We start from the raw sequence: 72,089 nt of genomic DNA, 5'->3' as shown, positions 1-72,089 counted from the left end.
ATTAATAAATATGCTGTGGCTAAAGACGGCCCGCTGTACCTTGATTTCATGGACCTGGCATACAGGTTTGATTGCGTTGTCAGGTCCAAACTTTGGAAGGTTCTTCTTTCCTTGGGGCTAGACCCCGGCCTGGTGGACGTCCTACATGCCCTTTGTTATGACCTGCGCGCATGTGTTAGATTTGGGCAAGAAGGCGAATGCACTGATAGTTTTGGGCCGGCATGAGGGATTAGGCATGGATGTGTCCTTGCCCCAATCTTGTTCCTGTTATACATTAATGGCCTGGAAGCAGTGCTGCCTTCCAGGGGCAGAAACCCATCGACCATAAAGGAGGGGAGAGGATGTAGTCTTACGGCTAGAGCGGTCGACCTTGAAGCTGGGGAACCGGGTTCAAGTCTCGGCAACGACACTCAACATCCTGTGATTCTGGGCAAATCACTTAATCTCCCTGTGCCTAACAAAAATGAATGTGTCCATCTGTAACGAAACTGGTGCTCATGTAAAGTGCTCTGATACCCGATGTCTCGGGTCAAGTTCACGCTATATAAAACAAAAAAAGGATAGGTGCGTCCCTGTTCTCCTGTGTGCAGACGATGCCATTTTAATGTCTCGAACATCGAACGGCCTCCAGGCTTTATTGAACGTCTTTTTTGATTTGATGTGCAGTTTGGGGCTGTGCACGAACTTCGCCAAAATGTTTGTGATGACTGCAGGGCGGGAAAACGTTAAGTTGCACTGTTTTGCACTTCAGGGTAACCGCTTGGCCCGAACTCAAGAATTCCCTTATTTGGGAGTTATCTTTGACTCATGTGGGTCTTGTTCCCAGAAGTTCAGTAACTCTGCGGGGTTCTTCTTTAGCTTGGTATCTGAGATAGGAAATAAGTCTGTGGTGGTTCTGGTTGATATTTATTATAAGAAATGTGTCCCAATCCTCACTTATGGCACTGGTTTGTGAAGGTACAAAGCACTAAAGGGCAAACAGGGCAAGGAATATATGATTTGCAGGTTCATACTCTGCGTACCGCCAGGGTCACCTTGCTATGCCATCCATGAGCATCTGGGCCTGCCGTTTGTTGCAGATACTATTCAGCTGGACCTCCTGATACTATGGTGTTCCATCTGGTGCAATCAGGAGGCCTCGCTGGGTAGGGACATTATCCTAGACTGTCTAGGTTGCAACATGGGTCTTCCAATTCCGTGGCTCAGGTATGTCAAATACATGTGTAATAAGGTGGGAGACAGGACCTCTTTGTCTCACCTGGCCACATTAGTTGCAGGACAAAAATTTGCCAAAATCGCTTTTAAGGATCTCCTGAATAAGGACCTGGTGGAGTGCGAACTACGGAAACCTGCCAGCAGACACTACCTGTTTGTACAAACCACACTATACATAGAACCTTACCTGGCTACGGTGCCGAGCGGAAGGGAATGGGTTCTCCTTACCAGGTCTAGACTGGGACTGATTAGGTGTCAGCTTTCATTCCTAGTGGGTCAGTTTAATCCAAAGGAAATCCTGGTCTGCCCTTGTGATGAGCACTCCATGCAAACTTTAGCTCATTCCTCCTTTTTATGCAGGTTTAAAAATAGCTACGCCCGGATGATCCTTTTCCCACTGTTGAGGGGCAGTCCTCACTACTGTCATATCCCGGCCCTCTTGCATTTACAATCCCTCATGAACCCCAAGGTCTGTTTTGGCGTGGTCACCTTTCTTAAATACGCTTTACAGTTTAGGCAATACCTATTGGTTAAATAGACTGTATTATGTTTTATTGTATGTGTTCTTGTCTTTTGGCCTGCTTTTAGCCTTTTATTGACACTGTGTTTTCAACTTTCTTCTGCATTTTAGATTTATGGCTGTTCTTTTTTATGAGTGTTGTTGAATTACTAGGCCACACTGTATATGTATTGTGCCGTATGTTGCTTTTTTATTGATGTATTTCTTCTGTATTTGAGGGTGTTACCATGCTTTTATGGTTTATTCCAAGAACAGAAATAAAGCTGATGAATAGAATTGAACTCTGTTCCATCCATAACACTATAGAGCAAGTACAGAGTGTCAATATCACCTCAAGCTCTTTCAACTCATTAAATATATGTGACAGTTCCTTCCACTGACAGCAAGGTGAGACTGGGAGGTCAGGCATATTCCATTGCTTATCCTACGTGCCAGTCTCCATCAAGAATATTTCCTTTCCTGAAAATTGGTCGTTGAAACACCTTGCGTAGAAAGGATGCACATAGCCAATGGCAAGAGGCAGCCAACAAGTCGAAATGCTGTGGCAGGCCCCACTGCTGAGTCCACAGCATGTTTAAAAGAAGCCACACTGCTGATGGACGGAGTGGATGCTCTGGCAGTTGTCAGAATCTTGCTAATTTGTTGTCAGTGCTCGATAGGAACCTGTGAGTGCTTTCTGGGAGTGGAGTGCATAGAGAATGGATATCTAGGCACTTCCTTCCAACCTCAGTAAAGGGAACACTGGGGAGATGGATCCGAGGAACGCCTATTGATTAGATCCCAAGCGGCAATTCAGGTTATTGGGGCTTCTAACTGAAAGGCCAGAGATGAATGTATGAGGGTTTATGCCTTCTACTATGTAGGAGACGGTGTATCTAGAACACCACTGAACCTACAAACATGGTACCGCATCACACCACTCCTTCAAGGCCTTCAAAGGCTTGTGTGCCTGTCCCTAGTGGTGCCCTGCAATGCACTTTGAGAAAACTCTGTTGTTCGCCCAATTTTCATTTAATTCAAACTTCAAAACTGTACGGGAAGGAGGAGTCTGAGACAAATTTGGGACCTCTACGTCTCGCTTCCAGGTACTGAAAGACTTGGTTGGCGGTGCAATCCTTTCAGCGCAGACGGTCCAGCCACACATAAACCCCGGCTTGCAACAAATCCGAAAACGGATGCTCAGCACCTCAGGGTCACAGCAGTGGGACGAATTTACTGTAGAAATCCAAATACATCTAAAAACTTCCTGATAAACTCCATAACTACAACATACCCTAGCCGTGCTACTGACTTACGATGTAAATTCCTGCATGTATATGGACACCCAATTCTGGGGCCCTTTTTCGTTTCTGGGGCGCCCAATTTTGACAAGAAAAATGAGGCACAGAAAAATCCGCCCTTTGCTCTTTCACCGAGCTTCCCTTCTCTCTTACCTGTCAAAACCGGGAGCCCTGGTGCTCCAAGAGAGTGGCAAATCCTCGCTGTGAAAAGGTCTCTAAAAGTAGGCGTTTGCAGAGCAGATAAGTGCTGCACAGCAACGCGAAAATACATTTTAAAGTAGAAAAAAATGGATTGTGGAGCCTGGAAGCCGATGGCGCCTGATGCGGCTGCGGTTTTGGGATCTGCATGTCTTCCTCTAACACGTTCTAATATTGTCAGCGCCGTGAAGTCCTGGCCGTCTCGCGGGAGGCGGGTGTTTGCGAAGAAGCGGCGCTAATTAAAAAGGAAATAGGCAGGTGCTGAAAAGGGTGCCACGCGGCCTAGCGCCAGCCGCCCACCTTTCGCGACAGCAGCATAAAGTGTCGGGGATAACAGTTGGCCGTCCCGCGGGGAGCAAGGGAGGGGTCTTTGGATCGGGAGGGGCTACCTACCATCGATGCATTTAAACATCTGGCATCAGATGAAGGAGGCTCGTTAACCTGCGAATTAATTAAACTGCGAGAAAAAAAGAACTTTCATTAACATTCGGCACAGCGGCAGCCCATATATATTTATCATCTTCTGACGTGACACTCGGGTACAGGTCTAGTAAACAAAGCAAGAGATGGGCCTCTTTGAAGTTTTGATGTCAACAGAATGTAATTTCAGCTTCAGAAGTAAAGTACCGGTCTGGTACAAAGCACCGGAGGTAAACAGGCAATATGACTATAATTAGGACCCCGATGCGTCCTCCAAGTCCTCCCCTTCGGAAATAACAAGGACGAAGATGGTTTAATCCACAATTCGTGCTTTGCAAAGGAACAGGCAGGTCTCTGGAGCAAAGTTTTTCGACAGATCACGTGGCTGTGCCTCAATTACCCTTGATTCACGCTGAATGAATTGTAGCTCTAAAGAAATTATTACAAACACTGACAAAGCCAAGCGGTCTGTCCTTGGTGAGCTGATTGACTGCTCGTATGCTGTGGTGGGTAGAAGGAGTGAAATGAGAATGACAGTGGAAGAAGGTGGCTGAGCAGAGCCTCTGTATGCATGGACATATGTATTTTTATAGTGAATCCTTTTGGAAAACAAAAGCTGGGGAGACAGTTTAGGCCGTCTCTAGGCCACACCGAGAAAGCGGTTCCTGGAACCAGTTGAAGAGATTTGGAAATTTCTGACGCACCTGCATTGAGGCAATATTATTGATTGAAGGAGAAAGTGGAAAGATAATTGTAAAAAATGTTCACAAGAAGAAAACAAAAAAAAGAGAGCCTCTATTTTAAAAGCAGCACTGGCAAAGCCAGTAGGCCTGGCTTTCATCGTGTAAAGCTTGTAGACAAAGGCATGCACAAATGCTGTAGTGGTGATAATGGTGGTAGTCGTAGTGCTGGAATGGTGGCAACAGTGAAAGCGGTAACTGTGGTGATGGTGGTAATGGGGCGGTTGACAACAATGGCGGTCATAGATAAGGGTGGTTGTAACAATGTTGGTAATGGCCCACACCAGAGTAAAAAAGCTTACTGCAGTAAATATATGAGAAAGAGGCATCACTTTTTGTATCTAATGCATGGTGATTGACTGTAGTTTTTAGATGTAAAATAGTCTCTCATGCATCACAATGCATGCATTCCATAATAGGCAAAATGACAAATCAAACAGCACATGGCATGATCTGAGACAGTAATTGTTGGGACGTAAATGCCCTCTGCATGGTTAAAGCACCCGTGGTCTGTGCTGGTAACAGCGATGGGGCTGTGGGGCCGGCTAAGGGGGAGGGAACATTAAATAAATAATTAATTTTCCCTTGGCATCGTCCTTCGGAATCCCCCCTAACCCGGCTCCACCGCCCCATCGCTGTTACCTGCACGGACCGCAGCTGGATTAAAGACTTGTATCTCTGCCCTGAGTGCCCAACTTTATTGTTGTCTGGATCCCTAATGCTGATTTTTTTTTGCTGTACGAAACCACAGATCATGCATGTGTGCCATGACATAGGCCTGCCTCATGGATTGCAGTCTTGGAGAGGGAGGGGCGCCCAAAGTGATACCCTCATATTCGTGGACGGCTACCGCCTTCACCAAGCTTTAAACACCACAAGCACGTTGGTGACAGCACACTTGGTAGTGATCAGTAGCAGTAAACAAGACCTTTTAAACCTGTGTCACTAGGAGTGAGGCCTACATGATCACTCAACTTTTTCATCATCATTTGATCTTTATTTCGACATTTTTTCAGCCATAAAAGAGTACAGTTAAAACGGTTAAAACATGTATAAGACCACAGGAGATAAAATAAACATTACATAAAATCAGATTATCAAGCAGGGTATGCAGTTATAGTATGCAATCACCCCCGGGTGCCGCTTATGATGAGAGAACATCTCTTGGACCACATAGCTAACAGGAACTTTGAGAGTGCGAAAACTATGTGCGGTGAACTGTCAGTTTTAAAGACTCTCATTGCAACAAAACATTTATCAAAGCCCATGTTCTTGCACAAGGGTACCAACCAGTACTTTCTGGCTTTTCTGTAAGCAGGGCAAAAAAAGAGGATGTGCAGTTCATCCTCCTTATTCGCACCGCATCCAGGGCAAGAGTTGCTTGTTGGTGTAGACCACTTGCTTGTGAATGCCCTTAATGGTAGTGTTGCGAATCTCCATTGGATGTATAACTTCCTAGCTCCAACTGGGTAAATGAAATTCTAAAACTCCTCAAAGGCATATGAGTGTTTAAATGTTAAGAAGGTTGTTGTCAGAGGGCCAGCTTTGGAGTCATGCAACCATATGTTTTGTTTGTAGTCCATAAAGGACTTCGCAAGCGATTTGCACGAAACCCCCCTGCATGCCTGTTCTGGCTCATACCAGAGGTCCGATAGTCCCATTTTCCCCAATTCCTTTTTCACAAATGCAAGCCAGGGTATTTTCGCTGCACTACCATGGTTCAACACTTCCTTTAATTCAAGCCTATAATTGGACAGTTCTGGAGTTATCCATAGCCTGTGCCAAAACCTAAGCGGTTTCAGAACTAGCTCATCCTGAATAAAACTCAGTCCTAAGTCCAGTCTCAGCGGAAGGAGGGGTGTGCTTTGGGGGAGTACAAGTAGCTGCCTCATAAACTTGTTCTCCATGTTAAGAATTTCGGGCCTACAGGTGTACCCCCAGAGTTCCCCACCATAGAGAGCCGATGCCCTCGCATTCACTTTGTAAATCTCCAGTGCGGGGCTCACTGGCTTGATTGTAGATGTATTAGACATTTTGAGGATGCCGCCCACTAATTGGGAGAGTTTAAGTTGTGATTTCGCGGTTGGGGGCCCCAGGAAAGGTTTTCATTGCTCGTTACCCCTAGATATTGGAAAGTCTGTACCCTCTCCAGTCTAACCGAACCCAGGATCGGTGTTGGGCGGGTCGATGCTGGGGGGCTGAAAATCATAAATTTAGTTTTATCAGCATTGATTTCCAGTCCGCGGCATCGGCAAAAGTCTGTGAAGCCATCCAACACTCGTTGGATCCCCATAGGGGACTTGGAAAGCAGGAGGGTGTCATCGGCAAACATTATCGCCGGCACCCTCCTGCCTGCCAATCTGGGTGCATCGTTATTGGGAACCGCGTCCAGATGCGATATAACTCCATTCACATAGAGGCAGAACTGGGTTGGTGCCAGAACGCACCCCTGCCTGACCCCCCTCCAAACTGGAAACCGGGACGACAGCACCCCCTCCTTCCCACATCTGACCTGTGTGTAGTTTTGTGCATGCAGCCTAATCAGCACTGTCAGTATTGCGTTGGGAACTCCCATTTCCAAGAGCACCGCCCACAGTTTGGCCCTGTGGAGAGGTGTGGCTCACTGGTTAGAGGCGGCAGACCCGTAAGCAGAGAATCGGCCAGGGACCAGGGTTCAATTCCCGACGCGGCAGGGTCGTGGACCAGGGTCAAAACGGACTCGATAATTCTCGCCTCGGTACCTACTCTAACCAGGAACACACGCGGCAACTCTGGGCATTAAGCTTGCCTCATCTCTACAACGGCCCCCCACAGACGCCGGGGATGCCTGGTTTCACCTTGGAGATACCCAGAAAGGGACCATCTCACAGGGATAGCCAGGACGGGTTCCCCAGCGGACTACAGCGCCGGGACGCCCCGTTGCTGGGGCAGCTGTGCGCTTTACAAGTCTACAACATTTACATTTACTAAGTCGAACGCGGACCGGAGGTCCACAAAGACCATGTAGAGGCTGCCACCCTCTAGTGTTACCGTCTTCCAGAATAACATTGTAAGACAGAAAATCTGGTCCAAGGTCGATGTGTTCCTCCTAAATCCGGCCTGATAAGGACTGAGGATATCAAACTCCTCGATCCACTCCTGTAAGCGGTCCAGGATTAGACTGGAGAAGAGTTTTTGGGGAACGTCAATGGGGCTAATGGGCCTGTAGTTGGTTGGAAGCAGAGGAGAGCCCTTCTTGAAGATTGAGACAATCTCTGCTCCCAACCAAGTACCCGGTACCTCCATACCTCGCAGGATTGCGTTGAAAAGGGCACATAGGTAAGGGGCCCAGATCGCCGGTTGATCCCTAAATAAATCACCGGGGAGTCTATCTAAACCGGGAGCCTTACCCATGGCCAACTTCCCTATGGCAATGTAGACCTCCTCCACTGTACACTCATGGTCATCTTGTGCCCCCAGTCTAGGTGTGTGTGCCAGTGGACTTTCTAGACCTGTAACTGCCGCATATAAGGTCTTGAAATGAAGCTCCCAAACCCCCGCCTCAATATTGGGTTCTATTGCAGATCTAGGCTCTCCTGACCCCGTGCTAACTATTGCCCAAAATCTGCGTGCATCTCTCAAATCCAATGAGGAGGAGAGGTTGGACCATTTCTCCATATCCCACTCTTCCCTAGCGAGGTTCATTATTTCTTTGTATTGTGATCTTAGGGTGCAAATTTTTGGTTTGTCTCTCCCATCTTTAAGGGCCACAATAAGCTCTGATTTTGCCTTCCTGCATGAGGCATTATACCATGTGGATGCAGGCACCCTGCGCCTCCTATTAGACCCAAGGGGGTTAAAAAATTCCGCTAAACAGGTTACTAGGTCCCGATGCACACACTGCATGTTATCATTAAAGTCTAATGCCAGAGGCTGGGAGATTAAAGAGCCCACCTTCATAAAATAGGGTAAAATTACGCTATATAATTTAGGCAGTGCGTCACGTGATACCACCAGTTTCTCCCACTTGACTCTGCGTCTATTATTCGTTATAGTCAGCCCTTCGACCACCTCCGGGCCAGATTCCTTTTCATTTGCTCTAGGCCGTGGGCACTCTATCCTCAGGCTTAGTGCATTATGGTCGCTGTCCACCCTAGGCATTACCTCGAAGTCAACAACCTTCGACCATAAGCATGTCTCCACCATAATATAGTCTAGTCTTGATTCGTGTCCCCTCTTATTGAAGGTACACTTTGACGGGGTATCAGATGGCGTCCGACCATTACAGGCCCTGATAGAGTTATTCAAAGTTAGGGTCATGATCTGGATGGACAGTGGGGACCAGGACTTTGGATGTGGGGAGTGGCATGGCGGGATTCCCCAGTGTTCCTCCTCACCCGTCAGGACTCCCTCATTTAGGCCACGAAGTGGCTCATAGTGACAGTTTAGGTCCCCTGCGACCAAATAATGTATATCCCTACTAAGGGAGCCGAGGAAGGATGACAACTCTTCAATTGTTTTGGACTCATTTGACACACTTGTCGGCCGTGAGTAGACATTCACGATGGCAAGTTTGTAGGGGGTTGGCCAGGACAAGAGAACGCACTGAATGTCATCAGAGTAAGTCGGGATGATCTCGCCCGAGCAGCCCAGATGTAGCCCAACCCAGATTGTAAGGCCCCCTGATGGGCGTCCCTTTCCTCCCCACCGTGCGGCGATATTAAATGCCGCAATACCCACTCTATGTTGGTCCTCCCTGGCCCAGGTTTCTTGGAATACACATATATCGCTATTGTCCACAAAAGTACCCCACTCCGGACAAGCTAATTTGTTTGGTAAGCCTTGCATATTCCATGACAATATGGACATGCATTTTGTGTTTCCCACACTAGGACATGTACTGTCGGGCAAAATATCGTCTCTCCCTAGGGGATTATCGTGACTGGTGGTGGCTGAGGATGATACTGGTAGGTGATCATCAACTACCCCGCCCAAGGGAGGCGTAACACCACTCCTAATACTACCTATTAGGGGGTTCTGAGGCCCTGGTGGCTCACAAACCTGGTCTCTCTCCACCACAACCGGGCCATCCCCGGCAGCCTCATCATGAGTCAGGACCTTATCCTACGTATCCTGCCCAGCCAAAGTCAGTCAGTCGACCTGATCCAGGACGCTGAACCTATCGTAACACGGGATCTGATTCTGGGCAGGTGGGTGGTGGCCATGCCAGTTCACCCCTCCCCACCCCACTCGACGATGTGATTCGAGCGACCAGCCTTCGTCTGGGTCTCTCAGTTGATTGCTAGGATAGAAATAGGAAAGAGATCTAACTTCAATTTTTGTACCTATGCTAACTGAGCTCCATTTACATATATGGTCTACGATATTTTGGTCCCTAAAATTGACCAGTTCACAATCACCAGTTAAAGTTTTGGGTGTGCGCCCTACCCATCCCACCCTTCGGACCATAGATATTTCAGTAGTCATGTGTGGGGGAAGGGGTCTATGCACGTTAAGCCAATGTATGGCTTTATTTTTCAGAGAAATGTAAGATTCAACATTCGGCATACTAATTTCTGGGACCCCTGTTAAAGCAATTAGGTAAGGACTCACATCTGGTGGCAATTCCACTGTGGGCTCAATTCGAGGTCTCTTACTTGTACCTGTATCTATACCTATATGTACAGTGGCCCGCCCTTCGTGTGAGGTAGTGCTGAACTGTGACCTTCCTGCACTGCAGGACACTGTATGCTGGGCAGCCCTGGGTCCCATTCCCAGTTTATAAGACGATTCTTTTGTTCCCCCCATGGATGCAATGTGATTAGCAACAGCTTGTTGTGTCACAGAGGTAGCAGGATTGTCGTGCGTCGCAGCCCCCCTTAGCTGGAATCGACAAGTTCGATTTGCCCTGAGCCAATGCATTATTAGCCACTATTACTTGTTCAAAATTTGAAAGTTGGCTTTCAATATTGGCAAGTCTCTCTTCTAATGGAAAAAGTGTGGCACTCAGAAGTGCGGTGATTTTCATGCATAAGGAGTCCTCCCATGTCGGTAGTTCTTCCCTGGATAGACCTGCGCCTGACAGAATATCATCTCCAGAGCTTCCCAAATGCAGAGGCGATTCCGGTGCAGCAACTGACATTTGTGCCTCAGCATCCTCTGGGCTTGAGCTTGGTTTTGGGCTTGGGCTTGGTGGAATTACGTTTTTGCTGTGGCCTTTGGCTGAGTTGGCTGTTTTAGCTGCCCTAACTCCCGCCTTATTTGCAGTTGGCTGTTTCTTCTTAGGAACAGCACCCGTGCAATTACCCTGATGCTGGCGGGTATTGGGTCTTAGTGGGGTTTTAATCGAAGTGGGGGCATCCAACTGCACTGATAAGTCCTGCTGGATCGAATGAATAAGGGGGGAAGTTTCAGCCGGACCCTGAGTAGGTGATTGGGTTTGGACAGTCAATAGGGCGTTGTCAATATTCACATCCCTTGCAACCTCGGGTGTGCTAGCGTTCGCAAAATGCCCCAGTGAGGATCTTTTGGCCATGGCAAGATCCTGCGACACCCTACGTTCCATTAGCACAATACCCTGATCAATCACTGAATTGGCTCTCAAAATAAAATTGTCCAAAGTTCCTGTGAGTTTGTTGTTGTGGGCTTTACTTCTAGACTCCCGTGTGGCCATATTACAAAAGTATTTTAAAATATAAAAACTGTTTTCCCCCACTACGGGTACTTACTGATAGCTACAGCTGGTTCCAGGGATGGCGAAAAAGGGGTGGCCCGATCCGGTCTCACCGGGTTACAACTTTGCCCAACGCGCAGGACAACCCCAGTAGTGTAGAATAGTGGGGGGTGGGCGGGAAGAGGACACAACGTTACTGCGCGGGCTGCTGGTCCTCGCAGTCCCACCGGTGTCTCAGTACCAGTTACTTGTCCCACAAAACCCTCCTGCCTCCTTAGCTCGCAAAGTCTCCTGCCACCTTGCCTCCGAGCGGTTCTGCACTTCCCTCCTCGGGCCCTGCTCTCTGCCCAGGGTCCCTCCACTCCAGGACTCAACGAGTGGTGAAGCTGTGCAGCCCCCCTCGGCCTCCTCCCGGGCTCGGCTGCTATCAGAGACGCCGCTGCCCTTGTGCAGCTCCACGGGGCTCGCCTCTCTCCTCCGGAAATTGACAAACAGAATGGTGCAATCACAGAGGGACCTCCACAACAAGAAACCGTCTATTTTTGCAGTTTTCACAGGGTTACCTGGGTCTTTTCTCCAGATCCCACGGTCCCCCCACCAGCTGCCTCCTCCTGCCGCCGATGTCCGCCACGCGCACCCTTGGGAGGCACTGTCTGGCGAAGGCCTATCTCCCTTGAGCCCCTCAGACCTCCGTATCGGCACCAGCCCGCAGCCAAGTACCGGTATCCAATCAGCGAGACCGCCGAGCGGCTGCGGGAGAAACCGCCACACCTCACCTCGGCCACCGCCGACACGATCAGCATCCCCCGCCGTCAGTCACAGGTGAGCACCCAGCAAGCTCCTACACAGCTCTCACGCCGTTCTCACTCAGCGTCTTCCGCGTCCTTGTGCTCCCGCTTTACTCCGATAATCTTCCCAGCGCAATTAGCCAATATCTTCACGGTCGCCAGCTAATGGAAACTCCCAGAGGACATCTTTTTAATGTTCCGCTGCTGTGTGCTTAACTCACCCTTGGCCTAAATTAGGTGGATGTGAAGCGCTGCGCAGCGCAGGAGTAGTGACTCTGCGCTGGATTTATGTGTTCCTGTGAAGGGTACAGTACAGGAATAGAGCAGTACTGTGTTGTATATGAATGGTTAGTGCATGCACTGAGTGTATGAATGCCTGCAAGGAATACATTACATGAGAGCTGTAGTGCTGTGCAGTGCATGCACAATAAAGGTATGGGCTGAGTGTATGTGTGCTTGCGAAAAGTACAATACACAAAGGGTGAAGTGTTGTGCAGCGTGCACATGGTGAGTGGGTGTGTTTGTCAAGGAAGTTTGTGCGTGTTTGCGAATAGCACACCCTGGTACGATACAGAACAGCGACTGTAGTCAACATTGCACACAGATTGATCGAGTATGCTGATTGTATGTGTGTCTGTAGTGGAACAATGCAAGGGAGTAGCAGTACTGGAGAGTATGGGTGCTGCGAAACAGACTGAGTGTCGGTGTGTCTGCAATGGTACATTACATGCAGGACCCTGGGTTCCATTTTGGAAAGCTCTGGCCTGCCGGGTGTAGACATGAGGAGTAGAGGAAACTCCTCCACCAGCACCAACCCCCACCCCGCCTCCTCCAGACAGATTTGTGTATTGCTGCATTCCTGCAAGCTGGATAGGACACACAATGGACAAAGGTCAGGACTGGGGGCGAAGGCCTGCTACTCTCCCAGCTGGGTGAGAGACAATACCCAGGGAAACCAAGATCACCTGCCCTTGAGCCTGGAGCACCAGTTCCTGCCTGCTTCCTTTTGAAGAAGCAGAACACATATAATGTATGAAGGATGGTTTAGTAAGATATCAGGAACAGACCCCTGAAACATCAGCCGCTCTCCAGTTCAACTGCTCTCCCTCTGCTCTCTACATTCTACAAAAGCATCATAGCAGGCAGGTTGCTAAGGAGCAGTAAGTGTTCCACATCATCATATAAATTATACATGAATTAATGTTACACCGTGGGAAGAACATAACACATCTCCCCTCTCAAGAATAAAAAAAAAAAATTTGACATTATGAACATATCTAATCCTCATATTTTTTAGGCATAATACGTAAGCGTCCAGAACTAGTTGTGACTGCAGGAGTAAGATACCTCACTTGGACGAGGAACAACTTTGCATGCGTCAGCATCTTTTTGAGAATTTGAAGACACAGCAACCTCGATGTCAGAACATGGTGACACTTTTCTGGTGTTCCACCAATTACCATCTGATAGCTTCACACTGTTCCCCTTTACAAGAACGACCTTCTTGGGAGAAGACCATTTTGAGCAACCTTTTCTAGCTTTGTCCCCCACAAACACTCTTACAAACATTCCCTGCGTAAACAAACGTTTGGATTTCACGATTTTCTTATTGTGTCTGTAACAGTAAGCTTTTTGGTAATTGTCCACTCTGTATCGTACTCTACTTAAATTCACATCATGTTTTCCGGCTCTGTTCATCCAAGCTGGTACAGCTACTGAACACGGTACTCTGCCCTTGAGTAAGGAAAAAAGTTTCTCTTTTGTCACCGAATGAGGAGTGGTGCGATATGACCATAACATGTCCTTGATTTGTTGCCTCCAAGACTCTCCACTCATACACGCCAGTTGGACACACTCCACCAAAACTCTGTTGAAGCGTTCTACGAGGCCATTTCCCCTTGGATGGTAAACAGGTGTTCTAGTGTGTTTGATACCCCACTTGACAAGAAATGTTTCAAATTCCTCTGAAATAAATTGAGGTCCATTATCAGTGACGATCTTAGCAGGACAACCCTCCCTTCTGAAAACATCCTCACAAAATGAAATAACACTAGTGGACTTGACTTCTCTAATAAAAGCTACCTCCGGCCACTTAGAGAAGTAATCCACCATAAGTATGGCAAATCTCTCACACACGTTCAAGGCATCAAAAGGTCCACAAATATCGATGGCCAGTGTATCCCAAGGACCCTTAGGCATAGGTGATGACAAAATGGTGGTCTCCTGAGAAGAATGGGGTTTGTCACTACATGCACATGCTATGCAATCACAAACATAACGCTCAATTTGTATGTCCATACCTGGCCACCAAAAATCCTCTCTAATCCTTCTTTTCATAGCAGACATTCCACCATGTCCCTCGTGCATGATTTTCAACAATCTTTCTCTCAGCATCTCAGGTACAACCAACCTACACCCTCTTCTAATTAAACCATCTATAACGTTCAATTCAGACCAAATTAACTTAAATGATTACAATTCTTTGTGTAATCTCCATCCTTGTTCGTAACTTAAAACATTTTTGATCTTGCTCAACACGTCATCCTCTACAAGGGCTTTTCTCTAATCCTCCTCACTGATGGCACTACACATGTCTTTTACTTCTGCTACCATCCATTCATCATCTTCATCATTCTGTATCCTATCTAAAGGTAATCTTGATATGCAATCAGCATTCACATTCCGAGCACCAGGAATATACTTTATCTCAAAGATATACTCGTGAAGACGATATAACCACTTGGCGATTCTGAGAGTGGCTTTACCCGCACCTCTCGTGGAGAAAAGATCCACCAAGGGTTTGTGGTCAGTGTGTAGTTGGAATTTAGTTCCCCACACAAATGTTCGAAAATATTGCACACCCCACCAGCAAGCCAGAGCTTCTTTTTCACTGGTGGATTATGTGTGTTCTGCACCCATTAATGTGCGAGAAGCAAAAGCCACTACTCTTTCGTTTCCTCTGTGCACTTGAATATGTACAGCACCAAGACCATAATTACTTGCATCTGTGGAGATAATGGTCTGATCTTCAGGATCAAATGGTTTTAAGGTAACAGCGCTGGCAATGTCTTTTTAAAAAGCTTCAAAATTTAGTTGACACATTTCTGACCACTCAAATTTGGCACCCTTTTTCATCAATTTCCTCAACTCATGGACTTTATCTGAAAAATGTCATACAAATTTGGAATAATATTCTGCAAGGCCAAGAAACAACCTGAGTTGGTCCTTGTCACTCGGAGCAGGTGCTTTTTCTATGGCTTCAACTCAACTACGTTTGGGTTTTACACCATTGCACGTTAAAGTGTGGCCTAAATACTCAACTTCGCTCACGCCAAATTTACATTTATCTAAGGCTATTGTGAGTCCAGCATCTGACAGTTTCCTCAGTACCTCTTCCAATATTTTATCGTGATTGGTTTTATCACACCCCCCACACTAAAACGTCATCTTGGAACACTAAATCATTTTTCAAACATGCTAAAACAGATTGCATCACTCTTTGAAATACGGCCGAAGCCGACGCCAAACCAAAGGGCATGCGTACAAATTGAAAAGCACCCTCTGGAGTGATGAAGGATGTGATGTGTCTCGAATCTTCGTGCAATAATACCTGGTGATAAGCGTTGGACAAGTCCCATGTGGTGAAGTGTGTACCCCCTTTAACAGTTGCTAACATTTCGCTAATGCGGGGAAAAGGATGTCAGTCTATCTAAATGTTGTCCTTGACATCTCTCAAATCAATACACATACTAATATTTCCATTGAGTTTTCTGGCCAAAACTATTGGACTCAACCATTTGGATGCCTCAATGGGCTCAATTACTCCCTCAATACATAGCCTATGTAATTCGTCTTTTAGTTTATCTCTTAATATAAACTGAACATTCCTTACTTTATGTACTTTGGGAACAGCATCTACCTTTAAGATGATCCGATGTTTAAACTTTTTTAAACATCCTAATTTCTTACTAAACAAATCAGGAAATTTGGTAACCCAATTAGAAGTGTTCCCTGGTGATGTTAATAACACTTGTTGAGGATGATTCGGGTTTAACACAATATTAAGAGCCCTTTGTTCTTTCCAACCTAAAAGAGATCTACCCTTGTGCACAATATATAATTTTGCGGTAGTTTTTCTGCTCAAAAAGCACATTTCTGTTTCAACGTACCCCAAAACAGGTAGTTTTCCCCCACAATATCCTTCAGGAATAACATCAGTGGGTTGTAATTCATCTAATGTGCCTCCTAAACCTTCCCAAATGGATTTGTCAATGATGGTAAATGGGGAACAAGAATCCGCCCAGACTAGTACATCCTTACCCTTGATTTTAATTACGCATTTGGGAGGGCGATAACTATCATGTTTGCCCACTTCACATTTGAGAACCTGATTGGACTCTATGACCATCACTTCTACATTGTCATCATCACTGTTACTGTCATATGGAATGTCTTCTCTTTGAGACAAATTGGTCTGATTTACTAGGTTAACAGATTTTGGAATTGTAGAAGGTTGAGGACTCTTGCACCACCTCGTAAAATGTCTGAATCTCCTACACTTGTGACATCTGACTTTAACAGTTGGACAGTGATTAGCGTCAGCTGTGTGTTTTGGGCTACCACACCTGAAACAAAATTTAGATTTGAATTTAGCGCCTTCCTGTTTCTTCTCTGGAATAGTTTTTTCATCAACTTTTTTAACACTCATTTTAATGTTATGCACTGGTTCATCCTCTTGCACAATTTTTTTAGATGCTGTGTTGAGCTCTTTAACATATCTGGAGGTGTTCTCCATCCTTTTAGCTACTGATAGTGTTTTGTCTAAAGAAAGATCCTTCAAACCTAGTAATTGTTCTTGAATCTTGAGATTCGACATTCTATTAATTAATTGATCTCGGATTAGATCATCTCTCATATCGTTAAATTTACAAGTGATATCCAACATCCTTAAATTTGCTACATATTGCTCAATGGTTCCCCTGGTGATTGCACATGTGAATTTTTTTTGTGTCTTTCTACTACAACACTAATCATTTTTCCAAAATGTTCTTCCAAAGCTTTTAAAGCAATTTCATATACATCAATGTTGCTATCCCCCCCAGATTCACCTTCTGCATTTACCTCAATCATAGGTAACTTTTTTAGAACATTTCTGCCTTCTAATCCCAAAAATTGTTTAAGAATTGCTAGTTTCCTTTCATCACCACCTATGGCTTCCAAGTATGTTTCAAATGTTTCTTTCCAATGTTCCCACAACATACATGGTTGACCTGGACTTTGCAGGAAAAATGGTGGTGCAGGAATGACTTGGGATGTCATTATTTAAAATGAAAGATGAAAAGAAATGCAAAAAAAAAGAAACAATAAGATGCAGTAATATTGTCACAAATTTAAAGTAAGGTGTCTCTGTAAGGGAAAATGTTATGATTGCTTATTATGCTCAATAAAGTCTAAATAGTACCACAATATGGCTTGTAGAAAGAAGGTACCGAATAATGATGAGCAGAAGTGTGCGTATCAATGATGCAGTTGAACAAGGTTTTTTTTTTTTTTAAACGTGACACGCTTGTGAAGGTGTGCGTATCACTGAAGAACAGAAGACTCAGCGTGTGACCGGAGGTCGAATTGGACACTGTTGACGGAAGGAAGAAACAACGTGGGATGGAAAAGCCGACAAAACACTAGACCGGAATAGGTGAGTATTTATTTCTTGCTCAAAAAATGGCGGCACGTTGTATTACGCACGCAACGTGCTTGACGTGTGCATCGGGATGCTCTTCAGACGCTCATCGATCAGGAATGTCGGGCTTAGAAATGGCACGGCCCTCTCAGTGCACGGGCCTCGCAACGCTTGAGCCTTTGAAACACAGGAGTTCCTCGATGCGCGAGCCTCTCCAACGCACGGGTCTTTCAACTGTCACAAATTGAAAGTAAGCTTTCTTCATTAAACGTAATTTCGCTGCATATGCTTACATTCCTGTGTCCCAACACACAGTGAGTACAAATAACAGTAAAAATGTCCTTTCATAAACGGGAAGAACTTAAGTGACGATCTACCTTAAATGTAACAGCTCCATAGGAATTGTAAAGTCAGTTCTTCCATTAAAAAGAAACAAGTCTTAATTTCTTAATTAAGGTAGATGTTGTAATTGTCACAGTGGCTGGATGGACACTAGATGCCTGAGTGTCAGTACAAGTCTAAGAAAAGACAATGCAGGGGTCACTTACTGTCCATGAATATGTTCCTCCTTTAGTGAGACATAAAACCAGTGCAAAACGTTGGTGTGCTCCTCTAAGAAGGGGATCTCATCCTCGTCGCCAGTTTTGAAGAGGCAGGACACGTATAATGTATGAAGGATGGTTTATTAAGATATCACGACAGACCCCTGAAACACCAGCCGCTCACCACTTCAACTGCTCTCCTTCTGCTCTCTACATACTACAAAAGCATCATAGCAGGCAGGTTGCTAAGGAGCAGTAAGTGTTCCACATCATCATATAAATTATACATGAATTAATGTTACACAGTGAGAAGAACATAACACTTCCCAAGACCAGTATGCCCTTTGAGGAAGAGGAGAGCCAGTGTTGAACCTTTTCGAGATGACTCCCTGAGCAAGGCGTGAGAAAAAGGCTGTGCACCTATTGGGTCATTGCCCATGTGCAATGTTGACTCAGCAACCTCAGGAGCGGGCTGCAGTGGACTGAGCTGTTTGCGATGCGCAATAAGGGAGACTTGTTGAATCCACACCGCTGCATTGCGGTGACCCCTATGCCAGAAGGGGCCACCGTTACTGCTGCTAAAGGGACAAGTCTTGTAACTGCCAAAGTGGAGGTGATTGCACCAGAGGAGCCGGCCCTTGATGTGTAATCACCTCAGCATCCTGTATGCCAGGAGGGGCTGCCGGTAGGGATGCTGCCAGGAGGTTTTGGGCCGTCACCCGAGGAAAGACTGAGGCTGCGCTCAGCGAGTCGAGCCCGCACTGAGAAAACTGTCCCTGACAGACCCCTACGGACTGTGGAAGGTGCTGTGGATGCCGTCGTAACCTCGCTGGGCTCTAGTCGTGAGCTGACAGACTGGATTTCCCCCTGCTCCACAGGGTAGAGAAGATTACGTGGCTGCATCTTCGCAGACTGGGAGCATTTCCAATCACTGGGAAGCCGGCAGGGTCGCTCGGGAAGAAAGCCCATCTCTGCTGAGTGCTGTTGCGTGTAGCTTGAGCAGCCTGACTTCTCTGAAAAGGATCAGAACTCTTGGGTGGCTTTGGCCAGCTGAATGCTTCCATGCTGCTGGAGTGAGTAAGACTTGAACTGGTTGTGTTGGGCCCGGTGGGATTGCTGCTGGCGGTGCTGCAGCACCATAGACACTTTTGACTAAATTCCTAGAGAGTCAAAGAGAAGACAACTCATGAATACAGCCTAGTAGTAAGTATTCCCTTGCTGTGGGCACCATTGAGTGGGGCATAAGCCCTACTATGTTACAAGGAAGAGGGTGGGACAAAGATTTGCCTGACCAATGCTAGAACACCGACCTCAAGTGGATTCCGTTGTTCCTAGTGAATGTTGTTATTCCTTTGCATGTATAGTTTTAGAAAGGAAATACTTATTTTTCTTATAAAAACAAGTATTTGACTGGACATGATTATTTGACAATACTGTGTGCAGTTTAAGTTATGAGTGGTGTTCACTAAACTGTACCTATACTCCTCCCCCCTCCCCTGAGAGAGCCCTTGACTGCTCGTCCACAGCTACCACTGAGAGTCAACAGCAGAGGGGGTACTTGGCCCAGTTGCTTAGGATCCACAGTACGTGAGGCCCCAGGACATCAGGAGTAAAAGGCCTCGACCCACAGTTGCGCTTACTAGTCCCTGCGTGCCACGTTGCCCTCTGACAGCAATACTCCTCTGGGCAGAGCTTCAGTCACCTCTATGTACATTTTAAGGAATTGGTAACAATACATATTCCAGACAGCAACACACAGAGTAAAAAGTGGGAGTAAGTTGCAAAGTTAGCAAATAAGTTACTTAAAGGGATAGAATGACCCTGGAACTCATTACATACCGGCTTCAAACAAGATATCAATTTCATGAGCTTCAAAAAACAATTGAAAACTTACCTTTATTCCTAAACTTCTTTAAGCTTCCTCGCCCCAGTTAGTACTGATAGCGCTGGGAAGGCCGTTTCAGGTAGCCATGAGCTCTACAAGACGTGAATAGAATAGAATGGAAATTCTTACACACTGCTCAGCTAGTTGAAGTTGCTTTCCGGAAGCAAGCTGAAATAGTATGTGACCATACCTTATAAATAAATCAATGGTTTGTTTATAGGGCGTCACACAATTTATTCAATGTCATAATTCAGACCATTAACATGATGATGTTATGATCATGCTAGGAATAATGAATATTTATTACCTTAATTTAATTAACTGAATTGGTTGCACGCTCAGTCCAGAGCAACAACCATGTTATGAATTAACCTGTTGAAGGACTATGTCTCTCAGCATGCATCGTGTTGATGAGAATGTAAATGTATTCCACTTATGGTTTAAACTGATGGGATGGTACCTGCAAATAATTAGGCCGTTTTGGCATCAAATAGGCCAATAATTATATTGCACATCCTTGAGAAGGCCTATTGAGATGGGGGAAATTTTGGAGTGAGATTGGTTGTTCTTTATTTTGCGCATGTACACTAGCACTTCATTTAATGCATTTAAAAAAAATAAAGGACTTGATTGAGTATTTTAACATGCAGCTTTGCTTTTTCATTTATTAGTGACTTGTGAGACAGCAATAATGATACACCTTCTATGGTTTGAATTTGTCAGCCTTTCTTTAGGTTTCATCCCTCCATAATCATGGTTTTATCGCAAGTACTTGATAGTGGTATCCTTCTAGATAGTCTCAAACTTCCTCCCTTGTGACCACCACAACCTCCATATTATCAAAAGCACTGAGTGCGACTTTGGGATCTCTTGTAGTGTTTTTTTCATGACTAATCTTTAATTATACTAACCCAAATGAGGAGTGGTAGAAATATCAATCACTATATCTGCCTCCCTGCATCCATACAAACTATACAACTGTGGTATAAACCTGCCATACAATAATGCATGGCTGACCTACAGTCTAATGTCTTATTTACTAATGATGGTGCGCGGGTCACTTGTTCTGATCACACATACACCGAATACTCACCTGGGCCCAAACCACATTCACACAGTGAGCTAGTGAAACCCCGCTGACATCAATTTTGTGTAATACCTGTAATTCCATTATTCACTTTTACCAATTTGAAAATATAGTTTCCTTCCTCAATGAATCAGGTTTCTAAGTTAGATTAAGGTGAAATGACATTTGCCTCTTCACTTTGAATAACCACAGACTCAGGAAGTTTTGAAAAACCTTTATCTAAATTAATTTGTGAGTCAAATTTCAATTACAGTAACCACCTTCATATCAAGAGGTATAAATACACTAAATAATTCATAGCAAATAATAATGATCAATGATGCCGGTACCTGAAAAGGAGAAAAAGGGGGAAAAGGATAGAAATAGCCATAAAAGACAGATTTTCTAATTATATTTACCTATTGGTCTGAGATGAACCCAACTCCGTAGATAGGGGCCAGAAAGAATCTCCAGGACAGGCTACAGGTAGAAGATCAGGCAGATTCAGATCTGGAAGGGTAATCTCTATTCTGCAACGCCGGCGTTGCACCCCTCTCTGGCACTACTCTCCTCGAGTATCCCAGTTCCACGACTAGGTGATCAGATTGTTGATAAATCTCACAAACTCTCGGACAGAGTTTCCAGTAGCGGCAAAGTCTGAGATAACGTCACGGACAGAATCTGGAGCAGCATAAGCGTTGGGTCAGTGACGAGTCGAAATGACAGTACTGACAAAGAAACCTAGCTAGCTTACCTCAATTATACTATTCTCAGGGTTCATGTACCACCCCCAAATGTTGCATTTTATGTTTCCCCTCTGTTCTGATTGGTTAGGATGAGGAGGTGAGTTCATCACACCACCTAAAGTACGGATTTCATCTATGAATGATTGTTCTATGTGCCCGCCCCTTTATTTCCTTTCCCATTACTTTATTCCGCCCAAAATTCACATTACTCAGTAAGTTAAACATTATATTCAAAATTGTTTCTTTGTAAGGGTCATCAGTGGACATTCCCAGGCTTCTTTACTCAAGATGTCCTTGGCAGAGTGACACAGGAGCCATCTTTGTTTCCGGCTAGTCTTTATGCGCATGCGCACATTTCATGCGGGTTGAGATTCCAGTCACCCTCCGAGGCCCAAATAAGAACTAATAACAAATTCAGAAAAAGACAGAAATAAATGATTTCACTGTATACCACTTATCTCTACTCTATTCCCATTTACTTATTTTAAATCTTTTGCTTTAGTGTTTAATAAGCTTACGAGTTTTAGTTTATCAGCAGCAGGTGCTATAGCGTGTGAGTTTGAAGCGGCCATTTTTAATGCCACTGCGCAGCTGCAAAGGTTTCCCACCAAAAGCGACAGTGTCATACTACGTAGATGCAGAAGACGCATGCGCAATAGAAATCCCGCTTTTTGCTGGCCATTTTAAGACACTCGGGTTACTTGTTAGTAATGCACTTTGGAAAGCTTCCCCTGGATACTATATGCCGTGTATAATGCAATGTTAGTATTTACAAACGTGTTGGTTACGGGGTTACATGTTTATTTGAGAGGATTGCATACAAGCAAGTTTCTTTTACAAAACCTTGCTCCATCACTAATGGATATTTTCGGTTTGGCATGATAACCTTCACCCACATAATGTGGCATGCTTCATCCAAGGGATCTGCATGCACCCAGAAATAGTGGTATGCAGGTGGGTTCAACCAATATACATGGCAGCTCTTAAGTTGGCATTTGTCGGAGATAAAGATGCTTGGAATATGTTTCAGTTCAGTTTCAGTTCCAGGTTCCAACCTTACTAGGGGACAGAAACTAGCCTAGTCAAGTTTATTCAGAACACTTTTGTCTCATAAAGCCTTTCGTGGTGGCAAAAATTTAAATGTGAACAAATACAATTGAAGTAGAAGAAAATTAGTATATAAACAAGATAAAGGAATGGGTAACATAAAACACACGCATAACAAGTAAGGAGTTTGGTTTAAAACCGGGTTCAAAAATTGGAGACCAATAAACCGAATAAATGATTGATTATGGCACTAGGAAATATGAACCTTTATAGAAAGGTGGTAATTAATGTGTACAAACACAAAAGTCACCGGAACGATGTGTTCCACACTCTGTGGAACTTTCTTTTGGCACAAATCGTGCATCAACGATTCCTTTGTGAAGTCGAGAGCTTGCATTGAGGAAAAAGTACACAAAAGAAAGTAAATGAAGTGGGAGGAACGAGAAGAGAAAATATAAACTTAATAGAAAGAGAGATGGTGAGTTATCCAAAGAGATACCTGAAAAGTCAAGTAAACCAATTTGGATGTTTGAAAAGGCTCTTGTTATGCCTCAGTTTCTTCTTAGTGTCTCTAGCTAATTTCTCCAGCCACATCATATGATGATGTAATCACTTGTTGGACTCCACCCATCTAAGCAGACCCTTTTTTATCATCTACAAGTCAGAAAGTAGAATCATTCCTTGACCACGTTTTTCTCTCAGTACTTCATCAAGAAACAGAAAGCCATACAGCACCAGACCCAGCCACTCACCCGTGGTTCTGTACCTTGCATCGCCCCAGCAGTTGTGATTCCATACGCTTCCCTCTGCATGTTCATCCCCTGCTCTCAAAAGTGGTGTCCTCCACACCACTCCTTCATTATGCTCTAATCTAATAAGTATACCTTAGCTGGTGTGCAATGTCCCTTATAGAGGATCTTACGGATTGTTGCAAAAGTATTTTCTTTATGGTAGAAGTCCTCCCACTGCTTTGTATCCAGAGCATTGTTCAATTCCCTGTACCATTGCAGGTGGAATGGGAACTTTGCTTATTAATTGTGAGTTAAAGATCGAATACATTCTAGAGCCCAAATGCTATAAAGAGGATAGTGATTGAAAGAATCACTCAAACGATGAGAACTTGCTTGTCATCCCTGGCTTCACACTAGGTTGGACCACTCAGTGACTCGGTTGTTCATAGTGAAAGTGCTCTGTTTTGAGGGAGAGCACATTTCCTATTTAGGTTCTGACTTCCCTATTCCCCTGCTGAACAGGTCTCATAAACTAAAGCACCCTCTCTCCTTCCATGTTTTGAATTGGTTCCTGTCTAACCAAAGATGGAAATCGATCTTACGAAAAAGTCAGGTGAGTAGGAAGGGATAATTGACTAATCCTGCTCTACAAATCAAGTAATCCATAAAATGAGGGTTGCCTGCTGAGAGGTATACGTTCTGTTCTTGTTGATATCTCGGGTCCCCGGGGACTAGATTTCTCAATTATGTATTAGAGTTCGGGAAGCCTATCACATGTGGCATGCCCCAGGATTGCATGCTGCCTCCTGTCACCTTCAGCCTATACATGGAGCCCCTTGATCCTCTACTCACAAACAACATTTTAAAGATTCACCAATATGCTGATGACACACAACTCTAGTGGAAGGTCCTTTCTGCTTCGGACATTCAACTCCTTAAACACTGCCTGCATATCATCCAGACATGAATGTACTGTACCTACCTGAAGCACAACAAAACCAAGACAGAATTCCTGGTATTTGCCTAGAGCAGCAAACAAGAAACAGTACAGACCTGACTCAATGACATGAACCTTGATGGCTTTGAACCCCAACATTCACTGAATGCCAAGTCACTTGGTTTCACCATGCACATCAAGGTCACTGTCAAGGAACACATTTCCAAAAAACACAGATAGCCTGGTACTTGCTCTCTCTTCTAAAGAAACTGAAACTGTTTCTTCAAGAAACTGACTTCAGTACTGCTGTTTAACCCCTTGTACTCTCTCATCTGGATGGTGGTAAGGCCCCTGCTTCATGGCTTCCAGAGTTCACACTGGCAACCCTTATGGGCATCTGACACGATGCAGCACGTCTCATCCAGGGCATGGAGAAAAATGACATCACTGCCCTCCAGATGGGAATCAATTAGTTTCTCTTGCCGGCCTGAGCTATCTTCTAAACCAGCTGCATCATTTACAAAGCCATCACACCCAGCATCCATGCCTGTATGCATACTTTGCCACGTTTTTTATTGCAGACAAACATTTTGCCACCTGCACTGCAGCGTCTAATTTAATAGCGCTGCATTTGGGGGCGGTAGCAATAAAAAAAACTGCAATTACTGCGGTGCAAAAGCTGCTGTCTTGGTGTTTGCCCTCAGTAAAATGTCTGCAAGTAACCCCCGCTTATCTCGCAGACAAGCTCACCATCTCTGGTGTTTCTCTGTACTTCCGTAGCCAGGACACCAAAAGATTGTAGACTACGAAATGTAAAACAGAATAAATAGGGCAGCAGGCCATTTCCATCTGTGCACCCAGGATCTGGAACAACTTGTCTGTATCCCTGTATCCACGAGCTCCGCCCCAATGCTGCACCAATTTAGAAAAAAGTTGAAGACTCACTTTTCCTTAAAGAACACTACATCACAATGCATCAAGCATCCATAATACAGCATACTTTCCTATCACTTGTTGACTTTATGCTTGTCTTTGAGAATTTACAGCACACCACTGCCTTTTGGATAGGGTTGTGAGATGAAATACCATAAACATACCTATATACATAGATAGAGGTTGGATAATAATTGAGGAGTCAAGGTATAGCAAACCCCATTGCTTGGGAATTCTGTGCACTGCCTCCAGCTCAGTCAGGGTCTTTCCCCCACCCAAACAGACGAGTTACAAATGCATTGAAGGCATTTAATCACACTGCATGCAGGAGATAGTAGAAGGCCCTGAAATGCATATGCAATCTTCTGTAATTTCATTATTTTCATAGCTGCAGCTTGCACTAGGACAGAGTTCTTGCTTTGACCATGCGGAGTAGGACTGTGATGTTTTCCATGGCACACAGGTAAAGGTTGTGGGTCAGTCTGAAACCAAGATACTGAAAGCACTCTCTCGACCTTTTGAAGGAGTTTCATTTATATAGACATCCTAGGCCTCGAGCTGCCAGAGAGGACCAAGCCCCCATATTTGCTCAAGTTAACACAGAAGCCCTCAATGTCCTGCAGTCTTTCCAGTTCAACCATCAACTCCTTAAATGACTGTGTATAATAGTGATATCAAGATGTCATCCACGAATGCAATATGTTAGAGGTTTCCTTTCATTGTGTGATTCCCTTAATGCAGAGAGTAATCGCTCATCTTCTGTAGGAGATGCTCATGGGTGAGTGCAAAGAATAGAGGCACGATGGGCCAGTCCTGATGGGTGTCTCTCTGGATGCTGAAGTGCCCAGATAATCAGCGATTCATTCTGACACTCGCCCATTGGGTGTGGTAGCTAGCAGCAGCCCATCCCATAAAGCATGGCTCAAACAGAAGTGGTTTTAGATTGACCTACCTTCCCAGTCAACATGGTCCAACACTTTTTCAACATCGATTGACAGTCGGACTGTGTACATCCCTTTTTGAATTTCTATATCGATAAGATGTAGAGCCTTCTTAATCTTATCAGTAGGGTTTGCCTTAGGATAAAGCCTGTTTGGTCTCCATGGATTAAAAAGGGTAACACTGCTCAAATTCTGTTAACAAAACTTTTTGTCAAGATTTTAGTGTCTATATTGAGAAACAGCATAGGACAGTGATATTCAAAGTACAGCCCGGGGGCCGCATGCTGCCCATCTGACCTTCACATGCGGCCCCTTGCTGACCTAACGCTCTGAGCTGCATTTTACTGGAGAGACCAATATTCAGCAATATATTAAATAAAGAGCGAAACATTTATTTCCACGCTAACTGAAATAAAAGAAAAAAAGCAAATAAGGTATGCTGCAGCACATAACTGGAGAAGTATGTTTTTTTAAGTCATCTTTCAAAAAACGTTTAAATATATCACACATTTGCTTCATAATGTAGAAAAGTGTAGTTCATTACCAAGCAGAAGTGTTTCACCCTAGTACATCAGATTATGTCAGTGCATTGAGAAGAATTTTTTTAAGTGATTGTTTAAAAAAATGAACAAAGAAACATTCATGACTACTCCAAACCTGTAAGAATTCCTGTGGTGAACTTAGAGGCAAGTTGTCACGTCGAACGCTTTGGGTGCCCTGGGTTGTTATTACACATGGACAACATTATAGTTCTTAAATCAAACACAAGGGAATTTTGTATACAGTGCATATCCCATATTCATGTATTTCAAGGTGCTCTAACATGTGATAATAAGAAGAGGGATGTAAAGTAAAATAAAACAATTGTCAAGGTTCACAACATTTGACCAGGTGGGTAAGCTGGGATAGATTGTAGGTTTTCTGGTTTCACATTGTGCAATTCTATTTCATTGCAATCAATAATGCAGTTACTTATTTTTTACAATTGACTGTCCCAAGGTAGTGCTAGCAAGTAGCTAAGGCTAACTGTAAGGTAAGTTAGAAGAATAGCGATTCAAATATAGCGTAAAACAGCATATTCAAATCTATGACTCTTCTAGGGACTATGGGCTTAATTTAGGGGACAAGATAAAATGAAAACCAAAACATTGTTGGCACACTGACTAAACCATGTACATGCTTCGCTTCTCCAACTACCCCAACCTTCCCTCCTCCCGGCCCTCCAGCAAAGCCCCACTCCCACCCAACTGGCATCAACGCAGCCCTCTGGCACACCGGAAACCATACTTTGTGGCCCCTGGGGAAATGTTTATGAGTACCCATGATATAGGGCGATATGAGGAGCAGAGTGTGGGATCTTTGCTCGTGGAACTTCTCTGGTTCTCTGTGCTCTTCTTCTGTTTAATCTCTTTTCACATTATCAGCTCCAGTCTGGCAATATCCTGGCTACTGGTGTTGGGGTAGGCTTCTGATGGCCTTGTAGGTGATGCAGCTGGCCTTGAACACGATACAGGGCTGGAGGCGTACCCAATATAGTGTTTACAGCCTTGGTGATGATAATTCTTTGAGAAAGAAACTAGAATTCTGTGTTAAGAAAAGATTAGAAACAATTTCAGTGACATTTGCTTCCGTCCTCTGATTCAACATATTTTGGAAGATATTTGAACTCAATAGACTCCACGTCCCCTCTTCTAATTTACTTTTAAACCTGTTTCATTGTGATTAAGTCACCTTGCACACTTCTAAACTCGTACGTGTGAGGAAGAGGAGCGGGACAACAGATACACATTTGTACAACACCAGGCGGCAGCTGGCTCACGCGACTGGTTGGCACAAGTATTGTCTTTGCGCGCCAGTCTCTTCCACCGAGGACAGTTCTCGTGAGTGACACTGACACGTGCTTACTGAAGCCACGCGTGTATTTTTAGAGGCTCTCGGGTTTTATCATAATGAAATTATCGAGAACGCTTTGGGACAGAGCTGACCCCAAGCCTCCCTTATTCCAACATTTTGGACACTCCAAGACAGGTGGCCAAATGGATCATCTCTCCCCACTCCTCAAACCTGTATAAAATTACACTTTTAATCAGTGCATTCCTTTTGGTGTATTTTGTCTTTGTATTTCTAGAAAAGGAAAAGGATAGGTTTTTCTATCATGGATGATTTAGCCCCACACTGCACACCACACACAGAATCGTAGGAACTCCCTAAATTCATTTAGAAGTGGACATTTACCTTTCATGGATTCTGTATTGAGCCTTTAGGCAGAACTTGGACATGCAAATGGCTTGGGCAACCACTCTCAGGTGTTATAGTGTAAATCTTTATACCCAAACTTTCCAATTCCTACTTTGTCATTTTAAACATTTTCTGTATTGAGTCGTGTCTTTAAGATGATGGAAAACCTTTATGTCGCACACACTGAGAGATTCGTCGCCACTGCACCATGGGACGTAGGTGACAGATTGGGAATGGTTGAGGGTAAAGTTCCCGTTCCTGTGACTCAAACGGTGCCTGGTTATTGCCCTACTTTGGGGAGTATATTGAGGAATTTCTGTAATTCCCAAAGGTTATCAGGAGTACACTTCACACTAATGTTAGGGCATTTCTGCGTGCGTAATTGTAATTAGTATAAAATTCTGCGTGAAAGAAGGGTTTCATAAAAGCAATATCGCTTTTAAACTGTTTTTCCTCTTTTTCTTCACAGCAGAAACCCTATCACCAAACCTTCCACAGCATATGCCTACTCTGTGCCATATAATACTACAGTTGTGCAATAATACGAGTTAGTGAATCCATTTCAGGGTGCCAATTTCCACTTTCCGAAAACAAAATATGAATTTGCACTCGTAAATCACGTCATTTGCCAAATGTAAATTGGACTGAACCCTCTAACTGTCTTTGTGGAGGAGGCACTGAATTCTATGAATATGCCACAGCTTCTCAAACTGTCTGTCCATGTACCCCAAGGTCGTTGCATGGCGTGGCCATGAGCCCTCGGCTCCTCAAATGACCTGTCCATGTATCCCCAACTCCTGATACTGTTGGTAACAGGCTAAAATTCCATCGGTGAATGTTGCATCGTGTGTGAGCAGTCACGATCCCTCGCATCAGAAATAACCGAAGCCATCCAATAGATGCTTACATGTGCTTCCCTTCTGAACACAAACACTATTCTAAGAATAAAGAGGCAAAACAGGGCAACACAGGGGCAGATTTACAAGAACTGACGCATCTCAGCATTTTAGCAGAGCTGCGTCAGTTCAATTGTGTCACTCAAAAAAACCCTTGCTCCACCATGGATGCATCACATTAACAATGCGGCGCACCGTGGCACAAGGATTAACAGATGCGTCACCAATCTGTTGGCGTACTGGTAACGCATTGCTGGAGTTGTGTCGCAAGTACGACGCAACTCCAGAAATGCTCAGGAATGCCTATTCCTAATGTGCTGCATCACTCCTTATGCCTGCTTCAAGCAGGCTTAAGGTTTTGACGCAGTGGCATGGTAGAAGTGACTCAGTGAAATCTTGTAGATTTCACTGCCTCACTTTTACGAGGCTTTCTTGTGTCGGAAGTCCCACCCTGCATACATTATAACTAGGGCTCCCGGTTTTATGGTATTTATTTTTTTGCCATTTCCGTCTGTATTTATCCATATTTATTTTTTGGGCTTTTTTTCTGTATTTATCCATATTTATTTTTGCCACAAGCAAAAGGCGACGCTACAGCTAGTATTTTTCCACATTTATTTACACCATACTGCCCCACTGAGAGAAACTCGCACTGCCTTCAGCACAACTCAATTGTGCTGCGACTAAATTCAAATTATGCACTAGACAACAGTAAAATGCTGTCTGAAAAAACACTCATAGGGAATGCAAGAATAAGCAAAGCATGTGAACTGTAATCAGAAAAAAAATGGTTACCTTAACGGTTTTAAACTCATTATTCAGAAATCAGTAAGTGATTTTGCCTGAAAAGTTCAAGACATGGCTACAGGACCAGGAAGGGACCCCTTTCAATGTCCATTGCTTATATCCTTTCAAAATGTATGCAGTTTGGTTTAAAAAAGACCACATCCCCAAACACAGAGCCGCATTTTATAAGCTAAAATAATTAAAAAGTTGAAAACAATCATATTAAACGTTTCCACTCTACCCATCAACCAGGTATTGCAGTCCCTTTAGGAATGGCGCACTTACCCACCCTGGGAAAACAATGTTGTTCAAAGAAAGAAGATAAAAGGAAAGTAGCGCTTTCACTGGCAAACTCTGTAAAGTGGCGCTAATGTGTGTGGGTGTAAATAACAGTCTGGCCTGTCTGCTGTCCACTCTGTATTGCTTTATTTAGGTATTTAACTATTTTTTCTCTCCATTCCGAGGTTTTTCTTTTCAATGGAAAACGGTCAGAAAATGAGGACATTTACAGCCAAAGTGTTCAGCCTTTTTTTAATCAATTTCACAGGGGAACAAATAAAGAAAAGGAGAGGCAAGAGAGAGTACCTTAAGAGCTGCCTCTTGAAATCAGCACGTAAGCAGGAGCGAGACAGACAGAAAGAGATGGAGGCATAAAGAGAGGAGGGCAGCCGCCAGAGGCAGATCAGGAGTAGTGGACACGGTCCTTGCCATGAAGGAAAAGAGACAGCGTTTATTTTTTCTCCGTTCTCTGCCCTTCCCAGAACGGCTGAGCCTTCCTGCAGCATAACAAAAGGCAGAGGGCGGGTGGCCTCTGACTCCAGGCAGGTCAAGTGCAGGGCCATTAGGTAGCGCTTTTGCGTGCTAATGGCCCGCCAAACTTCACTACGGTCGGAATAATGGAAATCCGAGCGCTGCGCTACTGGTGAGAAGCTCGAGGCGCTACAAAAAAAATCTGAAACTTCCACCCACCATTGAGCCTGGTTTATAGTGCCAGCAAATAAAACAGAACTGCGAAACGCTCTAGATGACGCTTTCAGACCCCAGGTGATTGCATTTGATTCTTATAAACAGGAAGTTTGAAAAACAATGTTTGTCTTCGCATGCCCCCGCGAGACCCGTGCCCCCCCACCTAAAACAAGGGGCCTCTGTCAAATCAAAGGGCACACACAGCCGCCCCCCCCCAGCACTTCACAGGTCTTTAAAAGACCATTCGCTTGTTAATGGGGCTTTGTTGGTTGTTCACCCCTTCTAGAGCCCCTGCATCGCCACTCCGACTATTGCTGGAAGAATTAGCACGTTACACAATACTGCCCTGTCAGCTGAAACCCAGAGGCATCGGGTTTTTGCTTGCAGGAATCGGGAGGCGGGAGACTAGCGCGGCAACATTTACTCGTATTTTACCATTTATAAATATAAATACAGACAAAGGAAATATCGATTTCCGTCTGTATTTATATGTATAAATCCGTAAATACGGAAAACCGGGAACCCTAATTATAACTGACGCAGGTATAATGTGACGCAGGGCTTTACAACTTGACGCATCTGCCTAGATGCGTCACGTTGTAAATGTGTCGCAACGTAGCACATTGTTTACAATGCCGCTGCGTCACAGATCAAAGTTTCGAAAATGTGAGACCTATTGCTCTGCAAATGCTTGTTGTTTACAAGAGCTCCATGCTGCGCTTTCACGTTAATAGAGGCCACATCCCTTTCTTTAGAGGAAACGCGTCTAAAGGAAGATCTGCGGCCGCTGTTAAAGTGAAACCGCAGCATGGGGTGCTTTTACAAAAAAAAGCATTCGTTTGTCAACTTGACAAACAATGCTTTTTTGGCTAAAAACACCCTATACCGCACTTTCACTTTAATAGTGGCCACGGACCTTTATTTAGACACGGCTCGTCTAAAGAAAGGGGGGTGGCCTCCATTAACATGAAAGCACAGCATGGAGCTCTTGTAAACAACAAGCATTTGCAGAGCAATAGGTCTCACATTTGCGAAACTTTGATCTATTGGCATTTTGAATGGCAATGCCTTTTATTATTAAGAGTTTTTTAAACACATACATAAAAGGCATTGTCCTTTACGATGCCAGTAGCTCAAAATCTCGCAATTGCAAGACCTATAGCATTGCAAATGCTTGTTCTTTCATGAATTCAGTCGCCATCTTGGAAACCGGGTCCAATAGTTCATGACTAGTTTGGACCATTTAAACAAAACCAATGGAGCTGGCATACATATAAAAACAGGGCAATGATTCAAAACGCTGCTTAAAATATAGCTGCCAAAATGATTGATTATTGAGAGGAAAAAAAATTAAAAAGAGATTGGTTCTAAATAAGGCTACTTTTCCGAGCCACATTGAACTGTAACCAAAAATACAACAGCTACAAGGTTAATCAGTAATGAAGGAAAGAGCGAAACATTATCCACAAAAGAAATGGATTGCACAGTCCAGATTAGAGCCTCATTTTGCTGCTTTTAGTTTAATAATTCAATGGCTTTCCTGTTGGCAAAGGGTGTAATTGCCTCTATGTCAGAGGTGCAACTTGGTAACCATCCCAAAATAAGGTCTGGGTCTGATTTACAGTTTGCTGGATAGGTTTTTCCGTCACAGACGTGGTGTATACAAGCACATTACGTTCTACTGCATCTGTAATAAGGCGACAGGATATCCGCCATGTTTGTTACAGAGTAATCCGTCTGCCAAACTCTCACTCAGACCCCAAATTATTTGTGTTAAGAACATTAGCAGAGTAATTTGCATCTGATGTTGCGCCGAGCTTCCCACATAAATCTTGTGGCAGGAACATCTTAGGGTTTAAAAGACAATTATTTCTATTGTAATCAATGTTCTGTCGTTTAGATGTGCTAAATTTGCACATTATGCAAAAAGTGATCACAGTAACGTAACCCTTTCAGGAGCAACATTCATATACTCTCTGCTCCTCGCGGACTTTAAATAATCTTGTTTGTTAATACATTTTCAGAGTCTGGGATCTAGCTAATTCAATTATGAGTTTGCTTATATCCATTCACTTTGGGATCACTAACCATTTATTTCAAGAGAATCACATTTTAAGGTCATTGTCTAAAGCAAATTTGGGGTAATCTTTATATATTAATAGCTACTTGGCACTGACTGCCTTTATGAAGTAGTCAATATACCAGCTACAATTTCTGTGAATTTAGAAAAATTCTTGATTATGAATATTACATTTAGATGTGAGGTATGGTGACTGCTTGCACACGATTCAACATTCTGTGTTGTAATTTTACTCTGTAGGCAACAGTGTGAGGAGCTTGGGGAGAATGGGCAGATAATTTGAGGACGCTGATGCTCATGGAGAGACTACACAAGGGGCACAATGCGCATTTGTAGAGGGTTTGAGAAGCTTTGGCATATTTATCGATTCACGGCCTCGTTCACAAAACCATTTGCAAGAATAAGACAATTCACATGTGCAAAATTCGATTGGAGAGACCAAGGTACAGAAATCAGTATTTATTAAGTCCTGAAATATTTAGGCTTGACCAACAATCTGGTGGGCAGTGAGGAATAAATCATGGATCATTTTTATAGTGGAGAAAATAAAACAGCTGTAGGATACCTGTTTGATGTACACTGAGAACAATAGTGATTGCTGACTAGTCAGGTGCAGGCTGATGAGGCCACCATTGGGGGAGAACCTACCTTTAGGGGATATCAGTCATCAGATCATGCACAGGAATTATTACGAAAGATCAGAATAGTAGTTTTGGCAATCAATTGATCCAGTAAATAATGTCTATCAGGGATTGTTGAAAACATTTTTGGCCACACTGGGGTGTTTTTACAAACTGGCATGGTCCAGAATTATGGCCATGAAAAAGTCAGCTTGGGCAATAGGCGAACAAAGATATTGTAAAATGCTGGACAGAGGGAAAAGTCCTGAGAAACGCCTTGTCCAACATCCTTAAAGGAGTGCAATGGGGAAGATGAATAGCTTGGGTACAGGCTGATGGACAGGGAGCGATGCAGGTTAAAGGAGAATTTCTCACACTGATCTCAGAAAACCGAGAAAGGAGGATGGAGTGTGGCACAGTATCGAATGCTGCAAAGAGATGTCATAGGTTGAGCGTGGCAGTGCACCCATCCTCAAAAAGAGTGAGCAAATCACCAGGAATTGATACGAATGCAGTTTCAGTGCTGTGTATGGAGCGAAATCATCATTGAGCTGAGTAAAGAATTTCATTAAACCCTAAGAACTTGAAGAGTTAGCAATTCACCTCTTTACCAAGGTTTGTTTGGGAAAAAGTAAAAGAGAATGCTCAAAATTGTAGGGTGTGCTGAGTTTTATTTTGTTTAAGATCGGTAGCCTGAGAGCCTGTTTCCAGTAATGCGGAACAATTCTTATCAGCAAGTGAAACATTCTATGAAGAACCGTGTTATTTTAGGCAAAAAACAAACACATAAATTGAATTTGCATTTGTGACTCCCCATCTTATTCTCCTGAAGCTGTATGTCTGTGTGTACCAAACCCCTCACATAAGCTGTCCTCATGTTGTCTGCCTCTAGGATGAGCTGTCTGGGTTCCCTAGTGTTCTTGTGTTTAGTATAATCTAAAAGAGTTTCAGATGTTTTGTAGCAAGTGTTTTGTGCCGGGGCAGCCATTTTAAAATTTAGAAAAGAACAAAGACGATGTCGGAAACTGTCATTTATTCTGTGTTTTAGACTATCATAAGCCTTGTGGACTGTATGAAGGCATATGAAAGCCATAATCTGGTAGATAAGAGAAATACAAAGGGAGCAGCTCTTAATCACTTTTATGGGACCTTTTAAAGCAGTATTTACTGGTACTATTTGAAGGTGGGTGAAATAAGTTATACAAGAGGCAGCTATAGATATATCTAGGTTTGAAGCTTAGTCTCTCTAAATCGGAGGCAGGTTAGAGGTTATTCTGATGCACCTGACGCTGGTGTGTTCACACACTTTTACCTAACATCAGTGGAGCATGTTGCAAGTGCAGCTTTAAAGGATTTTGACCATGTGTGATGGTAGCCTCCGGTCTTGTAATAAAATGGTGATTCTCATAATGCAGTGTTGCAGTGGAAACTTTACTCTCAGATCAACCTAGCACTGGGCCCATACAAGTAACAAATAATTATTTTAACTCTATGCTTCACCTTCAGAGGGGATGGTCCACAGATGGGCCTTTCTTCATCGAAGTGAGGGGTGACAAATCAGGCTGTCCCACTGTCAGCCACCCAATAAGGACCATTAATTGGTAGCCAATACACAAATTAGAGATCAGGTTTACAGACGCTATTCTCGGACTATAAAACTCTCTACAATGCATTAGACATTCAGATCAATTGTAAGCACAGTTTCTGTAGAAAGAACACTAAGACACAATAAAAGACTGAGACAAATTTAGATAATTTGGTTATTGTACTAAAGATCTAAATATAAGGAAAATTTTAAAAAGTTCAGTCATGAGCTATACTGCTCGAAATATAAAATCACATGTCTAGCCAAAGTAAATCTGTTGCTAAATACAGGCTCTCTTTCTATAGGAAAGTAATGCTGTGCTTAGATACATACTGGTGTTTCCTATGATTGAATACTGTTATTCTTATTTTCTTTTATAGGCAGCACTGACTAGTGGATCACTGATTGAATAATTTCAAAAACTTCAAAAACTGGTTTTGTATATTCACCTTTTTTTGATAATTGTGGTTCTCTACACTGGTAGTAACTAACATGAGGTCCTGAAGAAGGTGGCTGCACCTCCTAAGAGGGCACCAGCTGAAACATGTCGACCCATGACCACCCATGCACTCCTTGACAGATTTAATTTCACTCTGTCTAAATTGTTTTTAACCCTGGTCAGAGGATGCTTGAATAAATAATTTGCATACTTTGGAACTAGTTTTAATTCACATTTAATTTCCTATCCGTCACCACACATGTTTCAAATAGGGTATTTAGTATACCTCTTCCAAATTGAATGAAAACATCCCTGAGCTCCTCCATCTCAGAGAGGGTTTGTAGCCTGCATTCTGACTAGGTCAGCGTGCGAGGAGATTGCCCTATGATGAAGCATGCCACCTGCGTGTTGGTGAGGGAAACCGTCCTATAAAAGAGATACCCCATTAGCACTAGCTTTCCCTCTTGTGTTTTGAATTGATTCTTCAGGGGATACAACCTGTGCTGGTCTTTAAATTCCTGTTGTCCCTTTCCTTGTGTTGTGTCGTGGAAAGCATGACCAGCTTTTATGCTGCGTCAGTATTGTCTAGAAAATGTTGATTTCATTAAAAACGTGGAGGCTAACTTTATTCCACCCACCAATCCATGTGAGGGGGATGATATAAACATAAAAAGATAATGATGTTACTTTGGCAGGAATTTTGAAGGAGTTCATACTGTGTCTTTCACACAATTCATGAATGTAGTTTATTAACTGACTTTTTCGACTTGGCAGCTTGATAAGAAGCCTGATGGGCTGGACAGGGTGGTAAAGAGGATATGGATTGGAGGAGCATGAAGTTCTTCTAGTTTCAATCAATCAATCAATCAATCAATCAATCAATCAATCAATCAATCAATCAATCAATCATGGGTTTATATAGCATGCTACTCACCCATGAGGGTCTCAAGGTGCTGGGTGGGGGGGCAGCTCTGGGTTGGCCGATGAACCAGGTCTTGAGGTCCTTCCTGAACGTGTGCAGGGTCCGGGAGCGTCTGATGTTCAGAGGGAGCTTGTTCCAGGTTTTGGCTGCGATGTAGGAGAAAGCTCTCCCGCTGGTTCTGTTTCTGAAGACGCGTGGACCCTCTGCCAGGGCGAGGTCGGCGGAGCGGAGGTTCCTCTTGGGTGCGTGGAAGGACACTCTCTTGTTGAGGTATTTGGGTCCGATGTAGTGAGCCTACAACACTGGTTGTGCTTCCCACACAGGTAAGCTTTCAAAGGTGTCTCAGAGCTGCCACTGCAGTCTCAGCACTGCGTTTTTATAGACACATCAAGCTGGCAAGGACACTCACTTGCTAGGCCCTAACCTTCCCATTTTCTTACAAGTAAGTCACCCCTAAGATAGGTCAAAGGTAGCCCCAAGGGCAGGGTGCAGTGTATGTGAAAGGTAGGACATGTAGTAGTGTATTTTACATGTCCTAGTAGTGAAATACGGTGAAATACGGTGCATTTTGGTTTTCTCTATTGAAAGGCTATCTGTCCCACAGGTTATAATTGGAGCTGCTATCTGTCCCACAGGTTATAATTGGAGCTGCCTTGTACATCTTGCAAGTGTAACTTTCCATTGGGACAAGATACAGAAATGCAGTTTAGGCTTCCTGAACTCAGAATTTAAAAAATACATCTTTTAGGGAAGATGATTTTTGTATTGTGTGTTTGAAAATGCCACTTTTATAAAGTCTTTCTAACAAAAGAACACCAGCCACTGTTTTTAACTTGCTTCTATTTATTGAAGCATACTTTAGACCAATATATAAATTCAAAGGTCCTGGCTTGTGTATATCACCACTTATTTAGACATTCATTTAAGTAATTTCTCTATTTTAACAAGACTGGTCATAAAATGATACACTCTTGCAGTTTGGACAAACAGTGAACAATACACGATAAACATTGTGAATAAACAAAGAATTAATTAAGCATTTTGAAAGGTGCAAAAGTCACAGACCAGTTTTTTTTGGAAACGCAGTCACGTTGTAGAGGAAGTACTCGATGGGAGAAAACGAGCCTCCAACCAAATACATGCTCAGGATGATCAAGTAACCCTTTTGGACTGTCAAATATATGGCGCTTCTCTACACCATACCTTGATGACATGTCTCCATTTGTCTCCATTTTAAGGTATAAGTCGAACATACTGAACAGTGAAACACAATCCTGGTTCAGTATTGTCTCACTTATTTTTTCCATTCACGTTATGATACGCACTTTTCACTTTTTTATGCAGTAGCTACATCACCGACCCTGAAGAAAGCTGTGACACTAACTAAGGTCTATCAGGCTGAAACATGTTGGTCATGTAAGAGCACAGGGGACTTGAATCCTGTCACCTGCACTACGAGCGATATTCTGTTTTTAATCCTGACACTGGGCGGCAGAATTAAAAAGTAAAGTCATAGCTTACCCCGTAGCCAGTTTTAATTATCTTTATTCACTCACAACATAGCACTGCACTTCTTTCAGTACACACCGAGCCACCATGGGGTTTTAGTATACCCGCATTCTATCTGAAAAACATCCCTGAGCTCCTCCCTCGCAGCGAGGGGTTGTAGCCCACGTGAGGACTAGGCTCTCACGTGAGGAGGTACCCCCATGATGAAGCATGACACCACTGGTGTGTGAGGGGAACTGTCCTTAAAAAGGGAATCCCCAGCTTATACACGTAGATATCCTGAGTCACACGCTCGACCTCCCCACGAACCTGGACCCGGGGCTTGTTTTGGGATGTGTTAGCATGAATGGGGAGTTGGTTCTCGCTGGTCCTTAAACCTCCTCTAGCCCCCCTTATGTGATTACTGCTTCTTTACAGTTGTCAAAAGTACAGATGCAAAACAGCAGGCGACTAGCCTGAACATTAGGAGAGAAGCAGGCTAAAATCGTATAGTTACAATAACAGACAAGGCCCAACTTGGAGTCTGACCTAATGTTTGCCCTTTCATTAGCAGTCAATTAGGCCAAATCAGATTTACTCCACCTACCACTCTTTTTGAGAATTAATCGACTGAAAACTGGTCCTGATGAAGGTGATTTTATTAAGGTTCCACCAAAACGTGCATTGACCTATATTTTTAGCACACAGGAATCTTGACAGAGACACACATAAGAGGAGAATTTGTTGGGACATATCCGCACTACGTAGTTAAACCATCAGTGTCTCGTTTCTGACGTATTGGATCCCGCATATATTTTGAATTGTTCTGTTATTCTTGTCTAGTGTTGTATGTGTGATAGGATGGATGAGCTGGTTGATTGTCATGATTGTAGGTATTTTCAGGAAAAATGGAAGGTGCACTCGTTGCGGAGTCAGTCAATCAGGCCAAGTTTGTCCAAAAATACTTCTTTATTTAGTTAATCTTCAAACTGGCACATAGCCAACGCGTTTTGTTTTCAGTTTGCCAGAGGGAACTTCATCAGGGCTGAAACTATTATAAACAAAACGTGACATAAATAACACATAAATATTATATTTAAAAAATCAATCAATCAATCAATCATAGCATTTGTAAAGTGCACTACTTACCCGTGAGGGTCTCAAGGCGCTGGGGGGGAATGCTGCTACTGCTCAAAAAGCCAGGTCTTGAGGAGACTTCTGAAGGTCAGCAGGTCTTGGGTCTGCCATAGGTGGATGGGGAGTGTTTTCCAGGTCTTGGCGGCAAGGTGGGAGAACGATCTGCCACCGGAGGTCGCTCTTCAGATGCGGGGGACTGTAGCGAGGGCGAGGTCGGCGGAGCGAAGCTGGTGGGTGGGGGTGTAGAAGCTGAGTCGTTTGTTGAGGTACGCTGGTCCGGTGTTGTGGAGCGCCTTGCGTGCATGGGTGAGGAGTTTGAAGGTTATCCTCTTACGACGGGGAGCCAGTGCAGGTCTCTCAGGTGGGGTGTGATGTGGCTGTTGCGAGGGATGCCGAGGATCAGGTGTGCCGAGGCGTTCTGAATGTGTTGAAGTCTTTTCAGGAGTTTGGCTGAAGCTCCTGTGTAGAGGGCGTTTCCGTAGTCCAACTTGCTGGTGACGAGGGCCTGGGTGACTGTTCTTCTCATTTCGGTGGGGATCCACCTGTAGATCTTGCGGAGCATGCGGAGGGTTTTGAAGCAGGAGGAAGAGACGGCGTTGACTTGCTTTGTCATGGAGAGGGTGGAGTCGAGGATGACCCCTAGGTTGCGTGCATGGTCAGTGGGTGTGGGGGCTGTTCCCAGTGCGGTCGGCCACCAGGAGTCGTCCCAGGCCGAGGGAATGGATCCGAGGATGAGGACCTCCATCTTGTCTGAGGTCAGCTTCAGTCAGCTGTTCCTCATCCACTCGGCGATGGCCTTCATTCCTTCGTGGAGGTTGGTTTTGGCAGTGTGGGTGTCCTTGGTGAGGGAGAGGATCAGCTGGGTGTCATTGGCGTAGGAGATGATATTGAGGTCGTGCACTCGGGCGACGTGGGCGAGCGGTGCCATGTAGATGTTAAACAGCGTTGGGCTGAGGGATGAGCCCTGGGGTAGGCCGCAGATGATCTTGCTGGCTTCGGAGCGGAAGGGGGGAGGCAGACGCTCTGTGTTCTGCCAGAGAGGAAGGAGGTGGTCCAGTCCAGGGCCTTCTCTTGGATCCCGGCGTCGTGGAGGCGTGTGCATAGTGTGCGGTGGCAGACCGCTTCGAAGGCGGCTGACAGGTCCAGGAGGATCAGGGCCGCGGTTTCTCCATTGTCTAGCAGGGCCCTGATGTCATCAGTGGCGGCGATGAGGACAGTTTCGGTGCTGTGGTTGCTGTGGAACTTGGACTGGGACGGGTCCAGGATGCTGTTCTCCTCGAGGTAATGGGTCAGTTGTCTGTTGACGGTCTTCTCGATGACTTTCGCCGGGAACGGGAGCAGGGAGATAGGCCGGAAGTTCTTAAGGCCCTTGGGGTCCGCCTTGGGTCTCTTGAGTAAGGCGTTGATCTCGGCGTGCTTCCAGCTCTCCGGGAAGGTTGCTGTCTCAAAGGAAATGTTGATGGCTTTCCGGAGATGGGGTGCAATGGCGGTGCTGGCTTTGTTGAAGATGTGGTGTGGGCATGGGTCTGACGGAGATCCGGAGTGGAGGGTGTTCATGATTTTGATGGTGTTGTCATCGTTTATGTTGGTCAAGGAGAGCAGGCGGTCGGTGTGGATGGTGGTAGTGGGGGCGGAGATCTCAGTGGTTGTCGGGGCGGTCATGGCGTTGAAGCTTTCGTGGATTTCTGCGATCTTGCGATGGAAGAAGGTGGCAAGCGAGTCGCACAGGTCTTGCAAAGGTGGGATGTCGTTGGTGTTGGAGCTGGGGTTGGAGAGTTCTGTCACGATGTTGAAGAGCTCTTTGCTGTTGTGTGCGTTGTTGTCTAGACGGTCTTTGAAGGAGGCCCTTTTGGCGGATCTGATGAGGTGATGGTGTCTGCGGGTGGTGTTCTTGTGGGCTGTGTAGCTGTCTGGTGTTCGTTCATGGTGCCATCAATAATTGAAGACGACCTGCATGATATTACATCCACAGAACATCAATAATTAAAACGAACCAAAAATTAAGACAAATATGTTACATAACACTAAAAATTACAAAATACACAATTTCACATTGAATATACATATATATTATGAACTGCGAATATGACAAAATCATTATTTATAAGAGGGAAAGAAGCTCTCTGATAGCTTGTTCCAAAGCTGAGGAATCACAGCCGAAAAAGCTTGCGCCGCAACCCCCCCCCCCCCATGGTGGCTTTATCAAAACGTGGACATGCCAACAGACTAGCCTCAGAAGATCGGAGGTATCATCCTGGCACATAGCTTTTCAAACGGTCCTTCATGTAACCAGGTGCTGCTCCATGCAGTGCTTTGTGTGCAATGCACAGACCCTTAAACCTAACCCTCTGCTTAATTGGGAGTGAATGTAGTTTTTGTAGTAGAGGTGTAACACGTGCTCCTCTAGGAAGTTTGAAAATCAGTCTCGGTGCATCATTCATAACCACCTGAAGTTTCCCTAATAGTTTATCAGGTAATCCGATGTATACTGCGTTCCCGTAGTCCATGCGCGACACAATTAGTGCTGACACTACTGTACGCATAGTGGAAAATGACAACAGGAGTACAAGTTTCTGGAGTTGCCTCATAAGGCCCAGACAATTCCCCACCACAGCGGTCACTTGATTGTTCAGCGTTAACTTGTTGTCCAGCCTAATGCCCAAGCTCTTGACAACTGGCACCTGTATCGGAGTAGTGCCTAGCTCTTATGGACAGAAGGAATTGGACCAGGGGTTGACCCCTGATATAATAGCTAGCACCTCCGTCTTGTCAGTGTTTACTTTCAATGAGTTGGTGGTCATCCAGTTCATAGTGAACCGAAGAATGTTCTGTACGTTGGACTGTTCCTGTGTGGAGCACAGATAAATTTGGCATTTTCTTGCTTAACCATCCTGTGTGCCTCTGCCTGTTTCTGTATTCACCATCTGGGTTTAGAGTGAAAGGAGCTGGAAATGTGCATTCTCACTAGACAGATACAAGGGGGAGCTTGAGGTGTACCCTGCCTTTCCTGTGTGACTCATAGCCAGGCTGAATAGACCTGGCTGCATTTAGAGTAGTGGGAGGAGTTGTCGGTTGCACCTGAATGGACTGTGGCTGCCTCTCACAAAGCTGTCTCCCCCGCCTGGAGTGAACCTGGCCTGAGCCAGGCAAAACTGATTTATGTATGCAGAAGAACTTTGTTTGTACCAACTTCAAAGTGAAATGTGGTATAAATATTGGGGTGCTGACCTCAGGACTTTAGAACTCTTTGGGAATAAGGAACCTGCCAAGAAGGAGAGCTGGAGACGATATGAGGAGAGACTACCACTTTGCTGTGTGCTTTGCTGTGTAGGCCTGTAGTGGCTACTTCAGTCTGGGGCAGTGAAAGAACTGGACTGAACTTTCTACAGCTTCTTTATCTGAGTATCGCCATGGTTTTGAGGTAGAACTTGCCCCAAGTTCAAGAAGTCTCAGGAACAACAAAGACTTTGCCTTCCTCTGGGTACCTGCATCTGGAAAAGTGTGTTTCAGCTGCCACAGAGGAAAAAAGCAACCTAACACCATCAACGATGCTGCTGCCAGCTCCATGACATGAAGGCACCACAGATCGCCCCACCACATTTCACACCGCAACCCTGGTCTCACTGACGACACCGTCTGATGCTCCCAACCGAGCCGCTTCTAGCACCGTGACCTGTGGGCATCGTACTCTGCACAGCCTTGCTTCACACCGCCGCTGTGGTCTCACCAACGACGATGCTGATAGCTGACATCAAAGTCGCAGCCTGCACCATGGTTTGGGGGCACCGCTCGTAAGTTACACGACACACCACCCTGTAAAACGCCGCAGTCTTGGCCCACCGCCACCAGCACCATCAACTCCAGATCGTCAACCGACGCCGTGCTTACACCGTGACCTGTGGGCCCCCACACTGCATTGCCCCTTCTTGTACCGCAGCCGTGGGTCTTCCGACGACAGTGCTTCAGCAATGACGACATCGCCACTTGCACCGTGACCTGCCAGCTCTGCGACGAGCACCGCCCCACTTCACACTGCAGCCCTGGTCTTACTGATGCCGCTGGACGACCATCCCCGAGCCGCTGCCTGCATCGCAACCTGAGGGCATCGCACGCCACACTGCTCCTCTTCACACCGCAGCCTCGATGCCTGCCTATGCCTGCGCTCCTGACTTCAACCTCATGGAGTGCGACCTGCAACGCGTATGACTTCAAGGGCCTGACGACTCCTGCACTGACCTCCAGAACAGACGCCTGCCGACACCAACTCTTTAGAGCTCTTCGCGAGGTCCCCGAAGCCCTGCATCTCTAAAGGTACTGTTTGCAGGTCTTCCCGACACCGTAGCTGGTCTGCAACACCACGGCCTGCCAGAACCGTGGGATATCGACTTCAAGGAACTGTATCTAAAGTCTATTTTTACATTATTCGCATCTTGCTAACTGTATGTTGGATTTTTATCATTTTGTTCTTGTATTACACAGATAAATATTGGCTATTTTTCTAAAACTGGCATGGCTTCCTTTATTAGTGTTTTCACTGTATTACTTTGTGTTATGTGCAAATGCTTTACACATTGCCTCTGAGATAAGCCTGACTGCTCGTGCCAAGCTACCAAGGGGGTTAGCAGGGGTTATTTTAGAAGTGTAACTCCCTTAGCGTGACTAGGAAGAAGGGTCCCTACCTGGACAGGGTTACAACCTGCCAACTAGAGACCCCCATTTCAGATGTAGTAGATATCATCTAAGGATAATGGAAATGTGACTCACATTCATTCCTTATTTTTGGCATTCTCGAACCGCCATGGATAAGCATATTTATGCTAGTTTCACAAAACATTTTTACTAGGGAAAAAGGCACATTGCATACATACAAATTTACAACAGAAATGTGAATGTACAAAATGAAATGAAAGTGTGCAAAGTTTCTTCCAAATGCTTATTTTGCAGGGTTGTGCCAATGGGTGAAGCGGGTGAAGATTTCAGTGCAGTCCACATTTACAGAGAGATGTTCTGGATTCTGTGCCTGTCTCACTTTGTGTTCCCCTACTTTAGTCCTGACTGAGCTCAGGCCTGGAGCACTGAAAGGCGTTGTGCAAGCAGGGAACACAAAGAGTCCTCTGTGTGCATTATGAACCTCATAATCCACCACCCATTACATACATGAGTAGTGGAATACTGGTTTTACATTAATAACCCAAACTATCTGATATCAGCAGCTCTCCATCACTATGCCAACATGGGTCATAGAAGCCATACATAAGAGAGCAGCATTCATGCACCTGCATGTGTACATTCTGTGTCTACTGCCAGCACCTCCTTCTGACTACACATCACAACTGAAGTTTATGTAAGACTTCTGGACAATTGTTATGGTTATAAGATCTTAGAGAGATACCCAGAAGTGCTGCCATTCTGGGAGATGTACAACAATGAAGAATCCAAAAAAGTGATGGATGGAATGCTTGAAGTTGAATATGCGATGTGATTACAAAGCGTTGTTCAACGCATACCATTTCATCGCAAGTCGTTTCTACGACTTTCTGTAGGGTGCGCGCTGGATTTAGGAATTGTATAATTGACTATTCCAACTCCAGCATGCGCAACAGTAGGTAAGGTGTTGGAACAGTAAATTATACTATTTCTTAGTTTAGAGTGCCCCCCTACAGCACGTCCTAGAAATGGCTTGCGTTGTAATGGTTAGCATTGTAACAACGCGTCATTGTAATGACCGCATTGTAATCGTATGCGTTGTACCGCATGCAATGTAAATGCTGCTTCCCCTTCAAGTCATCTCGCCACGGTAATTACCAAGGCCACATCCCAGTCCATCATTTTGCTGCCCACCATGGCTCCCCAGATGAGATCAGGCCACATGCAACTCAGCACTTATCCTGCTCCAAAAGGAACAGTCCAGCCCGAACTGCCAAGCCAGGTCCTCTCTGACCTGGAACACAAGCAACCCAAGACCAATTTTAGCAACAGACTTAGTGTTTCGAATACGATCTTACATTAAGAGGAGACCAATGTAAATGTTCCAGGGCAGGTGTGATTTGAAGTCGACATATTGAGAAGACTATATGATGGATTGCCTGTTTCTCAGCCCTTTAGAGTTTGCTGGAACTTTTCTTTTTGAGATCCTTGTGTAGATGGCCCTCAGGAGTCCATTAAAGCAGTGAGCACTGTACAGTGCGTAGAAATAAAGGATACTGCCAGCAAGAGTTTGCTTTCTGGTATCTCCTATAGAAAAGAGAGTAAAAGGAAATGTGACTGCTATTTCATACATTTTCATACTTTTAAAAAAGCAAATACATTTTTCTAACAGTCCCATATGTGTTTACTTAGCTTAGTTTGGGAAGTTCTTAAATATCATGAAAACTAGAGCATTCCTGAAATGTTTTCACCAGATTCATGTTTAAACTTTACTTTTAATTATCAATATCCCTCCAGATCCATTTTAATGAGTAATACCACTGTCTGTTAAAAAGGACATCTTCTCTCATACCAGTGTATACTTCCGGTTATCAAGTATGAGACATCCAACAAGCTTAAAAAAAACAAGTAGGGAGATTCGCATCTCATCCACGCGTAGTCAGGCATGTGCTTGCTGTACATATAAAACACAGCCTGTGCCCCTACACAGCTCTTTTGTAGTGTTAGACTTGTATGTTTAAACATTCAATGCCTATGTGTTATATCTGAAACATGGGCAGAGCATTGCCCTAAAGTAACAAACTAGGCCCAGAAGCCTTTAAAAACCCACCTTATTTGGGTCTAATTGACTTCCCTGGACAGAAAGGCTGGTAAGGAATCTTTGCAAATTGGAACACCAAGGGCCCGATTTATTAACATTTGGCGGAACACAACGCAGCAAGACTTAAAGCACTGCATCAAATGCAGAGAGCAGGAAGGTGCCATACTTGCTAACATATGGGGCATTCCTGTATTCTCTCTGCACTGGCGCACGTGTGTCTGCCAAGCGCCAACACAGGCACCCTTGCACCATGGTGCCTATGTTAGAGACAGGATGGTTTTTTTTCAGAAAGGCAAATATTCCTGGGCAAAATCAATCATCCAAGGCATCTTCCTCTTTCTATGTGTGCAGCTCATGGAGAACGAGAAAATGACTTGGAAAAATAAAAATATTTCTCCTCGTTACGCCTCATCTAGGAAGGTGTAGCATTTTGACGCATTTCCAGGTTTACTAGTCTTAGTCAATATGGGAATGCGTCAAAAACCATGGGTGGATGCGTGGAAACACCTACCCTCCACCCAAGGAACGCCTTCCAAACCCAAAATAATGTAAGGTGGCAACTTGGCTGCTGTGCAGCCATGTAAGGTTGCTCTGCGTGGCTTACCAAATCTGACTTAAGGGCTTGCGTCGCTTCCATCACCTTGCGTGACGCAATGGCAACGCAAGCCCATGATGAAATCTAGGCCCAGTTTTGAAATGGATCGAGTTGGATGCTTTTTTTGTAGGATTATTTGGCATCCATTCGAGATATGAGGTCTTGGCTGCACTCTACTATGGTGTACCCTGAGCCCCAGCCCATGCATCTTGCTGATTTTCAATGTTTATTACAGAATGACTCCTACCTCACTGACTGGCTACTTATGTTATTGCCGTGGACTAGAGTTAAGGGTCGACATTGCTGCCATTAGATTCTCTCCCTTGCGAGTTAGATGCATTTCTCTGCAGCAGATGCACCAACCCACAGATCTATCTGGCCAGTTTACAAAGGCACTCTGTGTGCCATCCACAGGCAGAAAGAGGAGCAGGCAAGCAGATGTCTCCTTTCTGTGGAGACTGGGAACTGTTTATTAATCTCGCATGCCACCTCGGCACTGCACACTCAACATATTTGTCATTAACCTTGAAAAGATAAATGCATTACCCAACTCGCACGTCCTGCCTGCCTACCAGCGCAGCGTGCTGATGAGCTGCACAATAGCCACTCAGGGGACGGCGCGTGTAATTACCACACACTGTTCTAATGTAGACAAATGAGTCACGGGACAGAACTTCTTCTTCAAACACTAACAGGAGGGGAAGGGGGCCAGTGGAGAGGACATTTCAGTCACGCAAGTTTGAGAAAAATTCGGATCCGCGCAATAGCCAAGTGCAGAGAACAACAGTGGGGTCTGCGGAATTTGGGCATAATTGACAAAGGGACTCGTGAATCCGCACTCCCTGGGGCACGTTACCTCGCGGGTGCAGATTTACGATTTCCCCTCTTCACAAAACTTATCAATAATACAACATATAACCTACGAAAGTGACCGGAAATCTCCACCGTTGGGTAATTGGACCTAATACGCATTTACGCACTGTTGAAAGGTGGCCAAATTTGCATATGTACATTTTTAACTTTCTCCACGCTGTACATATTATGTGGGCAGGTATTGCAGAGTCCCTGGCACTACACCCTGCTTTGGAAGCAAACCGCAGACCATCCACCCCTGGGATCTCTCCGTGGGTCTTCACCACCAGCATCCCCCCTGTGGCACGGATTACACTAAAATACCTTTAGTACTTTTGGGTTATAGGGCATAACAACCCCGCCGTATTTATTTACACACATCACTCATCATAAGAAAATAGCAATTTTTACATCAATAATCAGAAACCCCGAAAACACTCCATACAGTATCATTTACATATTCTTGGATGGCTAACCTTAACAGAGACTCTAATACATAGCCATTTCTAACCATAAACTATACATTGTCCCTGCGTATCCTTCATGGAGCCTATGCGTAAGATCATGACTGGTCCAACCACCTGTGAGGTCCCCCAGAGTGATCTTGCGCAGGGGGGCCCGTCTGCCCAGAAAGTTACCTACCTCAAGGATCCACCTTTAAATGGGTTTCTTTAAAAGTGTGTTCTCACAGGTTGAGTGTGTTTCCTACAATGATTGAAAGCACACAGTGTTTGTTTAAATTCCACGGAGCCGCGGGGAGGCGTTACTTGAGCGAGACAGTGTCCTGTAATCATATGTGATTGTAGACACCCTTCCCACCCGTTCTGAGGCTCATGGAGCATTGTCTCCAAAAAAACTAAATTAACATATAGAATACCTACTGGGTATAGTATCTTGTGCATGATTCTTTGCCTCTTCACTCAGTCATAGCCCTTGTATGTATATCACTGGACATTTTCTTTCACTCTACCGACATTGTTTCAATAGTGTAGTGAGAACAGAAGGAATCTGTTTTTGTCCTGAAGAAGAAGCCTCTGAGCTTCAAAACATGTTGACATACACAGGAGGGTTCGCACATTAACGCAGGATACCTCTGACCCACTCTTTTTAATAGTGCCATCTCTAAGGAATATTAAAGATACTAGATACGGAGGCCTAAACAACTTGTCCATCATTTTATTAATCCGCTTTACGGAATGATTCAAAGCCCAGACCGACTCCCCTCCTCGCCATTGCAACCTCGGTATGATGTTGCACCACGCTAGGACTGAAAGCGGGTATCGCCTTACCAATGATCCCATCTCAGTAATCAATGCCTCGAATAAGCCGCTCCTACCAAGATGTACCAGATCATTGCCCCCTAGATGTACCACCACTACTCCAGAGGGGACACCCCCCTTGCAAAGCCATAATTCCATCATGTTCCTTAGCTGTTCCAGATGCAGTCCACCTTTCCCATGGCACGGAAGCCTGCCTGGCAGGTCCGGCCAACACAATTCCCTGTGGAAAAAACATACTTTAGCCTTTGTACATACGAATGCCCTTTCATCCAAGACTTCAGTTTCTTCTGGCACCCACCTGAGCACCGGGGCTGCACATGTATCTGGCAACTGACGCTCACCAACAAGCTTCCTTACTGCATCACAGGACATGTTAACTGAGAAGACACAAGGAGAAACCGTTATTGACAATCCAATTGAGCCTTAAGCCTGTGCAGCCTGACATTGCATTTGTAGCATTCCAAGGACCACCTGCCAATTCTCTGTACTGCTTGCTCTGAGAGTCCCATCGCTGTGGCCTCTGTGGCCACCCCAATTCTGAAAGAATGAGAACTGAACTCCATAGGGTCAATCCCCGCTGCCCTGAGGGCCAGCCCAAGGACTTTAGAGAACTGAGACTTGGTCAGAGGGGTTCTTTCAGCATGCAAGAGGAGCGGGCCTATGTGCCAAGAATGTCCGAGGTTGCTCACGGGACAGCATGCGTTGCCCTGTGCCCTATGCAATATGATGTGATCCCCTCTGCTACCATGGTCTGCTTTGGAGCGTGGTATTGTGAGATACACCGAACCCCCAGACAACTGCATGTGCACCAGCTGCAGCCCTCCCTGCCAATCCTTCTTTTTCCCACCAGTTCCCCCACCCTGAAAGCTACATAGACGGCCAATGCGAATGCTGCCCTGAAAAGGAGAACCTCCACAGTGGACCTACAGATGCGTTCCAGCACACCAATACAGCTGATAGTGTGCCTATGCCAATCGGGCGCCGGGTGTCTGCCTGGGACCCCTGCAAGCGTTGCCATCCCCCCAAAGCCATCTGCTCTATGAAACCCCTCCTCCCTCAATGCTCCTAAGAATGAAAAGATAGCAGAAGATTCATGACACACCCCTTCCCACCTTTCCCCAAGGACAATACAATAGGCACTAAATGCGCACTCATAAGCCAGCCCTGTCCTGGGCGCTAAACTGGCTGACATGAGGTCTGATAGGCTTTGGCACCAAGTTGCCACAGACGGTCTGGAAAAGGTATTGGGGCTTCCACTGCTTCTGGGGGATGCGACATGAATACCTGCATCTTGAAATGAGACAGAGCATCAGAAGCATTATTCAGCACCCATGGGACACGCTTGGCCCTAAACAACACATTGAGTTTCCTGCATTGAATTCAGCAACCTCAGTATCATCCTACATCTGGCCGCCTGCTGGTTAATGCACTCAACCACTGTCAGGTTGTCAGACCAAAATATGACTTATTGATTGCGAAGCTGGTCTGGCCATATAGACAATGCCACCAGAATGGGAAAAAGTTCCAAGAACCTATGTTGGTAGTCAAGCCTGAATCTACCCAAGCATGGCACAGAAACCCCCGCTACCCACCACATCGGTAAGGAGGCCCTGCTCCTTACCGGACTTGGGGAGCTGGGCTACACAACAGTGCCATTGAAATCCCACAGGAATGGCATCCAAATGTCCATGTCCTGGCATACCTCGCTGGACAACCTGGTGTGGTGGTGCTTCTCCCTTAAACCTAAAGACACACAGATGATGGACGGAATGCTGAGCAAATCAAACATTCACCCCTGTTCAATAGATCTGGGTTAAATCCATTGTTCTTTTGCTTACCATGCCACACCAGTCCGTGGACCAGAAACAAGCATCCTGGGACGGGTATCAACCTTCGTCAGTCAGTCTAGCTTGAATCGAGTAACACAGTGAACCCGGACCCATGTCTGGGCATACCCGGTGTACTTAGAGAGAAAAAGCAAAATACACACAGATGATGGACGGAATGCCGAGCAAATCAACCATTCATTCCCAGTCAATAGATCTGGGTTAAATCCATTGTTCTTTTGCTCACCACGGCACCCCAGTTTAGACCCAGCCATATGCTAGTCAGTCTTGACCCTGTGCCTCATGGGAACAGTCTAGCCCGTACTGCCAGGCCAGGTGCTCCCAGGACCAGAAACAAGCGGTCCGATGCTCACTGTTTCATTGGATTTAAGTTAGCCTGGATGATAAGGGGTGATGCCCTGAAACCGGTCCCATGATGCTTATTTCCGGTCTAGTGGGGATCTGGGTTTACAGCTCGGTCTGGACTGTTCCCTGGAGGCACAGGGTCAAGACTGATATGTATATGGCTTGGTCTAAACTGGGGTGGCATAGTGAGCAAAACAGCGATGGATTTAACCTAGAACTATTGACTAGGAGTGAATGGTGCATTCCGTCTATCATCTGTGTGTCTTTTACTTTCTCGTTCTAGGTGCGCCGGGCATGCCCAGACGTGGGTCCCGGCCCACTGTGTCACTGTATTCAAGTCACTGTATTCAAGCTAACCTGGATGATGAGGGGTGATGCCCTGAAACCGGTTCCAGGATGCTTGTTTCCGGTCAAGGGAGGACCTGGCTTTGCAGTTCGGGGTGGACTGTTCCATGACGCACAAGGTCAAGACTGATTTGCATATGACTGGGTCTAAACTGGAGTGGCATGGTGAGTTAAAGAACGGTTGATTTAACCCAGATCTATTGACTAGGGGTGAATGTTTGATTTGCTCTGCATTCCGACCATCATCTGTGTGTCTTTTGGTCTCCCTTAAACCTGACATTGCCTGCGCAATGGAATGTGAAAATGGGCGGGCTATCGGAATGATTCTTAAGGCAAAATTGAGCTGCCCAACAGCCTTCTGCAACTGGTGTAACATGACTTTATCCTTACTCAAGCACTCCAGGAAAGCGAGGGAGAAAGCGGAAACCTTCCCCTGTGGTAGTTGTGACACCCCTGTTTCAGAATCTAACTCGATACCCAAGAACTCAATGACCATAGACAGTCCCATGGTTTTGCCTAGGGGTAGGGGAACTCCAAATGTACCCATCAATGCACAGAAGGACTGCAATGCCTTGCAACACTCTGGCGAGCCCAGTGAGCCCAGGAAGAGGAAATCGTGCAAATAATGCAATACCCACCAATGGTCTGCTTTCTGCCTGAACAACCACTCTAGGAAAGAGCTGAATTTTTCGAAGTATGAGCAAGAGACTGAGTAGCCCATGGGCATGCATTTATCCCGATAATACTTTCCCTCAAACTGAAAACCCAGTAGATGAAAGTCCTGAAGAGTGTACCAGGAGCAAATGGAAAGCTGACTCTATGTCTGACTTTGCCAAGAGGCTTCCAGGCCCCAGCTCCTGGAGCATTTCTATTGCCTGGTTGAGGGAGGAGCACCTCACAGAGCATAAAGCGCGGTCAATTGCATCGTTCAGTACTGCCTCCTGGGAGCGGACAGGTTATGTATTAGCCGAAATTCACCCGGGTCCTTCTTGGGCACTACCCCCAGCGTCAAGCAAATGAAATCTTCCAAGGGTACCGACTGGAATGGGTCGGTCACCCTCCCCAACCTCACTTCCTTATCAATTTTAGCTGCTGCCACTGCTCTGTTAGACCTTAAAGATGGCTGATTCTTGCAATGGGGAACACCCAGGTATCCTGGAGCTGGTATCTGAGAACCTTCCTTAAACCCATCAAAAAGAACTTGGGCTGTTGCCGGGCTAACATACCTAATAAGCCATGGGAGAATTGCTGACAAATTTACAGGGGAGAGGGCCTTGCAGAGGAGTGGGTCATTAGTCCTGCTCCCCGCCCTATCCTTTGATTTCTTGAAACATTTTGATTCAGGATGTTAGGGGAGACCTCAAAATGAGCAACCGTGCTTGAACTTACACAGCCCGGGCGTCCTGGTGCAGGACCGCTTATTATAGTCCCAACATGTCCCCTTTTTTCCACCCCCCGCCGTGTTGCCTGAGGGGCCAGCCTGGAAGGACTGACTGGGGGTGGCGTCCCGGCGCACCTCCTTCATATGGCATAACCACAACACACTCCCTGAACCTTTTTACTTCTTCCCTATCAGGCTTTTCCAGGAGTGAATCAAAGATATCCACATACTTCTCTTTCCAGATCTTTTCCTTAACCTCCCCCGTATAATGCCAGCCCAACTGCTTCGGCGATGACCGTGTTTTGTTTCACCCAAACCTCAGGGTGGAAGCAGCTGTGCCATACCTTTATCCACTGAGTCTTGATGCTTGGGGGTGCTCCCATTGCTTCTGCACTGCCTTGCGATGGCTCAGGGGGACTCTTGCCCTTTTCAGCATTTGCCTGGGTATCAGCCTGATTGGCTGCTGTGCCCTGGCTACCCCCTCACCCCCCCAGCACTATGCTATTTCCTCCTGCTGCTGCGGCAGCCCCAAGCCTGGCCCCTTGCGACTGTGCCCCCTTTAACTGCACCACTAGCTACCTGGTCTTCTCCAAATCATCCCCATCTGACAATGCAGCCACACTCCAAGCCGGAGTGGTCCACATACCAAACTTGGACAACCACAGTTGCACGGGGCCAAATTGGTCACTAAGTCAGGCTGACTAGGTGCTCCCACTGGATTCACTCCCCCCGCTGGTACCTCACTTGGCACGCTAGGCCCCATGGTCTCACACCCCCTCACACCCTTCACTGGTCCCCTTCCATCCAGCCCGAGGGCCCTAGCACCGCTCCCTCAGGTCGCTGTGGGGGGGCCTTGACCTTCGTTCCTACCCTGCTTGCCCCGAGCCTTCTTAGGTACTGGTAAAAATGCTGCTTTAGGAGCCACTCCCACCCGTCGGGGCCTCTCTTCCTCCCCCCTTGCACACCCACAGGAGGGTGGTCCCTCAATTCTTCCAAGGACTGGTCCATGGCGTTTTTCCTGCGCATCATAACTTTCATGAGCTACTCCATGTGCATGCACTGTTCCCCTTTCTGAGCCCTAGAAGGCATTCCAATATGTTACCTGTGTGATACCAAAGAAGAAATTGCCTGACTGCAAATAACCTACTTGTACCTTTTCCCAAATAAGGGATAATCCGTGTTTCAATCGCTGCCTTTAAAAACCCTGCTAAGCAATAGACCTATCGCCAACAACAGTAGCCCTTCCTTGCATCCCCTCCACAAATAAGGCGCAGTAAAACTAGGAGCCCATACAAAACCCTAACACCACCTACAAACAGGGTGTAGCTTAAACTATTATGCAAAACGATACCACTAGCCTTTATCTGCTCTTCTTTTGACCAAATGCCTAAAATACCCCCTTTGCTTTGCCTCTACGCCAGAGCCGTCACCACATATACTAACAAGCATTTACAATGCAACGGTCTCGGCATTGTTAAAGTTAGAGCTATTAGCATTGCTCATGACAATGCCGTTTCTTTAAATGTTTTAAAAACAAAAACATAAACATAAATAATGTCATGAGCAATGCCAATAGCTCTAACTTTACCAAAGCCGAGACCATTGCATTGTAAATGCTTGTTATGACAGTTTGCCACATGGTCGCACTTTTTGTTTCATTTAAAAACTGCAAAAAATAAGCACCCTTTCTCGTTCGCCTTTCCATCACAACCAACACTGTAAAGCGCTCCGAAACCTTACTCTGTCAAGAAGCGCTATTAGAAGAACGATAGATAAATACACATCCTCTCCAACAGCGTTGGTAATCTCTGCCGAGAAGCCAGGTATTGAATGGGTGCAAGCTCGGCCCTTCTTTCGGCAGTCGAAGGCTGCTCTCTCCCAGGCAGGGCCATGGCACACAGCAGCTGCTAATAGTTTTATGTGTATGGATACCATTATTTGTACGATCTTCATATCCACTGGCTCTTAAGGAATGATAGCAAAAAATGCCCCTTTGCTGCATTAAATACAATGGTACTATGATTTTAGTCGCAGGACCGGCTGAGGTGGACTGATCACAGAAACAAAGCTTTTTAAAAGTGGTTGATGCCCGAGCAAGGAAGCGCTGTGGGAGATCACAACACACAGGAGGGGGCGTGCCGAGATTTACAAACCGGTCCCAGGAGTAGCAAGGGTCTGAATCAGACGGATTCCGTCCACGCTCTGGACTTGACGTCCTCATTATCAGCTACCTTACAGGTCAGACACCCCGCAGCCATCAGACTCGAGGGGGAGACAGTCCTCGCTGATGTGCAGCGGGCTCCAGTCCAATGTAGGAACATAATACGCAACTGAACTCGGAGCAGGCAGACCCTCGCTGCAGTGTTCGCGTTTAGGCAATATTTGAAAATGGTTTGAATACCGTGTGTTTAAAGTACCCGAAGTCTACTTTAGTATTTTACACCTTGTCTCACTGAATTAGGATCAGCCTTCACTGGGAAGTTAGCAAGCCACTTGCGATCCAATCATTAACCAGCGTAGTGCGGGCCTCCCACTTAAATACGCGGCGGAGGAGTGACGTTTACTAAAAGATTTACATTTCCGAACAGAAAAGGTCCACATGGTAAAATAATCAGTGCTAGATCAATATATTAACATATGTGCTTTGTCCAATGGCTTGCTGTGGCCCAAAACACTGGGGTCTGCTGGGCATTGTTCTTGGAGGGTCGCTGCCAAGCATTCATTTCTTCTGGGCATGCTTCTGGTTCTTGGCGTCCCCCACCCTTCCGGTCCACCAAGAAAATTACTGGTTCCCGCTATGGCTAGTCCGGAGGAGGGTACTTTTTGTTGCCCCCCAGGCGCTTCGCAGAAGGGTCGGAAGTTGGAACTGTTAGGATACACGAGGCGGGAGTATATGGCTGAATTCGGGGCCCTTCTCGGGCGCGCCCTGGTGTCCCAAGTATCCAGGCTACTTCGATGAACTGCTTCAAGGCGCTCAGTGGTTCAAAGACTATGCAGTGAGCCGGAGACCCTTCAAGCACACTTATCTCACGTTAAGGGTTGGGTCTCCTAGTTCAGTATAGACGCTGTTTCTAGCGCCAGCTTTACCACACTGTGTGACCTTGGACTGGTTATGCAGTTGACGGAACCTCAATGGGTGGGTGACTCGGATTAACCCAAGTTAGTAGCGGTTTCGGGCGCCGCTTGTGTGGAGCCAGTGGGCCTTGTTTCTGGTGCCAGCACACCTACTGTACCACACTGTGTGATGTTTGGTTACGCGGTTGTCGGAACCTCTGCGTTTGGGTGACTCGGATTAACCCATGTCAGTAAAGAAGCGGGTGCACACTTGGATGGAACCCGTGGTCCTGGTTTCTAGTGGCAGCGCACGTACTTTACCACACTGTGTTATCTTGGATTGGTTATGCAGTTGTCGGAGCCCCATTGTGTGGCTGACTCGGATTAACCCAGGTCAGTAAAGATTTCGGGCACCCAAGTGAGGGGAACCGGGGGTTATGGTTTCTACGCCCAGTTCGCTCGCAGTTACCACGCGTGTTAAAAGCGGCGGTCCTTACGGGTAGTATGTTAAGTGCTGTATAACTGACAACGCACGTGCCAGGACTGTGATGGCTCCTGTGGCGTGGGTGATAACACGTCTGTGTAACTGAAGGCAGCCTGGCGTGGGGGAGCCTGCAGTTCTGCTGTCTGCTCCAGAGAGGGGGCGGGGTCACGCTGCTGGATGCATAGACGGGCTACCCCTGGCTCTCCCGCCTTACCGAGTGAGTGACCCTGGCTAACCCTGCCCTGTGGTTCTGGGCCCCTGTGTAGGAGTGCTCGAGCCCTGGAGAGTACGGAGCGGTGGGGTTCACTAGATGTCCCCAGTGAAATCCGCATACTAATTAATGGTTTCATTTAATAACAGCACGTGACGCCTCGCAGCTCTGATCACTTACTCTCCTGCGCACGTGGGATGCATATTTTCCATTTATCCTTCTCGGTCCGCTTGCTGCACACCTGACTCCGCCGGCGCCATGTTTAATCACCAGTCCTTTAATTGGGCGCTTCACGCAGCTGCGGACGGGGACCCGCTGGCCTGTGGGGAAATGTGTTGACTTGCAGAGAGGCCGGCTCGTCTGAAAGGCCCTACACCGGAGCTGGGCTTGCGGGGTAAGTGACGCTTCCAGAGAGATGGATGTCTGAACGTGCGACTCACCAGTCCCCCGTTCCTGTTCCTGCTCGAGGCGCTTTGTTTTGTCCAAACTGGTGTAGAACTAAGCCACGGTGCGTTGGCTAGGTGAACGAGACCCGGCCACAACTTTAACGCCGCCTTTCTCCGAGGCAGACGCAGCGTCCTTTTCGGATTCGGGGGCGTGTTTTGCTGTTATCTCCTCCAGCCATTGGCTGGAGGAGATAACTGAGACTTTCTGCAAAAAACACGCCCCCGATCCGAAAAGGACGGGGCATGATCGGAGTGACGGGACCTCTTCTCCAATGGCTGGCCAGCATTGAAGAGGCCAGCCAATGGAGAACAGGGGAGAAGAGGGGCGGGTTCAAGCCCCTCTTCTCCAAGTCATTAAATCTCCGACTTCCGGTTCTGCCTTTCGGCAGACCGGACGTCCTCGACCTAAAAACGCGGGTCAGGCGAATCAAACTTGAGCCTGGGCAGCTCTTTGCTGGCCCTGAAACACTCCAGCTGTCCGGTGGTCTGATGAGCCGGCTGCAGCTACCGATGAGGCCTGAAGAGGGAGAGAAACAAACAACAAAAAAGGCGGTTAAAATCCAAGCCCCGATGGGGTAGCTGGCAGCATGTCGGCATCGGAGCGGGGAGCGTTGATAGAGACCGCTTTGCTGCTCTGCTGCCACTTTTAAAGGGTTGTGGTCCTGAGCAGACTGGTTCGTCCCGACCCAGAAGTGTTTTACGCACTTTCAGGTCCCCACGCTGGGCTGACAAATGCCCAAGCCTATTGTAGGCTGGTGTCAGCTGCGTCACCCGCCGCAGTACTAAGCCACTCCACATCTGGCAGGGACCGGCATCACGCCATAGGCGCTGCCCCCCTGAGGTCGGGGGCGCCTTGGCATTCTCATTAAAATAAACCCTCATCCCTGCCAAGTTCAAGTGTGATCAGTTTGCCTTCCTACACAAGAAGGGGAGTTGCTCTTGACTCTTGTACACACCCATGGCACAGGTAGAAAAAGCAGCTATGAGTAACAGATCCTTTTGAGGATATCTTTCAGGGAAACATGGAGCCATTTACAGCTGTGAACGTAGGCCCATGTTGTTTACCTAGATAGTTTCTGCATCTTTATCCTAGCAATGGCCAATTCTGCAAGATGCTTATCCTCAAAATAATGTGGGATTTGGCTTGGTATGTTTTTTGTGTGCAATTTTATATAGCGCAAACTCGACCTGAAGGTATTGGAGCACTTTACAGGAGCACCAGTTACGTTACACAAGGACACGTTTATTTTTTTGATAGGCACAGGGAGATAAAGTGATTTGTTGAGAATCACTGGATGTTGAGCTGAAGTCGAGACTCGAACCTGGTTCCCCAGCTCCAAAGTGGGCAGCTCTGGTCGTTACACCTATGTCACATATTTCACATAATTCTTTCTGTGGTAAAAATCTACCACCAGTCCTTACAGTTTGCCTATAGGCCGCTCTTTAATGTGGATTCAAGGTAACAGTGCATTACTGCTAAAAACAAATGGAGGAACAAATTCAGATTTTCCACAGCTAGGATGGGTAGAAAATCATGATTTTATTAAAGACACGGAGGCTGATATTATGCATAAATCCTTAATTGCTAACTCACAGCAGCTACAAAACAATTTAAAAGAACTTAGAATAGTAAAACTAACGTTCTGAAGTCTATTTCATCCTGTGTGAGGCAGCCATCTTCCTTCTTTGTTGCTGCGAACTGTCCGCCACATCGAATCATGAAATTCCATTTCCACCAACTACTTCTTGAAGTCTCCTCCTGAAAAGAATCATAAACAAATGATTAATGGGCGGTTATTAAACAGGGAGGGATAATATCAGCCTCCGTGTCTTTAATAAAATCGTGATTTTCTACCCACCCTAACTGTGGAAAATCAGAATTTTATGGCAAGGCATGAAGGCCAATATTATGCATGTTTAAAGCCTTGCCATAATATTCCTAACAGCAGAGTCCACAGGCTTAAAATAGAATTTCTTAAATACGGAATCTGATGACCAATCGGCTGCGGCTAAGATGCCATGCAACCCACCCCCCAAGAGGAGGGCTTTTGAAGCCATAGCCCCTCTAGCGGACTGCGCTCCAAATTTAGATAAATCTATCCTCGCTCTTCTCACGACCTCCCAGACCCATCGAGCCGAGGCAGGCTCAGACACAGCCTTATGCGAGATTCTGTAAGAATTTATCAACTGTGAACCCGCACTGCCTCTCAAACATTCTGTTCTTCTCCCATACTCACGCAAACATCTTACCACGCACACCTTCCTGCACTCATCCAAATATGGATAGAAAAAATAAATAGTTCGAGACATAGTTTTGGTCCTTTTAGAGATATTGAAACAAACCCGTTCTGGTACAAAGCTACGTCCTGAAATCTCTAGAGTTCTAGAGCTCTAACATCAGAAACTCTTCTAAAAGAAACTAAACATAACAACATAACCAATTTCTGAGAAAGATCCCTCAAGTTTAAAAACTCATTTTCGCTCCAAAACAGCAACTCCTTAAGGACTTGATCAATGTCCCAAAGGGATGAATATTTCACCCCTGGCAGTGCCTTTAATCGTACACTTCTTAACAATCTTTTGACCACATCATGTTGACCGACTGGCAAACTGTCTAATAAATCATGGCCTGCCGAGATCGCAGACCTAGCAATGTTAACTGCACTGTAAGATTTTCCTTTGAGGAAAAGTTCTGCCAAATAGTTCACTACTTCCACCAAAGTTGCTGAAACGGGATCCAGACCCCTCGCAGAATTCCAACAAAACCATCTTTTCCAGGCCAACCTGTATGCTTTTGAAGTCCCAGGTGCCCAAGACTCTTTAATGGGCTTCGAAGCTTCCAATGATAAGCCCGACACTTGCCAGGCTCTCCCGAAACCAACAAGCCAAACTTAAGTGACCTTGAAGAACCAACTTGTGATACTCCCCCGACGGGTTCGTCAACAACTCTGAGACGACTGGAAGAAGTACCGGGTCAGCAATCAGCATTTCCAGAATGTCTGGAAACCACACTTGAGAAGTCCAGAAAGGAGCTACTAGCACTAACTCGCCTCTCTCCCTCTTTACTTTCAGAAGCACCCTTTGAATTAACGCAAAGAGGGGAAAAACGTAGTTCCGATACATTCCCCAGACCTGCAGAAAAGCATCTACTGCTTTGGCTGCTGGATCCAGCTTCCAACTGAAGAACCTGTGAATCTTGGCATTCACCCTGTTTGCAAACAAGTCTATCGCCAGAGGACCCCATCTTCTGTCTAAAGCAACAAACATTTTCCTGTTCAACCTCCAATCACTAAAATCCATCAACTGTCTCGAATTCCAGTCTACAACTGAATTGTCTATCCCCGGAAGATATTGAGCTAGAATCATGATGTTCCTGCTCAGGCAGTAATGCCAAAACTCCTTCGCCAAATCTGCCAGAGCCTTTGAACAAGGTCCTCCTAGTTTGTTTACATATCTCACAGCAGAATTGTTGTCCATCTTTAAGAGAAAGCAACATTTCATCTGATCTTCGACAAGACTCTTTATCGCAAAGAAGACTGAGATTAATTCCAAATAATTGATGTGCATTTCTTTCTCCTGACCTGTCCATTTCCCACCAGTTGCCAGAGAGCCACATCTCCCTCCCCATCCCTGCAAGCTGGCATCTGATTCTATTACTACGTCCGAGCTCTCACCGAAAATCGCCCTTCCATTCCATGCCTCTAGATTTTCCAGCCATCACTTTAACTCTTCTCTTGTCTCCAAATCCAACTGAACCCTCTAAGAGTATCTCACCTCTTTCTGCAAATAAAGGGCTTTCAGCCTTTGGATCACATGTTAATGCATTGGATCCGGGAAGATAGCTTGAATGGTAGCTGAAAGAAGACCCAGAACTCTCGCTATCTGCCTCAATGTTACCCACTCGCTTGCTAACATTCTCTTTATCTCCTTGCAAATTTTCTTCCCTTCTCCATCGGTAACCTCAACACACAGTCCAACAACCAAATCTGAAAACCCAAGAAAACAGTCTCCTGTCTCGGCTCCACACAGGACTTCTTTCTGTTTACTACAAAACCCAAGTCTTCTATCACATGAACCGCCAAAGTGGTGTGCTTGTGAGCTAACTCTTTGCTCTCCGCCATAATCAGGATATCGTCTAAATAGATGATTACCCTGATCCCCCTCATTCGCAGCCAATCTGCTATTGGTCTCATTACCTTTGTAAAGCACCAAGGTGCTGATGATAAACCGAAGGGGAGGATTTTGAATCTCCACATGGTTCCCTTCCATTGGAACTCCAAAAGATCCCTCTGATCTTCGGAAAATGCGATGGTCAAATATGCGTCCTTTAAGTCAAAATGGGTCAACCAGTCTCCTTTTCTTAAAAGGTCCCTCAACATATGAATACCTTCCATCTTGAAGTGGTTTTATTCCACCCGTTCGTTCAAGTCTTTCAGGTTTATGACCGGTCTCAGACCCTTGTCCTTTTTTTCTACTAGAAATATATTGCTTACAAAACCTAGGGGCAGATTTATGACTTCTGGCGCATCTCTGCTAATCAGCAGAGATGCGCCAGAAGAGTTGCGACGCATCTGCCCACCCGTGCGCCACCACTGAAGCGCCGCATTTACAATGCGGCGCACCATGGCACTCGGATGGGCAGATGCGTGACGCATCTCCAGTCGAAAAGGCGGCGCATTGTTGGAGTTGCGTTGCAAGTGCGACGCAGCTCCAGCAAGGCTCGGGGGTGCCCTATCAATACAAGGCTGCGTCATTCCTTACGCCTGCTTCAAGCAGGCGCAGGGTTTTGACGCAGCATGGGCTCAAAAGTGACTGAGTGATATCTTGTAGATTTCACTCAGCCACTTTTAGGAGGCGTTCCTGCGCTGGAACGCCCCCCCCTGCGCCAGAACGCCTACATGTGGCGCAAGCTTTACAACGTGACGCATCTCCCTAGATGCGTCACGTTGTAAATCTGCCGCAGCATGGCGCTGGCTTTGCGCCGCCGCTGCGTCACAAAAGTGATGCAACGGCGTCGCAAAACTGACACACAGGGCTCATAAATCTGCCCCCTAGTGTTTAGTCTGAAGCTATCCCTATGGCACCTTTTTTGTCCAATTCCATAATCTCCTGATCTACCAATCTTTATTCCTCTTTTGAAAACCTTAAAGGGGAGGATGTTTCACCTGAACCGGAGTCTCCACAAAATCTATTCGATAACCACTTACCATTTGTAACTCCCAAGGATCAGAAGTAATCTCCCTCTATCTGTCTATAAAATGGGCGAGTCTGCCACCCAATTTTACTTGAATAGACAAAAGGTTGTTTAGCAAACATACCTTGGATCCTTGTCCTTCTTTCTCCTCGAAATTGACCTCTTCCCCTCTGCCTCTGAGGGTAGAATCCAGGAGTATAGCTTCCTGCTTGAAAGGATCCAGGTCTGTACTCACGGGAGAAGAAACTCCGTGAGATTCCAGTGCCTCGGCCGGGGAATCGACCCCGCAATCGCCTGGCCGAACCAAAAACCTTTCTAATGTCTTTCTGGACCTTCTGTATCGAGTTACATGCCCCGGCATTGTGAGTCATTTCTCTAACAAATTCCTCACCAAATAGCAAACTGTTTGCATCCATGCCAGACTCTTTCCCAGCTAACTCAGCCAATTTCGGATTGATTTTCATGAGTAGGCTTTTCCTACACTCAATACATAGAGATGCATTAGCGTTCCCCAATAAACAGAGAGCACTTTGTATCAACTGTCTTAACTCAAGAGTGTCAATAGCAGTCTCCTGAAGATACGCCTCTTCACAGAGGTCAAAGATCTTGATCAAAGGTCTAAACACATCAAGAAGGCAGGCTTGACACCCTTTCGGCATTTTATCCAGACCCCTTCTTGGGTCCCTTCCAAATTTATTTAAGAAGTTAAGCATTTTGCCATCTAGTTTGGGTGTATACGCCACCTTATTAGAGAGGGAGGGTCTTAGACACTCCCAACTGAGTCTTGTCCTAACATCTTTTGGCATTTCTCTCCTTATCCAATATTCCATGTACTGAGCAACGTGTTTAGACGGGACCCAATCTGGAGAGAGAGGGTGTTCTATAGTGCTGGGGTCAAACATAAGGTCACCCAAAGGATCCCAAGACCTGATCCTAACCTTGTTTGCCACTCCCCTCTTTTTTAACCTTCTTATTCTTAGTCTCATCCTCTGATGAATCAAAATCTAAGGAACAAGAAATTATTATATCTCCACTACTGGGTGATTCATCACAAGCAATAGCCCTGCGCTCCCTTTTTGTGGCCTTTATAGCCTTTTCATTGTACTCCTTATGAGTTGTCCTTCCTAAGCCTTTCTGGTTAAAGGCCTCCTTAGCTTTAGAAACTCTCTCTTTATCGAGATGTTTTCTCTTCTGGGTGACCTTTCTAGCACCTCCAGCAGACGAGATGTCAACAACCACCTCTTCAACAGACCAGAATAGTTCCTCATTATGCTTTTCAGGAAACCTCCCTTCCAACTTCTCCATACAATCCTCCAATTTTTTACCCAACTGGGATGCTAAGGCAGAAACTGCTTTATCTATGCATTCCTGAACTTTAACCTCCATACCTGTTTCAATCAAACTATTATCTTCCATATAATAAATATTCCTGTGGAGAACGTCTACTCTAAACTTACCAAGAACAAAACTAAACCAGCACACCAAAATGACTATATCCCTAATACAAAGTCAGTTTTCCAAAAGAGACTAGAAAAGCTCAAAACAAAACCACTACAGACCTTATCAAAGCCAAATTTTTCAAATAAACTAAATATCGATGCAGCAACAAACAGGGGAACATATGATCAACTCTTGACCCTGACAGGAGAATCTCAGTAGAAAAAACGGTAACTCGAGCTCTCTTTAGTCCCAAAAGATGGCCACTTTAATTTAAAGTTACTGAATACAAAAAGACCAATCAAAGATGGCCGCAGTGTCATGTGACCTCGGTATGGTGGCCCAAAAGGATCAGCCTCTGGTGAAAGGCAAAAGAATAAGTCTTGTTCTACTCTTTGCCGATATTAGTTAAAAATGTTTAAAACAACTTAATGTTTATTTGCGAGCACTCCTGTTGCGATCGCACCTTAAATTGAAACTTCTAACACTAAAGTCAAGAGTTGGAGCCCTCTCGCGCTTACATAGAAGGGTTGGAGCGCAAGTAAAACGCTTGTGCTCTCAACTTGTAATTCAAAAGGCCTAATGTTCGAGCGCGAGGAGATATTTCTCTCGTGCTCGCCATGCCATTGAAGGGGCTTAGAGCCCACGCTCGACTCCAGCGAACCCTCAGGCTCGAGCACGAAAACGGAGCCGAATGCGACAACAACAGATTTAAATCAATTAATCCTTCATAAAATACAAAGCGAAGGGGCACATTTAAAAAATATCATCTATTTAATAAATATCCAGCTAGAAATAACCAGCAACAAACATCAAGTATTTTTTTAAAAAGCAAATAATTAATTACTAATTCAGCAAATAAAAACATCCAAAGACAAGCAAAGATCACAGACAAACGCGGCACTCATTACAAATTAATCCATCATTTATAAAACCTTGCGCCTGCCAAAAAGACTGCAAAATGTAAGCACACTGATCAAAATGAACTTATCTCGGCTGTGAGCAGCAACAAAGAACTTTAGAATGTTAGTTTTACTATTCTAAGTTCTTTTAAATTGTTTTGTAGTTGCTGCTGTGAGTTAGCAATTAAAGAGATATGCATAATATTGGCCTCCGTGCCTTGCCATGAAATTAGCATGAGCAATGAGTACTTGCCTCAGTAGAGTGATGTCACACCACTATCATAATCTGGGCTTTAATGGGAATGTGCTTCATTGGGAGTGTTGTTTGCAGTAACCTGGAAAGGAAAATACTTAAACATCTCACTTACAGCTTTTTTTTAATCTTTATGTGGTATGTTAGATGGATTTTGCCAATCAAGTAAAAGGTGGCCACCGTAAATGCAGGTGCAACAAAACTCCAAGGTTAGTTTCAGCTCCAATGTCATCAATGTGGTCCAACTAGTGAGAAGGTCATTCACCTCAAATCTCTTCACGTAAAGGAATTGCTTTCAGTCTCTGGGTTTTGTTTTGGTACTCCCTCATACCAGCCTCAGCACCTCTGTTGCTACCTTGGAACCTACACCCTCCCCGTTGCTCCACCACTCGTACTCTTCTTTTGCCCCCCCCCCCCAAACTCCATGGTCTTCTTTTTAAATTGTAATTATTTGAGAGAAGACCTGGTAGCAAACTGCTGCCAGGCCTATTTGCCTTACAAAAAGCATTTTTGCCCTTTTAAAATGTAACTTTTTATTTACTGATCTTGGATCAGTATACAAAAACCAATGGTGCCAGCGTCATTTCGTAGGCTAAGGCATGGTAGATATTAGGCAGACTTTGAAATTGAACCAATCATTCGGCCAATGAAAACCACATCATACAATGGATGTGTCACCTTACTTTCTCTGTGGTTCTACCTGTGCTTAACAACATTCTGGGCCGGGAGAGGACTGTGAAAATTAAAGTTCAAAGAATCACCTTAAACAGCATTGCAGTATCCTAGCTAAGCCTTCAAAATGGCTACCACCACTGAGCTCCTAACCTTAGAATGCAGATACGGTAGCATGCTTTCCTACAAGACACATTAGGGGTGACCTGGTAACTAGTTGGGAACAATCATGACCTTGCACGTAGGCTCATCCAGGATACGCAGAAAACAATAATTGTACATATTCCAGTATAGGTTAGGTATGGCTTTCTATTAGACTCTTGTTAAGGTCAGCCATTCAATTGTATCAAATTCTGATATTTGAAATGTAATGGGATATGTTTTGTGTTTTCTGCGTATAAAAATGACTATGATTTTATAATGTTTTATTAATCTGTAATAAATACGGTCGGGGTTACCGACCCCTAATCCAAAGAAATGGTTTGGATCTGATTATTGATGTACTCTGAGGGAGGGGACAATGGGTTATTGGCCACGTCCAGGGAGGGGACGTGCAGAATGCAGATAAGGTAGCATGCTTTCCTACAAGATAAGGTAGCATGCTTTCCTACAAGACACATTATACAAAAGCATTGTATTAACACCTTTTTGCACATTTAATAGAGCGTCTAAAAGCATCTTCAGATTCTGGGTTTGTGATTGCGCGGTGGCCGACTTCCCAAAGAGAAGAGGAAACTTAAGAATGTGCTTCATTGAGCCCACATGACAGTTACACTTTTTTTTTTTTAAACAGATTTTATTTGGTATTTCCTGTAGCATTTGGGAGGAAGCCCTACAGAACTGCAAGACAGTGTGAATTAACAGGGATAACATCTTGTCACATTTCTTATATAGCCTTCGAACATGCAGGCAAATCAACAAAAACAGTGTGCAGATACAGCCAGACTCAGTTAATTAGAAGTCAGTTACAATTTTGATGAGGAAATGCACACATTGAAGTCTTCGCCTCAAAAAAGCCAAAAGGGTGAGGCTACTAGAGTTGTGATCTCATTCAGAAAGTAACTCCTCTTGAAACTTTTAGCATATGAACTTAATTGATACAGCTATCAGGAATGCATAGGTAGACCATAGTTCCTCCAATGCACACAATGGTTCCAGCTGCTCATGCATATAATGTGAATATATTTTTTTCAGAAAATATATCACAGCAGAGATATTTCTGTGGAAGCCCAAAGATAAAGAGAACTCACTAGTATCACATATGGGAATGGTATAAGTGACCTCATCAATAATTCTATAGTAGTCAGTGGACTTATCTAGAATGAATGCAAAAAGAGCATTAGGCATTTTGGTCATCTACATAGGCGACACCGGGGAACTCGGTTACGCTAGCAATATGGCGGTTGTGCCGGTCCCCGGTGCAAATGTCCCTCGCAAGGGTGGAGGGCGGGGCCCGCACTGATGACGCGTGGGCATCCCACACTCCTCACCCTCGCCCATTGGCTCAGTGGTTTTTGCCCCGGAAGCACTTCAAGTGCTTCCGGGGCCACGTAACGCGGACGGTCCTGGGTATAGCCCGGACCAGTTCTAGCCGGCTCGGGGGTTCTCGACCGCCTTGAAGAGCCGCGGCAGAGTGGAAGGAGTGTCTCTTTCTCCACCGCTCTGCCAGGAAGCCCCCAGCACGACTACCAGCAGCTACAGTGCCCGGAGGTCTCCAAGGAGCCTCCCGTTTCAAGGAGCCTGTTTCTTTTACCGCTCCTGTTTCTTTATCGTTTCTTCAGGTTGCGTACGGCGTGCGGGGGGGCAAAGTGAAGCGCGGTCGAGGAAGGTTTGTTGCGGCGGTTTTCGGTCGCATATCGGTGCCTCTGCCCACGCGGCACGGGCATTGGGGAATAATATTTTGAATTTTTTCCAACTGCAGGCTGGTCGCTTGCACGCGTTGTGGATCACGAGGAGGCAGATAATTGGAGCGTCTTTGCCGGCACCTTTGGGAATCTGCACGCGCTCCCCTCGGGCCTGGGAGCAGTGTTAGAAGAAGGATTTTGAGCGGCAATTTTTACCGTGTAGTGAAGCCTCTGCCCGACGCGGCAGGGGCATAGGGAATTTTAACCCCCTGTTGCTGTTGTTTTCCTCACCGGCTCGCAAAAGGACAAAGCAAGCAGAGAGGAACCGGCGTCTGGAGGCATCTAAAGAGCAACACCCTTCGTCTTCCACGTGCAGGACCGGGAAGCACAGTCCAGGAGCCACGCGGGTTGGAGGATATCCTCACCTGCCCCACATTCTTGAACGTGTGTGATTGGTTCTGGCTGTAGCTGCGGTCTGGGGTCCTGCATATAGGAAGGTAAGGGGGTATTGTGGGGAATCTGTTGCTTAGCACAGTGAGCTGTGGGCGCTCAAGGCTCAAATGTGGTATTGATATTGCTTGTGCACTTCCACTACCAGTGTTGTGTTGCAGAGTCAGGTTGAGTCTACTTGTGAAGGCATTTGGGTAGCGGGGTGTATGTTAGGTCAATACTTGAATTTGGGGTGCATTATCTGTGCGCAGTAGAGGTGTTGCTTGGGTCCATAGTCATCAAGACTGGTTTGTGGGGTTCGTAGGGCAACTGTAGGTTTCACACAAAGGGTCTAGCGCAATGGCGCCAAAAGCAAAGAGCGGGCAGGTTCCATCCAGGATGGAGGAACGGATGGAGAATATGATGCGCACCATGAGCGATTTGAACAAGTCTGTGACGGACCTCACAAGAAGGGTCGATGGGCAGGAAAGCGCAGGGGACAGGCCCAGGCGCCCTAATGTGGCACCCGGGGCTGCTTTTCCTCCGGTACCGAGGAGATCAAAGAAAAAGCAGGCAGGGGGGGTTGTCCCAGTGATCCCAGCAGGGCCACTAATACCCCTTTTAGAGCCGCTAATCCCTGTCATCCCTACCCCGTGCGCTCCATTGCCAATAGTGATACCTATGCTTGTCGCCCCATTGCCAATAGCCGTACCTGTGCCGATTGCCCCTGCCACACCTGGTCCTGTGGCAACAGTGCCAACAGTAATACCTTTGGTCCCTGCCATCCCGGGTCCTGAGGCACAAGTGCCAGCATTACCGATGCAGCCTTTACCGGCAGTCGCTTCCAATATAGGGCCAGGGCAGCAAGACATGGGGGCCAACCTAGCGGCATTGCTACCATGGCTAGCGAAGGCTGGGGCAGTGATTCCAGGTACAGGTAGCAGGGTCCTCTCTGCAGAGGGAAATGCGCTAGAGGAGGCAAGGAATTTGATAGTGCAAGTTTAGAAGGCAACACAGGTGGTAACTCCACTGGTTGAGGTTTTGGTTAAAACAACAGGGAATGCCGCAAGTGATGTGGAGGCTCCAATGAAGGCTGCTCCAGGACCTGATGACGCCAAGACGCAAGCAGGCGCATCAACAGGTACAGCGCAATTACTGCTGCCAATGTTAGGTCTGGGGGATGTGCGCTCCAACAGAGAGCGTTTGGCTAGGCACATTGCAGAAGATGTGAAAGAGCAGATTTGGAAGGGTGAATATGTAAACATGTTTTCCTTGTTGGTAGACAAGGATGAAAAGGAGGAGGCCAAGAAGGCTGGGGAGTGGGCCCACCCACGGGATTGGGCCAACTGGCCAACTAGACAGAAGGTTGATGAAACACTGTTTAATTGGATAAAGGCATTTGGTAATTTTCATGCAATAATAATAGAGAATTTACCAGGTCTAAGCACAGACTTGGTATGTTACCAGAACAGGATTGCATGTGCTCATGATGAATATGGTGAGATGTGCTGGAAGGAATATGATAAAGCATTTAGAAGGGTAAAAGCATTGGACCCAGCTCTCACATGGGACCAGGTTGATATGATTTTATGGTTAAGACACATGAACTACCAAGGTAAGGAAGCACATAAGGCACAGTCCTTTCGGCCAGCTACACCCCACACCGGAGGTACGGGGGCGGGCAACAAAAAGGGGGCATGCTGGGATTTGAATAGAAAGACATGCACCAGGGCCAATGGTTCCTGTAAGTTTAAACATGCTTGCTCATTTTGCGGGCTCTCCTCACTCCCCGAGTTTAAGTGTCTTAAAAAATCAAAAAACAGGGGAGCAAAGAAGCAAGAATGAGGTCCAGTTGTTTCCAAAAGCGCACTCACCTATTGATTTTGTGGCCCTGGTTCCTTGGCTGAATAAATATTCATGCCCTAGCACAGCACAGATTTTGCTTGAAGGTTTTAGGGATGGTTTCCGTATCCCAGCCCCTGGATACTCAGGGGTGTCTTACTGTCGCAATCAGCAGTCAGTGAGAGATGACATATCTATTGCAAGAAAGAAGGTAGAAAAAGAACTGCGTTTGGGGAGAGTGGCAAGCCCCTTTGACTCAATCCCCGTGACCAACTTTGTATGTTCACCACTGGGGGTGGTGCCCAAGAGAGATCCATGGGAATTCCGCCTCATCCATAATCTGTCTGCACCCAAGGGTCTGTCATTGAATGAGGCCATTAATGGGAACACTATGCTCCGTCAGGTATGCATCATTGGACCAGGCGATTGCCACGCTGCGATCGCTTGGACCAGGCACTTTATTGGCAAAATCAGACATTGAATCTGCATTCCGATTACTACCTGTGCACCCACAAGATTTCCACCTACTGGGTTTTCAGTTGGAAGGGAAATTCTACATGGACATGTGCATGCCAATGGGCTGCTCTGTCTCTTGCTCTTACTTTGAAAAATTCAGCTCCTTTTTGGAATGGGTTTTAGGCAGGTGTCAGGGCACCATTGGGTACTGCACTACCTAGATGATTTTTTGCTACTGGGTGCACCACAGTCACACGAGTGTAGCAAAGCATTGGACACATTCTGCACACTAATGAGGGAACTAAGGGTACCTCTGGCACAGGGTGACAGTTGGGCCAATGACAAAAATCGAATTCCTGGGCATTGAACTGGACTCTGTTACGGGAGTGTCACGATTATCGTTAAGCAAGGTGAATGATTTTTCACAGGCATTGGTGGACTGTTTACAAAAAGAAAAAGTAACTTTACATCAGTTACAAAAAACCGTGGGCATGCTGAACTTTGCCTTAAAAATTATTCCAATGGCCCGCCCCTTTTCACGGTCCATTGCTCAAGCAATGTCAGGTTTAAATAACAAGCATCACCACACTAGGCTGTCCAGTGAGGTTAAACAGGATATGCGTATTTGGTTGGCATTTCTGCATGACTTCAATGGATCAGTGGTGTGGCCAACCCAGCAATATCCAGTCCAGAACTCGGGCTCATGACAGACGCAGCAGGGAGTGAGGGTTTTGGGGCCATCCTGGGCCCACGTTGGCCCAAGTGGTGGGTTGACAGCGGCCTCACAAGTAACATTTAATTCCTAGAACTATTTCCCATTCTGGTGGCCTTGACAATTTGGCCGCATCAGTTCAATAATCAATCAGTGGTTTTCTGCTCAGATAACATGACAGTAGTAGAGTGCGTCAACCTGCAGTCAGCTAAATGTAAAATGTTGCTTCACTTGCTTAAAGAAATTGTACTGCAATGTATGAAGCTGAATGTGTTGTTTAGAGCTCGGCATGTCCCAGGCGTGCTCAATCATGCAGCTGACAAGAATAAAGGTTTTTATAAAAAAAATAAAAAAAAAATCATGCAGCTGATGCATTGTCTCGTTTCAAGATGCAGGTTTTCAGGTCCCATCATCCGGAGGCTGCGGATCATCCCACACCTTTCCCGAAACATCTGTGGCAGCTTGGTGCCTCAACATACCAGACCTCGTGGCAGCTAGTCTAGCGCCCAGGACTAGGAGGGCCTATGAGCCAGCATTTACCGCATACTGCGAAGCTTTAGGGCAGGATTGGGAAGGGACCTGGCATAAACCAGCATCTATTTTGGCATTCTTGAAGGGACTAAGGGATGGCGGGCGGTCGTTGGCTTGCGCAAAGCGCCACGTGACTGCAGTGACAATTTTTGCAAAAATTGTGGGGCATAGGGATCCCTCATGTACATTTTTGGTCCAAAAAGCGTTAAAGGGTTGGCAACGTTTGCAGGGTACACAGCCGGATGAAAGACATCCAATCAGCATTGAGGGACTCAGAGCCACTATGGCGGCTTTTGAAACAATTTGCAACTCTAGCCATGAGACCCGCCTATTCCAATGTGCTTTTTCCCTCGCCTTCTATAGCGCTTTCAGGGTGGGGGAGCTGGGGTCACGAAACAAGAAGGACTGGCAGGAGGGTATGCAATTGGCCCATGTCCAAAGGCAGGCAGGGTCAATTTCCCTGTCAATTCCTAGATCAAAAATGGATCAGAATGGGAGGGGCGACCATGTTCTGCTGCAGAGGGCTCCAGGGAGCCCATGTTGTCCAGTAGGAAATTTGGAGTCATATATGGCAGTTAAGCCACAGGGGGCAGCAGTGCCCTTATTGATCCACCAGGATAGTTCCCCCCTGACAAGGTTTCAGTTTAGGAGGGTCCTGGCACTGGCCTTGGGAGCAGCAGGTTTGGATGCCTCCAAGTTTTGGACCCATTCTTTCAGGATAGGGGCAGCCACAGAAGCCGCAGCCCGGGGA

Source organism: Triturus cristatus, chromosome 7 (assembly GCF_964204655.1).
Source record: "Triturus cristatus chromosome 7, aTriCri1.1, whole genome shotgun sequence".
Taxonomy (NCBI): domain Eukaryota; kingdom Metazoa; phylum Chordata; class Amphibia; order Caudata; family Salamandridae; genus Triturus; species Triturus cristatus.
Note: the sequence above shows the minus strand (reverse complement) of the source record.